This window comes from Lactuca virosa, chromosome 8 (assembly GCF_052849685.1).
Source record: "Lactuca virosa cultivar CGN04683 chromosome 8, Lactuca_virosa_CGN04683_v6, whole genome shotgun sequence".
Taxonomy (NCBI): Eukaryota; Viridiplantae; Streptophyta; class Magnoliopsida; order Asterales; family Asteraceae; genus Lactuca; species Lactuca virosa.
This window is the reverse complement of record NC_136433.1, coordinates 194269069-194341157: the sequence shown is the minus strand read 5'-3', so window position 1 is coordinate 194341157 and position 72089 is coordinate 194269069. Positions and strand designations below refer to the sequence as shown.

General features: G+C 38.3%; 2 long non-coding RNA genes across 3 annotated transcripts; one reads left to right on the top strand and one right to left on the bottom strand.

The window, feature by feature from the left end:
* The first annotated feature begins 15444 nt into the window (after positions 1 to 15444).
* Positions 15445 to 18552, top strand: LOC145129270 (uncharacterized). Of its 2 annotated transcripts, none has more exons than XR_013717423.1 (4): positions 15445 to 15815; positions 17802 to 17902; positions 17996 to 18093; positions 18264 to 18552. It is a non-coding gene; the product is annotated as an uncharacterized LOC145129270 (long non-coding RNA). The 2 variants fall into 2 exon arrangements; XR_013717422.1 differs by having other exon boundaries at positions 17996 to 18120.
* A 31419-nt stretch (positions 18553 to 49971) lies between these two features.
* On the bottom strand, positions 49972 to 50992 carry LOC145133726 (uncharacterized). Its single transcript, XR_013718713.1, has 2 exons — positions 50732 to 50992; positions 49972 to 50280 (listed from the first exon to the last, which is right to left on the bottom strand). It is a non-coding gene; the product is annotated as an uncharacterized LOC145133726 (long non-coding RNA).
* Between the last annotated feature and the right edge of the window lie 21097 nt (positions 50993 to 72089).

The following is a 72089-nucleotide window of genomic DNA, read 5'->3' as shown; positions in this document are numbered from 1 at the left end:
CGGAACCAAGAAAGGTTTCATCACTCCTTCTTCTAACCCAAAAGGAGCTGAATGCTTCTATTGTCATGAAAAGGCACACTGGAAGCGGAACTGCCCGAAGTACTAGCAAGATTTGAAGGATGGGAAAGTGAAACCCAACCATGCAGGTATTTACACTATATTATCTAATAACTCACCTTATTCTAACTCTTGGGTCGTTGATACCGGTTGTGGTATTCATATTTGTTCTGATTTGCAAGGACTAAGAAGAAGTGAGAATGTGGAGCATGGAAAGATAAACTTGATCATGGGGAATAGGAATGTTTCACCTGTCACCAAGATTGGAGTTTATACTCTGTTGCTAAGTAGTGGGTTTACTTTAGATTTGAATAAATGTTGTTATTCTCCTGAAATGGCAAGAAATGTTATTTCCTTTCATGCTTTGTACAAACAAGGTTTTACCTTTTCTTTTGATAATGAAGTTGGTGGAATAAATGCTTTCTTTAATAATGTGTTTTATTTTAAAGCATTACCTTGTGATGGTGTGTATGAAGTTGTGTCTATTGTAGATAATTTAGGAAATAATGTGTTGTGTATTGATTATACTAATGACAATAACTTGGATAAAGCATCATTATGGCATTGTCATCTTGGACATGTAAGCAAGAAACGCATAGGCCAACTCCAAAAGGATGGAGTCTTGGAGTCATTTGACCTAAAGTCAGATGATAGTTGTGAATCATGTTAACTAGGAAAAATGACAAAGTCACCCTTAACAGGTTCGTGTGCTAGGGGTGAAGGTTTGTTGGATCTAGTGCACACGGATGTGTGTGGACCCTTCAAAACTGCCACAAGGGATGCTAATCGTTATTATGTGACTTTTACAGATGATTATAGTAGATATGGATATGTCTACTTAATCAAGCATAAGTCAGAGACTTTCGAAAGGTTTAAAGAGTTTAAACAGGAAGTCGAGAATCAATTGGGCAGGAACATTAAGATGCTTCGATCCGATCGCGGTGGTGAGTATCTTAGTACTGAGTTCCTCGACTATCTTAGGGAATGTGGGTTGGTCTCAAAATTGACACCTCCCAGGACACCACAGTTGAATGGTGTAGCTGAGAGGCGTAATTGAACCTTGTTGGACATGGTTCATTCCATGATGAGTCGAGCTACGCTACCAATCTCATTCTGGGGGTATGCCTTAGAGACTGCCGCCCATATCCTTAATCTGGTCCCTACAAAGAAGGTTGCCAAAACACCTCACGAGATATGGACTGGAAAAGTTCCTAGTCTAACCCACATCAAGATTTGGGGTTGTGAAGTTTTTCTGAGACGCGAGACTCACGACAAGCTCGAACCTCGAAGTGAGAGGTGTATTTTCATCGACTACCCACAGAAATCCTTTGGTTACCTCTTCTACAGACCTAGTGAGAATGTGGTCTTTGTAGCAAGGAGGGGTTTCTTTTGAGAGAGAGAGAGTTCATAAGCCAAGGAAATAGTGGGAGGAAAATTGACCTTGAAGAAATTCAAGAGTCAAGTGGTGAAGGAACCTTAAACCCTAGCAGTCAACTTGACGATGTAACTCCTGTTGATCTAATTGACAAGTCTGTACCTCTGAGGTGTTCCACAAGGGTTAGGAATGCATCTGAGCACTACTATGGTTTCCATATTACCGCGGAAGGTGAGATACTTATCAGAGATGAGACACTGGTAAGTGTGGATGAACCTAACAGCTATGCGGAAGCCATGGCAAGCCCCGAGTCTGCCAAATGGAAAGAGGCAATGGACAGCGAGATACAGTCCATGTATGACAATCAAGTCTGGAACTTGGTTAACAATGTACCAGGTCATAAGACAGTAGGGTGCAAATGGATCTTCAAGAAAAAGACCGACATAGATGGTAATGTACACACTTATAAGGCGCGACTGGTTGCAAAGGGCTTTTATCAAACTCCAGGAGTTGATTATGATGAGACATTTTCACCAGTAGCCAAGATTAAGTCTATTAGGGTATTGTTAGCCATTGTTGCATTTCATGACTATGAGATATGGCAAATGGATGTCAAAACGGCTTTCCTCAATGGAAAGTTGGCTGAGGATGTTTACATGAATCTGCCAGAGGGTTTTGTCAGTACAGAGAACCCTAATAAAGTGTGTAAGCTTGAGAAATCCATTTATGGATTAAAGCAAGCACCTCGCAGATGGAATCTTTGCTTTGATGAGAAAGTCAAAGAGTTTGGCTTTTCGAGAAGTGAAGATGAATCTTGTGTATATGTCAAGGCTAGTAGGAGTATAGTTAGCTTTTTGGTATTGTATGTGGATGACATACTACTCATAGGAAATGACATCCCAACCTTGCAGGAAGTGAAGTCCTGGCTTGGGAAGTGTTTCGCTATGAAAGACCTAGGAGAAGCTGCCTATATTCTAGGGATAAGGATTCTGAGAGACCGGAGTAAAAGACTAATTGGACTTAGTCAGAGTACATACTTGGATAAAGTGCTGAAGAGATTCAGCATGCAAGATTCCAAGAAAGGAGAGTTACCCATCCAAAGTAACGCTAGATTGAGTAAGACTCAGAGCCCGAGTACCGAGGTTGAGATAGCAGAAATGAGTCGAGTACCTTATGCTTCTGCAGTAGGCTCGATCATGTATGCTATGACCTGCAGTCGTCCTGATGTAGCCTTTGCTTTGAGCATGGTTAGCAGGTATCAGGGGAACCCTGGTAAGGCTCACTGGACGGCGGTAAAGAACATTCTCAAGTACCTGTGGAGGACTAAGGACTGGGTCCTTACCCTTGGTGGGAGTGATGGCTTGAGAGTTGTAGGGTATAGTGATGCTAGTTTCCAGACTGATAGGGATAATTTCCGCTCTCAGTCGGGCTGGGTCTTTACCTTAAACGGAGGAGCAATTTCTTGGAAAAGTTCCAAGCAGGAGACAGTGGCTGATTCAACTTGTGAATCAGAGTATATAGCGGCAAGCGAGGCAGCAAAGGAGGCGATATGGCTAAAGAACTTCATTGGAGACCTTGGAGTTGTACCAGCTATAAAGGAGCCCATAGAGATTTTCTGTGATAGTGAAAGTGTTGTTGCCTTAGCAAAGGAACCAAGGGATCACGGGAGATCCAAACACATTGACAAAAAATATCATATCATCAGACATCGAATAGAAGAAGGACTCCTCGTGGAAAAGAGGGTATCATCGTATGAGAACCCGGCAGATCCCCTCACGAAGGGACTGGGTAGGGTTAAGCATCTCCAGCATGCAAGGAGCATAGGGCTTAAGGATGATATTAATTTTAGTAGTTAGATAGTTTTGAAATTTGTAAAGTGTAATTGACATTTGATGATGAATGAAAGTTGTGTTTATTTATGAGTAAAGTGTTGCTATCTTTTGTCAATCGTTTACTATTATTTCTTTTGCATGTTTTGACTTCCAGAATATTTATGTTGTGTTTTACATATTATTCAAATTATCCACAGTCGGTCATATGTTGGAAGTAGATATGAATTAAGATTGTCATGAGTTAGTTGTAGAGGTCTAAGATGTTGGACATGGCCTCAACACTCATGAGTGCTCGTAAGTTCTGAGTATTGGATTCAACCCACGCCCGCTGGTATCACTTCATGGAATTTATCTCAAGTGATCGCGAGAAGGTAATATCATATAAGTCTTCAAACCTAGAGATATGTCTTGTTGTCTATGAGTTGGTTATACATTGATCATGCGAAAACGCATTGGTAACTCGATTTATAAAACGTGTGTTTATGTATGATTTAACAAGTAGTAGAACAAGCATATCAGTCGAAGTTTATCTGTTCCTTCTTGGATTAGAAGCTATATCTGGGCCCCTCGATGATTTTGTTTTGACCTATGTACCGGGCCCGGTCAGAACTAAGTTGATGTGTTCAATTTAGTTCTATGTCAAACAAATCGGAAATCGGGAAACAAACTGCTAGACAAAAGTAAGACATTGTTCCATGTATTTGTCCGGCTGATATCTAGAAGAGAGGATTATATGATCACTTATCTGAAATGGCGTATCATCATCTTCTCAGTTCCGAGAAAACTTGAAAAGAGCTACGATTGCTGATCAGTTCCTGAAGTCATACTTGCAGTTATAGTTATTAGACTTATCCAAGTGGGAGACTGTTGGATAAGGTGTCTAAGTCCATAACTATTTCTGGTATGTACTTGACCCGACCCGGCATGGTCCATTTGGGTTGCATGGTATCATGCATTTGGATAGACTAAATGAGAGAAATAACACTTGTGGTTTATTAATATATTATAAGTTCTAATATATTAATAGTATTATTTAATTAGTATTGATCAAGAATTAATTTGAAATTAATTAAGTGATCAAAGATGACTAATTAAATATATGGGTTGATTATGTAAATCATCCATAACTTGTATAGTGGGCTAAAAGGCTCCATGGATTATCAACTTGGGTTAAACCCATTGGATGCTCCATGGAGGCTCCATGGGAGTTACAAACCCATGGGTCATGGAAATGAAGAGTCATGTCACATTACGGTTTACATGGAGTAACCCTAGATGTGACACACTATATAAGGAACATGATACTCACCAAAATCGGGTACACTAAGAACAAGTGAGGGCAAGCCGATTTTACAAGTGTCATACATTCTCTAACGTTATTCCAAAGCATTTGGTGTTGTGTGAAACATTTGAGGCATCACACTTGGGGTGCTAAGCTCTCAAGGTTTTCAAGGAATCATAACAACTACAAGGTATGTAACTCTAGCCATCTTTTATGTTAAAAGTTCCCCATGTATGCTAGATATGATTATGAACCTTGGAAATCATATTTTGCATGTATTTTAGTCAAACATAGATCCAAGGTTTTCTAGGGTTGCATGTACACTTAGGAGTGTTAGAATGCTCAAAACCCATAAACCTCGTCTTCCTCATATCCTCGTCTCTAGCATACTGTGGGATCAACAGTGCTCGTTCCCGAAACTTGGCGATGATCTCCGCCACAGTCTCGGTGGTTTGCCGGAGCTCATGAAACTCCCTCACTAGTCGTTGCACCTCAATAGGTGTGCAAACTCCGAATCTAATCATCTGACGAACTCTTCCCACGTCATCTCAGCCACACCGGCTGCTCCCACCTGGCTAGTCACCTCTCCCCACCAATCTCGGGCCCGATCCCGTATCATACATGAAGCAAAACCCACCTTTGTCGCATCAGGGTACGAACTTGTGCGTTGGGAATTCTCTATGTCTACCACCCAGCGTCGGCTAACTATGGGATCCCTGACCCCAAAGAACTCTGGCGCCCCACACGCCTTGAACTCCCGGAACGTGGGAGATCGGGCCCCGACCTGGACCGCAACAATCTCAGACCTGAATGACCTGAGTCTCTCCTCCAAAATCTCCATCATCCCTTCCTTGACCATCCCAAAAATCACTGGGGTAGCATCAAGGATGCCCCTCGTAACCTCGGCTGCAATGAGCTCGCGCAGCCTCTCATTAATGGGCTCGGTACCATCGCCCGACCCAGATCCGGATCCTGATCCTGATCCTCCTGCTCCAAATCGCGTCACCACCATACTGAACTGCAATATCATAAGCCATAATGATTAGGATGTTCAAAAAAAGGGATCCTCCCATACCAGTTCTCCTTACAGCTTCCAAGTCTAACATTAGTTCGGGTATAGGTCATGTGCTTTGAGTAGTACGGGCCCAATACTACCTTCCACACCTACCTGTACCTTCCCCAAGACTCTACCTGATAACCCCAATTCGTCCCAGAACAAAACATATCTCCTAGGCTACCGCATAGCTCAAATCCTAGGCTATCCTAAGATTTGCTCCATCCATAACAACTCAGAACTCAATCATAACAGGTTGCCTTTATGCATGCAAATTATACACAGAAAATGATCAAATAGACTTTCGAATAATAGATTCTACCCTAGGACCACAACCAGACAAGGAACAGGAAATAAGGCCAGATCAATCATTCTAAGGCTATAAGCTCCTAACCGTATATAATTTTAAAAGCATACACATAGCAAGATTCATACGCTTATCATAACTCAAACATCAGTATAACATGGCTAAGACATTGGGGAACTACTTACTTGGCTTGGCCGATCACGCGCATTGCACTCTCCTCTTTTCCATTTTAAGAAGTTTTTAACTTTTATTTTTCAAAACAATTTTCCCATTTCCTTAGTTTGAGTCCTAACACAACCGAGAGTGTGCCCGAATCTCTCAAACCAAGGCTATAACACCAACTTGTAACGACCCAATTTTCAAAAGAAATTTTTCATTTTTAAATAGTCAAACATTTCTAATAAACCACAAAAATCTCAAGAACAATTGTTTTCAAATTCATAGTATTAACCATTTTTATTTCAAATATCAGAGTGTCCCCATCAAATCAAATGTTGGAGAGTGCTGGCCGTGCCATCAAGCCTTGCCCTTGCCCTTAGGCTCATAAGTACCTGAAACAAATCCACAAATTGTAAGCTGATGCTTAGTGAGTTCCCCAGAGCATAGCCCACACAATCCACATAATCACATAATCCATATTAGCTATAAAAGCTACATAAACCATATAAGCCATGTATACAACATATAGTGATGCCGTGGGCTCCCCCTAGGGTCTTACTCCAGGATGCCATGGGCTTCCCACATGGTCTTACACCTAAGTGCCATGGGCTCCCCCCATGGTCTTTAATAGGAAAGTCATGGGCTCTCCACATGGTCTTACATCCAAGTGTCATGGGCTCTACCATGGTCTTTAATAGGAAATCCATGGGCTCTCCACATGGTCTTATATCCATGTGTCATGGGCTCTCCCATGGTCTTCCATACAAGCATACCACATATACAACTAACATACCTCCTAGCACATAACCAACTAACATGCCACATAACACTACTTCAACTAGTGTAGCACATATCATAAAATGGGCCGGCCTCAGTGCCTTCGACCCATTGGTATGGTGAGGAGACTCACCTCTCGAGAATGTTGAACTGATAAGGTAGGATCAGATAAGTCTCAACGCGAAACTCCAACTCAACTGCCTATAACCATCATGTGATTAACTTGTCAAAATCCCGAAATACCATAATTACCCTTAAAGTCAAACTTGGTCAACCCTGTTCAAAGTCCAAGTTAACAGTCAAGGTCAACAGTCCATGTTGACCCCAACTCGTCGAGTGCATCTAGCAACTCGTCGAGTTCCTTCAGAGTCCAGAAAACCGGGAAAAACCCTAGCCAACTCGCCAAGTTGTCTCATCAACTCGACGAGTTCACTCAATATCTAGTAGATGGGGAAACCCAATCTGACTCGTCGAGTTGCCGGGGAAACTCGTCGAGTTTTCCCCCTGTTTTCTTATTCGGATGATATGTTGATTGTAGGGAATCTAGGGCTTAGATCTGAATCCTAAAGGTGTCTAGAAGGATAAAGTTTCCAACTTTATCCTCTAGAACCACTCTGAAGGCTCTAAAGCCCTTAACAAAGGTTGGAAAGCTCAAAAGCATAGCCACGTGGTTCAAGACTCTAGGGATCTGGAATCCCACCTTTCTAGAAGAGGTTCTAATCCTAAAAGCGTTCCAAAGGTGGAGGATTTATGGACATGCATGTCCAATGCATGTCTTGAAATCAAAATGGCCAAAAAGGGAAAATATCCCCTAAAATCCATGCATGGCATCCATGCTTGACCAAAAGCTCTATCCCACCATGGGACAATTTTTCCCTGGAGATTTATAAAGTTGCAACCTTTATGAACCTCATGCATGCAATCAACAAGAATGATGGGAAATGAAGAGTAACTCAAGATCTAGTCATATTTTAAGATAAAAATCGAATCTTGAATGCTAACAATAGTCCACAAGATGGTCAAGCTCAAGAGTGAGGGATTTATTTGATGGATCTCCTCCTTCTTCTCACTATCTTCTTCTTCTTAAGCTCCAAAAGTCACTCTAACTCACAATAGGAGAGGAAATACGGATTAGGGTTTAGCACTGATGTTCTTAGGGTTTGGAGGCTGATGGAAGGTCAGCCTCAAGGTTTTAAGGAGATTATATAGGATGCAAACCCTAAAATTTAGGGTTTCCCTTTACAGCGCCTACTCGTCGAGTTGGGCCTTCCAACTCGTCGAGTAGGTCCTAAATTCCGTGTCCCACAGTGAGCTCTACTCGACGAGTTAGAGCTCCTAAACTCGTCGAGTTCCAGTCTAAAACCCTAAAATTCTGAAAAGAAATAGATACCTGAAATGAGCGTTACACGTGGTATGATGTGGATACCCGATGTGTGCCACCATATTTCTTAAGAATTGCTTCGAGGTACGGTTGCAAAAATGAGTACCCCGGTCACTAATGATGGATTTCGGTGTCCCGAACCTAGAAAATATATTTACCTTGACAAATTCAACGACAACTTTGGCATCGTCTTTTCGTGTAGCTTTTGCTTCGACCCAGTTAGACACATAATCCACAGCAAGTAAGATGTACACAAACCCAAAGGATGGTGGAAACGGACCCATGAAATGTATACCTCAAAAGTCAAAGATTTTACATACTAAGATTGGAGTGAGTGGCATCTGATTTCAAGATGTTAAAGACCCAGTCATCTGGCACCTGTCAGAAGTTTTGCAAAACAGGAACGAGTCGTGAAAATATGAGGCCAATAAAGACCGGTGTTCAAAACCTTGTGCGCGGTTCATTGTTGACCATAATGCCCTCCACAAGCTTCTGAATGGAAGAAATTCAGAACTGATTTGACTTCATCTTGGGGCACACATCTTCTAATGACTTGATCAGCATAGTGTTTCCATAAATATGGCTCGTCCCAGACATATCTTTTAGCCTCCTTCTTTATTTTGTCTTTCTAAGCTCGGGTGAGATCTAAAGGGAGTTCTATGGAGACCAAGTAGTTCACTATATCATCAAATAATGGAGGATTCTAAACAGCGAACATATGCTCATCAGGAAAAGTTTCGCGAATCGGTGTTGGGTCTTCATGTAGGGTGAGTCGGCTCAGATGATTAGCTACCAGATTTTCTTTCCCGCTTTTGTCTCTGATCTTTATATCGAATTCTAATAGTAGCATAATCCATCTGATCAGCCTTGGCTTTGAATCTTATTTGGCGAGAAGGTACCGAATGGTTGCGTGATCAGTTAAAATTATAACTTTCCTCCCCAGCAAGTATTGTCTGAATTTCTCCAACGCGAAAACAATTGACATAAACTCTTTTTCTGTGGTGGAATAATTTGCTTGCGCGCTGTCCAAAGTCTTCAAAGCATAATAAATAACATGTGGGACCCGGTCTTTCCTTTTTCCCAACACAGCTCCAACAGCAAAATTACTTGCATCCCATATAATTTCAAATGGCAGACTCCAGTTAGGTGGCTGAATAATGGGGGCAGAAGTGAGCAGATTTTTCAGCAAATCAAAAACTTTCTTGCAATCTTCATTGAAGTCAAACTCTGCATCTTTTTGCAACAACCGGCACATGGGAACTGATTTCTTCGAAATGACTTTTGTGAACCTCCTGTAAAAACCTGCATGGCCATGAAAAGAACGAACTTTCCGAACACTCCTCGGGTAGGGCAAGCTTTTGATAACATCTATTTTTGTTTTGTCTACTTCTAAACCTCTTTTTGAAACAATATGACCCAAAATCAGATCTTGGTCAACCATAAAGTGACATTTTTCAAAATTTAAGACCAATTCTGTTTCAATACATCTTTGCAAAAATTTTGTGAGGTTTTTCAAACACATATCAAAGGAGTCCCCATAAACAGTAAAATCGTCCATAAAGACTTCTGTGGTATTTTTGACATATTCAGAAAAGATACTTACCATACAACTTTGGAAAGTGGAGGGTGCGTTGCAGAGCCCGAATGGATTATGTCTGTATGCGAATGTCCCGAATGCGCAGGTCAATGTCGTTTTCTCCTTATCTTCTGGAGCAACTGGAATCTGATGGAAACCCAAGAATCCATCCAGGCAGCAGTAATGGAATTTTCCATCAAGCCTCTCTAACATTTGATTAATGAATGGGAGTTGAAAATGATCTTTCCGAGTGGCTACATTCAATTTCCTATAGTCGATACAAATGTGCCATCTGTTTTGAACTCGATTTGGAACCAGCTCTCCCTCTTTGTTTTCTACCACTATCAATCTAACTTTTTTCGGTATGACTAGAACTGGACTGACCCATTTGCTGTCAGATATTGGGTATATCATGCCAGCATCCAATAGCTTCATAACTTCTTTTTAACCATCTCCATCATTGGTTGGTTTAGTCTATGTTGGGCTTCTCGCGAGGACTTATAATCTTCCTTCATCAGAATTTTATGCATGCATAGAGATGGGCTGAGTCCTTTGATGTCTGAAATGGTCCATCCAATCGCGCTTTTATACTACTTCAGAATTCCAATCAGTTCACATTCTTCTTTTTCTGACAACTTGTTGGATATGATGATTGGAAGTGTTTCTTTTTCTCCAAGGTATGCATATTCCAGGTGCTCTGGAAGTGTCTTTAACTGTAAGATGGGTGCTTGTACTACAGAAGGAAAAAGCATGGAGTTAGAAACTGGTAATTTAAGAGTGCCTAAACATCCAACGTTAGACCGAGTGGCACGTATTTGGGTTGGAAACCCTAATTAGCGTTTAGAAAACCCTAATGTCAAGCAAACCCAAATTTTGGAGTTGGCCGGGACCCGTGATAAAACTGTTAATTAAACATTAAATAATATTTAATAATGACCTATAGTTAACTTAATGCAATATTGGAAATAATGAAATAATTCCTTAACGGGTTAAGTGTTCTTACTTAACCCTAATAATCATTTTATGTGAAACCCTAATCGTCATTTCATCTGGGGTAGTCACTGTTGCAAGTGACTATTACCTGTGATCGGGTATTGACTAAAGTATCTTCATGTAGGTGATTGGAAGTGAGTTGAAGCTGGTAGATCCCTTCATTGCTATAGTGGTTATCTACGCGCATATGGAGGAGAGTTTCGCCTCACTATACCCGTAGGTCGAAGGCACCAATGTCGGCCCACAAGTTTTGGTTATCTGTTAGTAGAGGGATACCTTAGGGACTGTATATAGTTATGTAGGATAAACTAGGGACTCTTGATCCAAGCTCTCTTACCTGTTCCTCGTTTGGTTGAGGTTCTAGAGTGCGATCATCTGTCCAGGTGACTATCTCACCTCTAAGTATATATGGTCATGCATTCCTTGGATTATTGACATTGAGTATGCTGCTATGCTGTAGTGATCTGATAGATATGTGTTCTAGTATCGAGTATGATGCTATGTTGTAGTTATCTGTTAGATCTGTGTTCTGGTATCGAGTATGTTGTTATGTTTTAGTGATCTGTTAGATCTGTCTCCCAGTATTGAGTATGTTGATTTGTGGTAATAGTCTGTAGAACTGTATGTTATCTGTGCTTGTTGGTTATCATCTATGAAGTCCCCTAGGGACTGTCGGTGGTCATGTAGGATAGTCTGAGAACTCTTGGTCTAGGCTCTCTTGCATCTTCCTTGTTTGGTTGTGGCGCTAGAGTAGGACCATCTGTTGGGGTGGCTATCTTACCTCTGGTTACTTATGGTTACACATTCTATGGGGGTTAGCTCGTAGCAGGAATATATGGTGTGAGAGGATTAGTAGGCAGTAATGAGTTGTATGATTCTTGTCTGTCTGTATTACATGCTTACTTGATCCTGATTGTTTATATGTCGACATATTGTGTTTTGTTTGGGTTGAGGCGGTCCTGCTTTGTGCGGTAGGCCAAGATACCCGGTGCGGACCGGTTGTAAGCCGTAGGCACGGAGGCTCGGGAAGAGCGGTAGAGTTGAGACGGTAGGCCAAAAAACCCTAGGTATTTCATCCCGATGGCTGATTGGACCTATCGTATATTGGCATTCCAACCTGGGGTATTCCATCCAGAGGATGACTGGACCTGGTGGTTGACAAGGCCTGGGTATTCCAACTCGATGGTTGACTGGACCCGACATGTTTGATTGTATATGTGATCTGTTTATATGGTGGTATTTTAGGCGAAACTCAGTAAGCTTTATGCTTATCCAGTTGTTTATTGTTTCAGGTATCATTGGCGTGTATGGGAAAGCGAAGGCGGGACTGTACACATGCATCAACAGCATTGAGGATTCCGCGTTTTCTATAAAACTCTGATTTTAAACAAATGTAATTTGGAATAAACAGTTTTCTTAATAATGGATTTATAAATTGGAAAGTTTTCACCTTAATAAAAATGAGAAATTTTGGTTGTTAAAAAGGGACGTTACAAGTTGGTATCAGAGCCGTGGTTTGATTGAGTTGGAGGAACACTTGTGTGAATCCAGTCTCAAACTAGGATCCGAGAGTTTTTGCAAAGTGTTTTTGAAAAAGAAATCATAATAAAAGAGTTAGGTTAAGGACATGGGTTCGGTCTCTTGTCATGTTCTTGTTTAATTGTTGACTTGGAATTAGGAATGTGGACCTTGACTTAACTTTGACTTTTAGGAGGATACGGTGTGTACAGTCATCCAAATCCTGAACAAGAAAGTGGTTCCCAAAATACCCATACTTGTTATGTTTGCTGAGTTTTGATTTTTGCTGATATATGAATTGTTAGAAAAGCATGCTAGTGGATAAGGTTCTTTTAGAAGCTGTTGGATAGTGATGCCTGATTTCCGTGATACCTTCTAATTTAGGGAGTTGCTTATCTGATATATATGCTTTTGATTGTGTATTTGCTACGTGTATGTTGATTAGTTGTATATGGTCAGAATTGAATAGACCTAAAATGATCGACTTGGCCTTACTTCATGTTCATTGTTTGGTTGTGGATTTAGGGCAGATTTGATTATTCGAAAGTCTATTTGATCTTTTATTGTGTACAACAAGCATGCACAAAAGCAACTAGTGGTACAGGAGCGAAGGTAATCCTAGAAAGAGTGCCTAGGAAGCTAGTTGTAGCTCGCAGGAGTAGTGGGTGTTAGCACACCTAAGAGTGGCTTAGTGCAATGACTTAGAACCTTGGGATGAATTTTGAATCAACTACGGATAGGTGTGGAAGGTAGTACGGGCCCGTATTACTGAAAGCATGGGATACGTATGAGATTCAGGAGGAATTTTGAGGCTGCTAAGGAACTAATATGAGTAGGACCTCATGTGATGCACTGTATTGTGATGTTTAATCTTTCCTTGATATATTTTTAGTATGACGGCTATTGGAGATTCAGGATCAGGAGTCAGAATTGGTGGCCATGATGGGTCAGGATTGACAGAGGACCGAGTTAGGAGATCATTCGTGAGGAAGTTGTTTCTTTTGTTCGGGGACAGATACCGGAGCTGGTTGGGCCTGTCGAGGCCGCTATGATGGAGTGCTTCGATTACAGATATGCTACACTTTTCGAGGTTTCTGTTCCTACAGCCACCACGGTTGTTTCTTCCATTGGGGCTCGAGGAGAGAGAGATTTCCAATATCAGGACTTCGATCGTATGATGCCCCCAGAGTTTGATGGGATCTCGGACCCGATTATGGAGATAAGATGGTTGTCTGATGTGGAGGGTTGTTTCTTCACGTGTTCTTGTCCGGATGACCAGAAGGTCAAGTGCGCCCTGAACCTTCTCAGGTTGGGGGAAAGGGATTGGTGGAGACTGGTGACTAGTTCTTATACTCCTGAGCAGAGGGTCGCGATGACTTTGGAGCAGTTCTCGGAGATGTTCCGTGCAAGGTATGTTCCCATGGTAGAGAGGGAGAGACTAGCCCAGGAGTACGTGGATCTGAGACAGACGACCGAGTCAGTGACAAAGATCACCAAGATGTTCACTGAGAGGGCTTTGTTCAATTCTGAGTTCGCTGCTTCAGAGCAGGCTCAGATGACTTGGTACTTGAGCATGCTCAAGACAGATATTCGGCAGTTCGTGTCTACCCAGTGCTATGGTTCTCTCGCTGAGCTTCAGGATGCCGCAAGGAGGCGAGAGATTAAGAAAAAGACCCATGCGAGGGAGCAGAATCAGGCTCCGGATCAGCCCCACCCTGCAGCGAAGCGGTGCAAGTCTGTCGTCCAGAGTTCGGGATCAGTTGGAGGGAAGCGCAGATCTATTGCATTTCGCAGGTGTGGAGGGGATGGTCATTTTGAAAGAGACTGCAGGCAGAGTACGCGAGTTTGTTTTCATTGCGGTCAGGAAGGCCACGTCAGAGCTCATTTTCCTTTTCTCAGTGAGGTTTTTGATCCTACACCCTTAGCTTGGCAGTTACCCGATGGTCGTCAGGGCACCGCCAAGGTCCCGAGGACCGAGATTTGAGTTGGCAGTTCTTCTATTTAGCAATTGTGGTAGTATTGGGACTTATCTGTAATTTTTGTTTGTGTTTCAAGATTCAGTTGTAATTTTGGATGATCATTTAAATGGAATTATCTTATTAGCTCTATTCTAATTGAATTTTTTATTATGAATGGATTAATTATCTTTCTCCTCGATTATATGTGTATTGGAATTTGTGAATGTAGTGTGGGTTCAGATTCTCATGTGTAAGTGGATATCGATAGTTGGGGTCAAGTGGTGGAGTTCAAGTTGGTCTTTGTATCTAAAGATTTAGAAGTTGTTAGACTTGAGCATATCTCAAGTAGGGGAGAGCGGAACCTCGCAGCAGGAAAACTTTGTGTCAAGTTCAGTTCTCAGATGGATTTCTCTAAGTCCCAGATTTATGCACAACTGTTAATCTACTGGTTTCGCGGCAATATCATCGTCAGCTGTTGTACTTTCCTTTCGATTCGTATTAGTCTTGGTTGTGATCACATCTATAGGGCGCTTATGCTTAGACCCTAAGCTATGAGGAGCTCAGGTTGAGGGTTGCTTGTCTGTTGTCGTCTGATCGGGGGTGATCCCGAGTGTTGGTTATGGATAGCTTAGTTGGGATGTCGGAGCTGAGCAGGAGTGTGGTCTAGTATAGTATGTGATCAATTAGTCTTATTGTGGTGACGCCCTTGGTGCCGGATTAGCATGTCAGCTATTGTCCGAGAACCCTGGGACCGATCGATTCCGCGGATTTTCGTTCATTCTAGTTGTTGTGGGGGAGTGCTTCATGTAGTATAAGCGAGAACTGATTTCGAGGACGAATCTAATTTAAGTGGGGGAGAATTGTAACATTTCATATAAAATAAAATTAAATTAAATTAAATTAAATAAAATAAATAGCAAACCCTAAAATCCCAAGATGTATTCTTATATTTTTATTCTGGCCATAAATTGTAATTTATCGGGATGTTCGCCATGGGGGTTTAGAAGTTTATAATTTATGATTTCTGGGGTTAATTGGTAACATATGGACTTGTGTTGAAAAGATTTTAGGAAGCAAGGGTTGTTTGGTAAATATCATATTTAAATTGAAATGGATTTTGATGGCAGGGGCTAAACTGTTAAGATGGATTTAAGTTTGGAGGAAGACGGGATTTAAACATAGCTCCCCCTCCCCTCGTTTTCTTTCATGGAACCGAAACCCTAAACTTATCTTTCATAAAGAGCAGCCGCCACACGGTATACTCCAGCCGCCACCACCCGATTATCTTGCTTTTCCAATCAACCGAGACCACTGGCGGACCCTTGCTGGCGGCGAAATCGTAAGCAATTGAACACCACCATTGTTGCTGATTTTGCTAACGACGAAGGCGAGATCTGCGAGCCGAGATCATGCTAGTGGGGGAGATCGGGAAATACAAAGTCGTGGCCGCCTCTGTTGCTACCAACGAAGGTGAATATTGACATGTGGACGCCATATTTGTGGGCAATCGAAAGATCGTGGTTGCATCCGCTATTGTCTTCATCCGGTAATGGTGCAACTCGCTACCCTTCCTCCCTCTTTGTTTCTGTCGTAGCTACTTCGCACCCGTCGTTGTCGCCGCTCCGGCAGCTGTCCCGTCGCCAGCATTCTTTCGGCAGTCACATGCCACCGTGAGTGAGTGGCGGCGTTGTGTGTGATTCTACATGTGGGTGTATGTGTTGCAGTGTACATCGGCGTGTGTGTGTTTCTTGGCCAGAAAACCGAAGAAAACTCCCACCACTGCCATGAGGTGGTGGCTGCCACCTGTTGCCGCCGTCTGCCACCATCTTGGTGGTTGTATTGGACATTTTGTATTCTTTTGGTGCTAGTGTGTGTGTGTGTGTAAATAATGTAGGAACTTTTATGTGTTCTTGGTTGTTGAATTTATCACTCGAAACCGCCGTCGTGTGTAGGTGGCTGCCGCCTCCGACCACCACTACCCGAGGTGGCAGTGGGTGGTGCCTGACTTATTAGACAATAAATTACCTAAACATCTAACGTTAGACTGAGTGGCACGCGTTTGGGTTCGAACCCCTAATTAGGGTTTAGAAACCCCTAATGTCAAGAAAACTCTAATTTTGGAGTTGGTCGGGACACGCGTTAAAACTGTTAATTAAACTTTAAATAATACTTAATAATACCCTACAATTAAATTAATGCAATATTGAAATTAATGAATGAAGTCCTTAATGGGTTAAGTGTTCTTACTTAACCCTAATCGTCATTTTATGTGAAACCCTAATCGTCATTACATGTGGGTTAGTCACTGTTGCAAGTGACTATAACATGTGATCGAGTATTGACTCAAGTATCTTCTATGTGGGTGATTGGAAGTGAGTTGAAGCTGGTAGAGCCCTTCATTGCTATAGTGGATATCTACGCGCATATTGAGGGGAGTTTCGCCTCACTATAACCTTGGGTCGAAGGCACCAATGTCGGCCCACTAGTTTTGGTTATCTGTTAGTAGAGGGATACCTTACGGACTGTATATGGTCCTGTAGGATAGACTGAGGACTCTTTATCCAAGCTCTCTTACATGTTCCTCGTTTGGTTGTGGTTCTAGAGTGGGATCAACTGTCCGGGTGACTATCTCACCTCTGAGTATATACTGCCATGCATTCCTCGGATTGTTGACATTGAGTATGTTGCTATGATGTAGTGGTCTGTTAGATCTGTGTTCTAGTATCGAGTATCCTGCTATGCTGCTGTGATTTGTTAGATTTGTGTTCTGGTATCGAGTATGCTGCTATGATGTAGTGATTTGTTAGATCTGTCTCCTACTATTGAGTACGTTGCTTCATGGTAATAATCTGTAGAATTGTATGTTATATGTGCTTGCTGGTTATCATCTATGAAGTTCCATTTGGTACTGTTGGTGGTCATGTAGGATAGTCTGAGAACTCTTGGTCTAGGCTCTCTTGCATGTTCCTTGTTTGGTAGTGGCTCTAGATTAGGATCATATGTTCAGGTGGCTATCACACATCTGGTTACATATGGTTACGCATTCTATGGGGGTTAGCTGGTAGCGAGACTGTATGCTGTGAGAGGATTAGTAGGCAATAGGGAGTTGTATGATTGTTGTTTGCATATGTTATGTGCCTACTTGATCATGATTTTTTATATGTCAACATATTGTGTTTGGTTTGGGTTGAGGCAGTCCTACTTTGTGCGGTAGGCCAAGATACCCGGTGCGGACCGGCTGTAAGTCGTAGGCACGAAGGCTCGCGGAGAGCGGTAAGGTTGAGGCGGTAGGCCAACGAACTCAGTGTATTCCAGCCCGATGGCTGATTGGGCCTGTTGTATATTGGCATTCCCATCTAGGGTATTCCATCCCGAGGATGACTGGACCCAAAGGTTGACTGGGCCTGGGGTATTCCAACCCGATGGTTGACTAGACCCGACATGTTTGATTGTATATGTGATCAGTTTATATGGTGGTATTTTGGGGGAAACTCGCTAAGCTTTATGCTTATTTAGTTGTTTATTGTTTCAGGTATCATTAGTGTCTATGGGAAGGCGAAGGCGGGATAGTACACACGCATCAGCAGCATTGAGGATTCCGCATTTTCTATAAAACTCTGATTTTAAACAAATGTAATTTGGAATAAACAGTTTTCTTAATAATGGATTTATAAATTGGAAAGTTTTCACTTTAATAAAAATGAAAATTTTTTGTTATGAAAATAGGACGTTACAGGGTGCCTCCGCTCATATGACCAACTCACTTGTCAACCTTGATTCTTCCTCTACCTTCACTGGAAAAGAACAGTTGGTTTTGGCCAATGGTAATTTTTTACCCGTCACACATATTGGTAAATCTACTTTACCCAATAATATTGAACTACTGGATGTACTTGTGGTACCCCATCTCACAAAGAATCTTCTTTCTATTAGCAAACTAACGATTGATTCTAAAGTAGATGTTCTTTTGTCTAACACATACTCATCTATTCAGAATCGTAGCACCAAGGAGATCCTGGCAAAAGGAAAAATGTGATAATGGGCTTTATATTCTTGAGCGGGGTCAACGAGCATTTTTGGCAGCTTTGAAAAATAAACGGAACTGTGCTTCCTTTGTAACTTGGCATAGTAGATTAGGGCGTGTCGCATCTGATACTCTCATGTTTTTTGAATAAATTTGGTTCCTTATAAGTTACATCTGTTTTACCAAGACCGGATATTTGCACTTTTTGTCAGCTCTCCAAGAGAAAACGTTTGCCTTTTAATGAAAACTTTAAACAATCTATGCATGTTTTAGATTTAATACATTGTGATCTATGGGGTCCCGCACATATCTTGTCCACTGATGGTTTCCTTTATTATTTCATTTTTGTGGATGATCATTCGCGATTCACCTAGTTTTATCATCTCAAACGCAAATCATAATTTTCTACAATCTTGAGGACTTTTCTCACATTTGTTCAAACTCAGTTTTCCTGCAAGGTTATGTTGGTAATTTTATATCACTAATATTATTTAAGTTTAATGGGCTTAATTTGTTGATCAATGTCACTTTGACAATTATCGAACAAATTAGTATGGTGCGAAGTGCACCTTTGTTTGATTTTGTCATTGTGGAAAGTATACTGTTATTTAGGGGTGAAGCCCTGATGCCCCTGGGAACGGGGTCCAAGGGGCAGAGCCCCTGGCTGGGAGTTTTAAGATCCATTTATAGACCCGGTTTTCTGTCTCAGAATTTCGTATATTTTGTAAAACACCCAGTTTTGTGATCCATTTATAGACCCGGTTTTATGTTAGTTTGTGATAGGTAATATGACAATTTTTAGACAGGAAGTTGTTTTCATGTAACTACCATATGGCAATTTTAAGACAGGAAGTTAGTTTCTGTTATATGATCAATTTCAGATTCATTTTGGGTACAGATTTCATAACATCTTCTTCATTCTCCATTCTAAAAAAAACAGTGAGTTTCATTCGATTAGAGATTTTGAGTGTACCCTCGAAATGCTTTAATCTGAAAGTATTTCACAAGTCTCACTGATCCAAGTTTATTTATATACCGTTTTTCTAACAAATATTAAAGTATTCTGTTATAATGGCAAGTGGTGATTTTGTGAAGGATATGACAATCAAGTTTAACAAATTGAACAAGTTTGATGGACAAGAATTTCGTAGATGGCAGAAGAAGATGCACTTTCTCCTTACCACTCTGAAAGTGGTGTATGTTCTAATTACACCCATGCCAGTCTTACTAGAATCTGTTGAAGATGAACCTTTGGAGGCAACAAGAAGGAGATCAAAGTGGGAAAATGATGATTACATATGTCGTGGTCATATTCGTAATGGTATGTCTGATTATTTGTTTTATATCTATCAAAATTTTGAATCTGCAAAAGAACTGTGGGATTCTCTTGAGTCCAAGTACATAGTTGAAGATGCTTCTAGCAAGAAGTTTCTCGTTAGTAACTTTATAGGTTACAAGATGATTGACTCTAAGCCTGTTATGGAACAATGCCATGAAATGTTAAGGATTCTGGGACAGTTTGCTCAACACAATCTGAAAATGGATGAAGCCATTTTTGTGGTTGTGATCATTGACAAACTGCCCCCTTCCTGGAAGGATTTTAAACACAATCTGAAACATAACAAAGAGGAATTGACTTTTATTCAACTTTGCCATTTGCGGATTGAAGAGTCCTTAAGGACTCAAGAACATGATTATAATCCTAAAGGCAAGAACCAAGTTGTTTCCTCTTCTGTGAACATGGTGGAAGGAGAAAGTTCAAAGAATCCCAAGAAGTCTAATGGAAAAAGGAAGTTCAAAGGAAAGGATGACAAGTCTTCCAACAAGAATGCTAAGTTAGTTTGTTGGAATTGTAACAAACCGTTTCACTTCAAGAAATATTGTCGTCTTCGTAAAGTGAACAAGGATGGTGTTGGACCAAGTGGATCCAAGGATCTAGAAAGGCAACAAGGTCACATTTCTATTTCCATGCAGACTTCTAAATATGTTTAGAATTATATTTCTATGATTTCTAAAGCATTTTATGTGCAGGATAATGATGTTGCATGGTGGGTTGCTTCGGGAGCAACAAGCCATATATGTAAAGATCTTCGCTGGTTCAAGGAATGCCAACCAATTGAAGATGGATCTGTGGTGAAAATGGGAAATGTTGCAACTGAACCAATCAAGGGTTTAGGATCTGTTTTACTTTACTTTACTTCTAGAAAGTGTTTATGTCTGAACAATGTTTTATATGTACCAAGGATTCGAAAGAATCTTGTGTCTGAAATTGTTTTAAATAATTGTGGTTACAAACAAGTATTAGAAAGTGACAAGTATATCTTGTCAAGACATGGTTCTTTTATGGGATTTGGATATGTATGCAGTGGAATGATTAGACATAATATTAATTATCCTTTTATTGAAAATTCTGTTTGCATGACTTCTACTAGTACTAGCAATAATTTTAATAAATTTAAATTATGGCATGCTAGACTAGGACACATTCATTACAAGAGATTAAAAGACATGTCTAAAATGAGTTTAATTCCTACTTTTGATTTGCAAAATAATGAAAAATGTAAAACATGCATGTTAACTAAAATTACAAGACAACCTTTCAAAGATGTTGTTAGGGAAAGCAAGGTGTTGGAACTTATACATAGTGATTTATGTGATTTCCATGCAACATCATCCCTTGGAAAAAAAGTATGTTGTTTGATGATGCATCTAGATATTGTTATGTCTATTTGCTACATTCCAAAGATGAAGCTCTTGATAAATTTAAGATTTATAAACAAGAGGTTGCAATTCATAAAAATGAATTAAAAAAAGTTTTACGTACTGATAGAGGTGGTGAGTATTATGATCCGGTTTATTTTGAATCAACTGGAATAATACATCAAACCACGACTCCTTATACACCAGAACAACATGGTGTAGCTAAAAGGAAAAATATGACTTTAAAAGAAATGGTTAATTCCATGTTGTCCTATTCAGGTTTAATGAAGGTTTCTAGGGTGAGGCTACGTTAACTGCATGTTATATTTTGAATAAAACTCCACACAAAAGGAGTAAGAATACTTTTGGGTTTTGAGCACTATAACACTCCTATCGTGCACATGCAACCCTAAATGCTTTGGATCTATGTTTTCTCTAATTATACATGCATATTTTCAATTTTCCAAAGCATATATCCTAACTAGCATACAAATTGTCAAATGAACAATACAACTAGTTAGATAACTTACCTCTTAAAAGGACTTGTAGTTCTTGACCTTTGAAAGCTTGAGCACCCCAAGTGTGATGCCTCTAATGGTTCACAAACACCAATATGAAAGAGGAGGCTTGAGAGAATAAGTTACTTGAACAAAATCAATATCACTCTCCAAGAATGTTGTAGCAACCGATTTTGGTCATGAGGGTGTGCTTTTGTAGTGTAGCAAATGCTAGGGTTACACCTTGTAAACCCTAATGACCTTTCATATTACTTAGGCTCCATGGGTTAACCTCCATGGAATATAAATGTTGGCTTAGCCCACCCAAATAACCATAGATCATTAGCCCACACTATAAGAATAATTGATTTACACAATCAATCCCCATATATTTAATTAGTCTCTTTTGATCACAAAATTAATTCCAAATTAATTTTTGATCAATACTAATAAATAATATAATTTCATATTAATATATTATACTTGTAATATATTAATAAATCATAAACAACCTTATTCTCAAAAGTCCATACTATCAAATTGCACTGGTGAAGTCAACCCAAAAGGACCATGCTACAATCGGGTCAAGTACATCCCAGTTATAGTTATGGGCTTATACACCAAATCCAACAGTCTCCCACTTGGATAAGTCTAATAATTATAGCTGCCAATGCGACTTCAGGATCCGACTTAACAATCGTAAGCTTTAAAAAGCCGTTGTCGAACTCTGATATAGTCAGTGACGCGTCCTTCAGATAAGGGATCATATACTCCTCTGTTCTCAAAATATCTATGCGGACAAATACAGGGAACATAGTCATACTTATTGTCGTGCAATTTGTTTCCCGATTTCCGATTTGTCTGACATAGAACATAACTGAACACATCAATTTAGTTCTGACCGGGCCCGACACATAGTCAAAAGAGAATCATTGAGGGGCCTAATATATCGCTTTTAATCCTCTTAGGATAAAAGGAACGGATAAACTTCGACATTATATGCTTGTACTAACTACTCATCAAATCATGCACAACGACACGTTTTATAACATCAAATTACTGATGCGTTTTCATGCCATCAATGCACAACCAACTCGTAGTCAACAACTCATATATCTTGGTTTGAAGATTATATGATATTATCGTCTCACAATTACTCGTGATAAATTCCATGAAGTAATTCAGGTGAGCGCGGGTTGAATCCAATACTCAAATCTTATTCAGGAGCAGTCATGAATGGTGTAGCAAACTTTTGCTATGTCTAACTCCTTAGACAATCTACAAGCCAACTAATGACAGTCTTCTTTCATACTTACTTCCAACGTATGATCGACTGTGGATAGTTTGAACAATTCTTATTATTCTGGAAGTCAAAACATGCAAAGTGAAACAATAGTAAATAATTGACACAAGACGGTAACTTTACTTATAAATAAAACTCCTTTTATTTAATCATCAAATGTCAATTACAATTTAGCTATTACAAGTTTCGATTTATCTAATTACTAAAACTAATTTCGTCCGTTAGCCCAACGCCCCTTGCATGCTGCAAGTGCTTAACCCTAGTCAGTCCCTTTGTAAAGGGATCTGCTGGGTTGTCTTCTGACGATATCCTCTTCACCACGAGGTGTCCTTCTTCTACTTGATGTCTTATGAAGTGGTACTTTCTGTCGATATGCCTGGATCTACCATGATCTCTCGGTTCCTTGGTTAAGGCAACCGCCCCTTCATTATCGCAGAAAATTTTGACAGGCTCCTTTATGGATGGAATGACTCCAAGGTCTCCGATGAAGTTTTTCAACCATATCACCTCCTTCGCCGCTTCGCTTGCTGCTATGTACTCTAATTCACACGTTGAATAAGCTACAGTCTCCTTCTTGGAACTTTTCCATGTTACTGCTCCTCCATTCAGGGTAAACACCCAGGCCGACTGAGAGCGGAAATTATCTCTGTCGGTTTGAAAGCTGGTGTCACTATACCCTGTCACTCTCAAGTCATCACTCCCACCGAGGGTAAGGACCCAATCCTTAGTCCTCCGCAGGTACTTAAGAATGTTCTTAACTACAGTCCAATGAGCTTTACCAGGATTCCCTTGATATCTGCTGACCATGCTCAAAGCAAAGGCCACATCAGGGCGAGTACAAGTCATAGCATACATGATCGACCCAACTGCGGAAGCATATGGTATGTGACTCATCTCTGCTATCTCAGCCTCTGTACTCAGACTCTGAGTCTTACTCAGTTTGGTATTGCTCTGCGTCGGTAAGTCACCTTTCTTGGAATCCTGCATGTTGAATGTTTTCAACACCTTATCCAAGTAGGTACTTTGACTAAGTCCAATTAGTCTCTTACTCCTGTCTATCAATATCCTTATCCCAAGAATATAGGCAGCTTCTCCGAGGTCCTTCATAGCGAAACACTTCCCAAGCCAGGACTTAGCCTCCTGCAAGGTTGGGATGTCGTTTCCTATGAGCAGTATGTCATCTACATACAATACCAGAAAGCTCACTATACTCCCACTAGCTTTGACATATACACAAGACTCATCCTCTCTTCTCGAAAATCCAAACTCTTTGACTTTCTCATCAAAACAAAGATTCCATCTGTGAGATGCTTGTTTCAATCTATAAATGGATTTCTCAAGCTTACACACTCTATTAGGGTACTTTGCATTGACAAAACCCTTTGGCTGACTCATGTAAACATCTTCAACCAACTTTCCATTAAGGAAAGCGGTTTTGACATCCATTTTCCATATTTCATAATCATGAAATGCAGTTATGGCCAACATAACCCTTATAGATTTAATCTTCGCTACTGGTGAGAAGGTCTCATCATAGTCAACTCTCGGAGTTTGAGTAAAGCCCTTCGCAACCAGTCGCGCTTTATATGTGTATACTTTCCCATCCATTCCGGTCTTCTTCTTGAATATCCATTTACACCCGACTGTCTTACGACCCGGTACATTGTCAACCAAGTTCCAAACTTGATTGTCATACTTGGATTGAATCTCGCTGTCCATAGCCACTTTCCATTTTGCAGACTCAGGGCCTGCCATGGATTCCTTGTAGTTATTAGGTTCATCCAAATTTACCAGTGTGCTATTACTGATAAATGTATCACCTTCAGCAGTAATATGGAAACCATAAAACTCAGGTGTATTTCTAACTCTACTGGAACGCCTCAGAGGTAAGGACTCGTCAATTGGTTCAACTGGAGTTTCCTCCTCAGGTTGAGCGCTAGTGTTTGAGGTTCCTTCACCGTTTGACTCTTGAAGCTCTTCAAGGTCAATTTGCCTCCCACTGTCCCCTTGTCATATGAGTTCTCTCTCACGAAAGACTCATATCCTCGCAACGAAGACAACATTATCACTCGGTCTATAGAAGAGATATCCAAAGGACTTTTGTAGGTAGCCGATGAAAATACATCGCTCACTCCGAGGTTCGAGCTTGTCGTGAGTTTCTTTTCTCACAAAAGCCTCGTAACCCCAAACTTTGATGTGGTCTAATGTGGGAACTTTCCATGTCCACATCTCGTAAGGTGTTTTGGAAACCTTTTTGGTAGAGACTAGATTAAGGATATGGGCGGCAGTCTCTAAGGCATACCCCCAGAATGAGATAGGTAACGAAGTTTGACTCATCATGGAACGAACCACGTGTAGCAAGGTTCGATTGTGCCTTTCAGCCACACCATTAAGTTGTGATGTCCTTGGTGGCGTCAATTGTGAAACAATTCCACATTCCTTAAGATAGTCTAGGAACTCGATACTAAGATACTCTCCTCCTCGATCGGATCGCAGCATCTTTATCTTCCTGCCCAATTGATTCTCCACTTCTTGCTTAAACTCCTTGAACATTTCAAAAGTTTCCGACTTATGCTTGATTAAACAAATATACCCATATCTACTATAATCATCAGTAAAAGTCACATAGAAGCGGTTATCATCCCTTGTGGCAATTCTGAATGGTCCACACACATCAGTGTGTAAGAGATCCAACAGACCTTCACCCATTTCACAAGTGCCAGTAAAGGGTGACTTGGTCATCTTTCCAAGTAAACAAGATTCGCAAGTGTCATCCGACTTCAAGTCGAACGAATCCAAGACTCGATCCTTTTGGAGTTGGGCTATGTGCTTCTTGTTGACATGTCCAACACGACAATGCCACAAGCATGCCTTGTCCAAATCATTGGACGAATCAATATTCAACACATTGTTTCCTAAGTTATCTACAACCATCACAGTTTCATATATACCATTGCAAGGTAATGCTTCAAAATAAAAAACACCATTACAATAAGCATAAATACCACCATTTTCATTATTAAAAGAAAAGGTAAAACCTTGTTTATACAAACTGTGAAAGGAAATAATATTTATCGCCATATCGGCCGAGTAACAAAAATTATTCAAATCTAAATTTAAACCATTACTAAGCAATAAAGAATAAACTCCAATCTTGGTCACAAACGACACTTTCCTATTTCCCATGATTAAGTTTATCTTCCCGTGCTCCACATCCCTACTTCTTTTTAGTCCCTACGAATCAGAACAAATGTGAATACCACAACCTGTATCAAGGACCCAAGAATTAGCATGTGATGAGTTATTAGATTGAATAGTGTAAATACCTGCAAAGGAGGGCTTGATCTTGCCATCCTTTATGTCCTGCAAGTATTTGGGGAAGCTTCGTTTCCAGTGCCCTTTTTCATGACAGTGGAAGCACTCTGCATCCTTCAGATTGGAAGAGGGATTAGCAGAACCAACTTTGGTCCCACTTGAAGAAGATCCATCAAGAAACTTTCCCTTGCGGCTCTTGGAGGGAGCCTTCCTCTTCTTTCCCTTCCCATGTCCAATTGCCAGAACAGGGGCAAAAGTAGTTGTAGGAGTAGACACAACCGACTTGCCTTTCAAGTTGCTTTCTACAGTTCTTAGAAGGCCTTGAGGCTTTCTATGAGTAACCTCCTCCTTGTTCATATGATAAGTCATGCGAAACTGATCATAACAAGAAGGTAAAGAGTGTAGAATAATATCTATGGCCAACTCTTCATCAAAATTGATATTCAATTTAAGCAATCGGTCCACAAATCCCAGCATCTTTTGCAAGTGGGTCGTGATGGGTTCACCATCCTTCATTTTGGTTGTGATCATGGAGGCAATGATCTCATACCTCTCCTGTCGTGCACTTAGATGGTATCTTTCCATCAAATCTTGATACATTTCAAAAGGATAGTAGTCCTCATAGGACTTCTGCAGCTCAGCAGTCATGGTAGCAAACGTTAGACACGACACCTTTGTCGCATCCCTCTGAGTAGTATGTTCAGCGATTTGTTCGGGAGTAGCACTGGTGACATCAATCTCCTTAAGCTCTTTATCTAGGACATATTATTTGTCCTCATAGCGAATAGCCATACAGATGTTTCGAATCCATTCATTGAAGTTCGAGCCATAGAAAATGACCCTCCCACATAGATTCATGAGGGAGAAAGAGCCTGAAGGGATTGGGTTGGAAGCATTGTTGGGGATTGACATCTGAAAGAAGAAGAACAAAGTTTAGATTAGATGATAATCCTTAATATTACACCCAAATGAAATATTAAGGCGAGGACCCAACACAATATTCTACAATTGAGAAAAGGGATGCCGTAATCCAATTGTAAAATATTTGAAGGTAGGTAAATGACAATTTACCAATTTCCACCATGAAAACGAAATAGATTATTAAGTTTTAGTTGGATTGAAATTCCTAGATCCTTTGAGATTCATTGAACTTTTCAATGGCATGTTTAAATCTCGATTGTGCCCTTCAATTTTGTGACTGGGATGCCGAGGATCACAAACAAGGTGTGAATAACCATGCAAATTAACTTGGTACACTCAATGTTACAAATCACCTAATCAATGTGCCGTTTAACCACACACGCTCCATTGATCTATGATTAACATCAAGTTACCCTTTGCCACACATTGTCGGTCCCAGATTAGTGTGTCGGTTAACCACACACGCTCCACTAACGACTTAACAAGGTGCAAAGTGTAATTTCATGGATTAGCACCATTTTCACATTTTACTAAAGTAACTAAGATTGGGAATTTAATAAAAGTTTAGTTACTTTATATTTATCATTATACTTTTAACGAAAATTAATGTCCTATCCTACCCGTTCGGCTAATGACCCTCCACCAGTCAAGGAAGCGGTGGGTGAGAGTGGACACCCATTAAACTACCATTTTATAGGCAGTAACCTTATACCCCCCCCCCCCCTTACAGACCGGCTTCGTGAATGAGGCCTACTAACGGTAAGACTGACTTGTCTTATATATATATATATATATATATATATATATATATATATATATATATAATTAAACTTATAATATTATAAAGTATAAGGGTTGAATTTTAACTTTTAAAACTCTCGAGTTTGGAATTAAAGTTACATTAGTGAGACTTTACAAATTCCAAAACTTGAGGGCAAGTTTTGAAACTTTTTCAAAACTCTTGGTATTCATAACTTATGAGTTTAATGCAATTTTAAAGATGAGACCTTTCATTTTCCATAACTTGAGGACAAGTTATGGATGTCATTAAAATTCATTTAGATCAATTTTCCAACTAAAATATCACATAATTCATGATTGATCTAACTAAACTCATAAACAAGATAATTCCAAGTCAACAATTTACAAGCAACTTTGTTTATCACATAAAACAACAATTTTATCAAAACTTTGACAATTATCTTGTGGTTGGATGAGTACAAGCACGACCAAATCAGAAAAAAAAACATTTTAATGATCCAAAACAGTTTGTGGTAGTGTTCCTAATCAAATCCAGACCAAGAAACCCGAAATTATGCAAATAGAGACTGCAATTCGTCGAGTGCATGAACTGACTCGTCGAGTTGCTCTGTTACTGAGTGGACTCGTCGAGTCAGTTCATGGACTCGGCGAGTTCACCAGTCAGAGGCCAGAAAATTGACTTTTTCAGCATTTGAAAAATTAGCAAGCATCAAATATAATAGAAAACAATCCTAGACTCTAATACCATTGTTGGGTTTTGAGCACTATAACACTCCTATGGTGCACATGCAACCCTAAATGCTTTGGATCTATGTTTTCTCTAATTATACATGCATATTTTCAATTTTCCAAAGCATATATCCTAACTAGCATACAAATTGTCAAATGAACAATACAACTAGTTAGATAACTTACCTCTTAGAAGGACTTGTAGTTCTTGACCTTTGAAAGCTTGAGAACCCCAAGTGTGATGCCTCTAATGGTTCGCAAACACAATTATGCAAGAGGAGGCTTGAGATAATAAGTTACTTGCACAAAATCAATATCATTCTCCAAGAATGTTGTGGCAACCGATTTTGGTCATGAGGGTGTGCTTTTATAGTGTAGCAAATGTTAGGGTTACACCTTGTAAACCCTAATGACCTTTCATATTACTTAGGCTCCATGGGTTAACCTCCATGGACTATCCATGTTGGTTTAGCCCACCAAAATAACCATGGATCATTAGCGCACACTATAAGAATCATTGATTTACACAATCAATCCCCGTATATTTAATTAGTCTCTTTTGATCACAAAACTAATTCCAAATTAATTCTTGATCAATACTAATTAAATAATATGATTTCATATTAATATATTATACTTTTAATATATTAATAAATCATAAATAACTTTATTCTCAAAAGTCTATCCTATCAAATTGCACTGGAGAAGGCAATCCAAAAGGACCATGTTACAATCGGGTCAAGTACATCCCAGTTATAGTTATGGGCTTAGACACCAAATCCAACAAATACTCCCTATGAACTTTGGTGTAAAAAGGTACCAAATTTTACTTATCTCAAAGTTTGAGGTTGTCGAGCAGTTGTGAGGCTCGCTGAACCCAAAAGGAAATCATTGGGTGAAAGAGGTATAGATTGTATCTTTATTGGATATGTTGAGTTTTCCAAAGCTTATAGATTCTATGTTTTAGAATCTAATGACTCTGTGTATGTGAACATTTCTATAGACTCAAGAGATGTTGTCTTTTATGAAGAAAGATTTACATCTATACCTAGACCAAGGGACATGATTCAATAGTCTTTCAGCAAGAACACAACTCAAGCTGAAGATGCTTCTGGTGGTACAAGTTCTGTGCCTGAACTTAGAAAGAGTACTAGAGCTAGAAAAGCTAAATCTTTTGGATCTGATTTTCAACTATATTTATTTGAAGAAATAAGGGATGAGACTGTGTCTCAACATCAATATTGTTTTAATATTGAGGAGGATCCAAAGACTTTTAGTGAAGCTTTGGCTTCTAGGGATGTTCATTTCTGGTAAGAGGCAATTCATGATGAAATTGATTCTATAATGCATAAAAATACTTGGGTATTGTCTGATTTACCTCCTGGTTGCAAGGCATTAGGTTGTAAATGGATCCTCAAAAGGAAAATGAAGGTGGATGGCACAATTGATAAATATAAATCCAGATTAGTTCACCAAGGCTTTAGACAAAAGGAAGGCATTTATTTCTTTGATATTTATGCTCCAAAATTTTCACTATTAGATTACTATTAGCTCTTACAGCTATACGTAATCTTGTGATTTACCGAATGGATGTGAAAACTACATTCTTGAATGGTGACTTAGATGAGGAAATATACATGAAACAACCTTAAGGGTTTGTGATGCCTGGAAATGAACACAAAGTGTGCAAGTTGAAGAAATCATTATATGGTTTGAAACAAGCACCAAAACAATGGCATCAAAAATTTGATGATGTTGTCTTGTCTAATGGTTTTGCATTAAACCAAGCTGACAAGTGTGTATATAGCAAATTTGATACTTCTGGTAAAGGAGTTATGATTTGTCTATATGTAGATGATATGTTGATTTTTGGTACTGATTTAGAAGAAGTTGATAAAACCAAGAAATTCTTATCATCTAGTTTTGAAATGAAAGACCTGGGGGAGGCTGGGGTAATTCTTGGTATAAGAATTAAACAAGGAAACAATGGGATTTCAATTTCTCAATCTCATTACATTGAGAAGATATTGAAAAAGTTTAATTTTGAGAATTGTTCTCCTGTTAGCACTCCTATAGATCCAAGTCTTAAGCTTCTACCTAATAAAGGATCTCCAGTGTCTCAACTAGAATACTCAAGGGCTATTGGTTGTCTAATGTATGCCATGATTAGTATTAGGCTTGATATTATAGCATATGATGTTGGAAGGCTTAGTAGATATACTAGTAATCCTAGTTCACATCATTGGCAAGCTGTGAGTAGAGTATTCAAGTATTTGAAAGGGACCATAAATTATGGTTTAACTTATAGTGGATATCCTTCTGTTTTGGAAGGTTATTCTGATGTCAACTGGATTAACAACTTAGAGGATCACTCCTCTACAAGTGGTTGGGTGTTTCTTTTTGGAGGAGGTGTCATTTCTTGGGCATCCAAAAAACAGACTTGTATTACGAACTCAACCATGGAATCTGAGTTTGTTGCATTGTCTGCTGCTGGTAAAGAAGATGAGTGGCAAAGGGATTTGATTTATGAAATTCCACTCTGGCCAAAACCGATATCTACTATTTCTATCAGGTAAGATAGTGATGCAACCTTGGATAAGGCTTATAGTCAATTGTATAATGGGAACTCTAGACATTTAGGTGTTAGACATAGCATGATTCGTGAGCTCATCATGACCGGTGTGATATCTGTGGAGTTTGTAAGAACTCAGTTGAATTTAGCCACTCATCTAACCAATGGGTTAGCAAGAGATATTGTGCACAAGGCGGCTGTAGGGATGGGTTTCAAGTCCACTTAAAATATTTTATATTGAGATACCTAATTCCCATCTAATGTAGTATTAGATGTTGAATTTAATGTGGAAAGCTTGATATTTGAAGATTGGAACACATTTTTATTATCATCCCAAGGTATGTGTTCAGTACTTCAAGTTAAGGAGGTTGAAATTTTATTTCTTAATAGTTCTTTGAAAAATTGCATTTGCAGGTGCAAGAACTAAAGAACTACCTATATAAGCATGAATTTTAGCTGCTTCAAGAAGTTGGGACTTGGCTTTGATATGCTTATTGAAGGATGGGACACAAGCTAGTAAAATATAGTGTCAAGTTAGAAATTTGAGAATGAAAAATGTTGTGTATATTATCTTCATGTATTCACTTAGAATAGAAAGGGTTCAATCCTTTGTGACACCCTGATATTCGAATATTTGGAATGAATAATATACTAATGTTAAATTCAACCGTCACAATATTTCATTTATGAATAACTTTGTTGTTGTTATGATTTTATTTTAAGTTAATCAAGATTACACTTAAATGGGGGAGGTTTGTTGGTGATTTTATATCACTAATATTATTTAAGTGTAATGGTATTAATTTGTTGATCAATGTCACTTTGACAATTATCGAACAAATTAGTATGGTGCGGAGTGCACATTTGTTTGATTTTGTCATTATTGAAAGTATACTGCTATTTAGGGGCGAAGCCTCTGACCTGACGGGGTCTGGGGGCAGCGCCCCTTGGAGCGGGGTCCAAGGGGCAGAGCCGGTTTTTTGTTAGTTTGTGACAGGTAATATGACCGTTTTTGGACAGGAAGTTGTTTTACTGTAACTACCATATGGCAGTTTTAAGACATGAAGTTAGTTTCTGTTATATGATCAATTTCGGATTCATTTTGGGTACAGAATTCATAACATCTTCTTCATTCTCCATTCTAGAAAAAACAGTGAGTTTCATCCGATTAGAGATTTTGAGTGTACCCTCGAAATGCTTTGATCTGAAAGTGTTTCACAACTCTCACTGATCCAAGTTTATCTATATCCCATTTTTCTAACAGGTTAAAATTTTCCAAAGCGAGGGAGGTACTGATTTTTTAAATCATTGTGTTGGAGAAATTTTATCCAGTAATGGTACTCGCCATCGTGTATCGTGTCCCTATACACCGCAACAAAACGGCAGGGCCGAACGCAAGCACATACACATTACAGATCCCGATTTGGCTATGTTATTTAATTCTCATGCCCCAGCTTCCCTGTGGGTCGATGCGTTTAGCTCAGCGATTTATGTCATCAATCGACTTCCGTCTAGAATTCTACAACACAAAAGTCCCTTTGATGTGTTGGATTAGTGTCTAAGTCCAAAACTATAATTGGTATGTACTTGACCCGACCCGACATGGTCTATTTGGGTTGCACTTCACGGGGACAATTTATATGGATAAAATTATGAGAAAAGGATATTTATGATTTATTAATATATTATAAGTTCTAATATATTAATATGAAATCATATTATTTAATTAGTATTGATCAAGAATTAATTTGGAATTAATTTAGTGATCAAAAGAGACTAGTTAAATATGGACTCATATAGTATGGGCTAATGTTATTTAGGATGGGATAAGACTATATGGAAGTCCATGGATAGTCCATGGAGCTTTTAACCCATGGATCCTAAGTAATGTGGAAAGTCATGGGTATTAGGGTTTACCCTAATCATGCATACTATATAAAGGAGTCTTTGGCTCATAAAATTGGCACAAGTGTGTGTGTGTAAGAAGCTTGGCCGATTTTGTGAAGCAACTCTCTCTCTCTCTTTCTCTCTCAAGTCTTCCAAGTTGTTGATGGTGATTTGTGATTCCACTTGAGGCATTCACATTATTTGTGCTAGGCTCTTAAAGCTCCAAGTAATCAACTACAAGAAAAGGTATGTATTCTATCTAGTTTTGTTATGCAAATACATATGATTATATGCTAGTTAGGGTAATACCTTGGAAACTTCAAGTTTACATGTATAATAGAGAAAACATAGATCCAAGGTATTTAGGGTTGCATGAACACCTTAGGAGTGTTAGAATGCTCAAAACCTATCAGTGGTATCAGAGCCTAGGCTTGGTTTTCAATTATACTTGATGCAATTGCTAAAAAAAATCGAAAAACTGGCTTTCTGGAATCGCCGAGTCCATAAGTAAATTCATCCTACTCGTCGAGTAGGTTCATACACTCGACGAGTGGGAGGCCAAGAGTGCAGCTTTTCGACTTTTAAGGCTGGAATTGGACTAGAATCATTACCCTAAGCTGTTTTTGAACTTATAAACATGTTTTTGATGTGGTAATGATCATTCTAATCCAATTCAAAAGATAATGGTCAAAAGTTTCATGTTTTGTGTTAGTTTAATGGTTAGGCTAATTACATGAAAATTGTTTGATTTGAATTGTATTGTTCATATGAGTTTAATCTAGATCATAGTTTTTCTTGACATGTTTGTTTGCTTATTAGATGATCTAAATGGCCTTTAATGGATTCCATAACTTGTCCTCAAGTTATGGAAAACCAAAAGTCTTTCTTGTTAATGAGTCTTTAAAAGTCATGAGTTATGTTTTTGAAGAGTTTTTCCCATAAATTGTTTTATGACATCCATAACTTGTCCTCAAGTTATGGATTTTCAAGAGTCTTGCCAATAAAATCCATATTAAACTCATGTGTTATAGATTCCAAAAGTTTTTGAATTGTTCAAAATTTGCCCTCAAGTTTTGGAATTTGTAAAGTTACCCCTCCATGTATACTTTAATTCCAACCCTTAGAATTTTAATAGTTTAAAATTCAACCCTTATACTATTATAATATTATAGGTTTAATATTTATATATATGTATAAGAATAAAGTCAGTCTTACCGTTAGTAGGCCTCATTCACGAAGCTAGTTTATAAGGGGGTATAAGGTTACTGCCTATAAAATGGCAGTTTAATGGGTGTCCACTCTCACCCACCGCTTCCTTGACTGGTGGAGGGTCGTTAGCCGAACGGGTAGGACAGGACATTAATTCTCCCTTCATTAAAAGTATAATGATAAATACTAAGTAACTAAACACTTATAAATTCCCAATCTTAGTTACTTAGGAAAATGTGAATATGGTGCTAACCCATGAAATTGCACTTTGCACCTTGTTAAGTCGTTAGTGGAGCGTGTGTGGTTAACTGGCACACTAATCTGGGACTGACAATGTGTGGCAAAGGGTAGCTTGATGTTAATCATAGATCAATGAAGCGTGTGTGGTTAACCGGCACATTGATTAGGTGGTTGTAACATTAAGTGTACCAAGTCAATTTGCATGGTTATTCACTCCTTGTTTGTGATCCTTAGCATCCCAGTCACAAACTTGAAGGGCACAATCGAGATTTAAACATGCCATTGAATAGTTCAATGAATCTCAAAGGATCTAGGAGTTTCAATCTGATTAAAACTTATTGAACAATTTCGTTTTTTATGGTGGAAATTGGTAAATCGTCATTTACCTACCTTCAAATATTTTGTAGCTTGGATTACGGCATCCCTCTTCCAAGTTATAAAATATTGTATTGGATCCTAGCCTTAATATTTCATATTGGGTGTTATATTAAGGATTTAAATCAACTTAACTTGAAATTCTCCCTAATAGATGTCTATTTCAGACAACTATGGTCTTCCCAAATCTTTAGGAACAAGCTTCCTAGTGAAGATGATATCCCACATGGCAATCAAGGTGAAAGATTGATCCCTTTGTTGTGCATTAATGGGACTGGAAATCATACTTCACTTCCTCCACCTCTTCCAATTATTCTCCCTATTCCACAAGTTTCAAGAATTGAAAAGTTCAAGGTTACTCAATCCCTATTGGCAAGTAAAGTCTATATGTGCTCGGGTCTTGGAGATCTAGTCACACATTCACAGGCCGGGAGAGTTGGGTGTCGAAGTCTCGAGGAAGCTGGCTGTTGACTGCGTTCTTTAGTCACTTCCTGATGACAGATCACGACATGACTCTTATCGATCTTACATATTTGCTTGTTGCTGCTGAATCAGCAATGATTTGGAGCACTGGTAAAGAAAATTTGATTTGAAGGTCCACTTCCCAAACTTCCATGGACATTTACAACGGTAACATTCGAAGTCCAGAAAAGCTTTCTCTTCCCAATGGAAATGGATCGGCCATGGTCAAGTCGTTTGACCCAATGGTAAAGAAAAATGCTAAGTCTGAGATAGTCTCGTGTACCATTTCCAAAGAGTCCATATGTTTCTTTTGCCAAGAGAAGGGGCATTGTAAGCGAAGCTGCCCTGCCTACGTGAGATATCTAAAAGATAGTAAAGTCAAAAAGTTTGACTCTACTTCAGGTAAAGTCCACTATCTAACTCTATTAAGTTCATGTTTGGAGATTCTTAATACATGATATAATGAAATTACATTTTGATGTTTTGAAGAATCAAGGAAAAGTAAGGAAGCTCAAAGAAATAGTAAGCTGATTCTGATCGCGAACATATGGATTTAGATCGCATGGTTCGGTGATCAGAATTTTGAGTTGTTGCTTAAGAGTTACGATATATTGCTTAGGAATAGATAACAACATGTTTTTTCATATGTTTTTACATTGTAAGGATAAGTTTTTCCGCAAGTTTTAAAATAAAAGAAAAGTTCTGATTTTATTTAATTTAAGTATCCTTACAATGGCATTAGTGGAAATTTGTTGTTTATATGATTCCATTGATAGCAATATTGTAAAATGGATTTGATTCTTTCATTTGTGGTAGTGTCATAATTTACCAAATAAGGAAATATTCTCATCACCTAAGTTTCAGTTGGATAGAAACCTGGAATCATGCAGCTTGTATTGTATGATGAATGAGAATTTTCATCTTTGGGAAATTAAGACTAATTCCTTGTTCACATGTAAATGTGAATCGAGTGAAGGACTAAAGGATTGGGTACACTTGGTTGTGCGCTGGTCAAGTCCACCACAAGGAATGACAAGATTATTCGTTATGATTTACTAAAGTTTAGTAAATATGGTTATGATTACAAGTTTAAGTGTAATTCTGAAACATTAGAAAAGTTTCAATGCAAGGCAGAACGAATGAGAAGAATCAAATTAGGAAGAAAGATAAAAGTTTCTCCAATCTGAAGAGATGGGAGAGTACTTTAGTATCTTGGTTTATGATTATCTTAGTGATTATGAAACTATATCACAATTGATCCTCTAAGGACATCTTAGTGCATTTTTATGGCTAGAGGAATCGTGAATTGTTGAAATGTTTAAATCAAAAGATCAATCATACTTCATTCCAAAATCAAATCTTAGGATCATACTCCAAGATTGAGCCTTGAGTGACATAATCTTAAAAAGGTTTAAAACACTTGTGAAATGTAGAGTAAAATGTTTTCTACTCTGGTACATTTGAAATTGGTAAGTTGTGATGTTTTGGATAAAATAAAGACCAACTAAGACCAATTGTGTGAAGTGTTTAACTTGATAAGAATCCGCACTAACTATTGAATATTTGTTTTGTCAAGGAATGGTTCTTGACAAAGAAAATATTATATGTCAAGAGGTCAGTGGGAGTCTTAAAAGATCTTGAGATAGTTTCAAGAACTAATAAAGAGTATTGTTAATCACTAGCCCACGACTTGAGGTTTGTAACCTATCGTGTTGACATATTCTTATTTATGTGTCTATTCCAGTTAAAAGTTGACTATGCTTGTGAGTTATATGAGTTCTCAATCGTTTGCATAACAACCTAGAAGCAATGGTAGGCCCTTGAGCTGCCAGGAGGCAAGAAATTAAGATTAAACAAGTTCAGTTCATATGAGTTTGGATTTGTCACTAACCTTGTCTTGTGATTATGGTTATGACAAATTTACATGGATAGGAACACATACACCATAAAAATCTAAGTGTCATAAGGTTTCTCTCCGATTCATGAAAATGATGGTGAGGAAACGCTTTCACTAAATAGATTTTAAGTAGATAGCAGTTGTAATATTTGCATTCTCAAAGTCGTTAGTGGAGCGTGTGTGGTTAACCGACACACTAACATGGACTTGTGAGAAATGGCAAAAAGGTCTAAACATTATGATTACGGCATCCCTCTTCATAATTGTTTAGACACACAGGTAAGCTATCTACGGAAAGGTCTATGATTTTGATAAAGCTTTATCAAAGCATCTCGTATCAGAAATCTGAACTTTGGTAAGAAAGTCAATATAGTATTGATTTCTAGAAGTCCAAATGATTTCTGGGTACATGTCAAAGCTAGTGGGAGCATGATTATTTTGTTAAGTGCTAGCAATATCAATTATAGAAAACAATAGTTTCAAATTTGCAAAGTTGTAGGGTTTGAAAAGTTGTTTTGCTATAATTAAGGGAGAGGAAATTATACTTCATTCCAATTCTAAAAGCTTAGATTGACATTTTAATCAAATTTAGTCAAGTATATATATGAATGTTATGTTGGAATGGTTCAACATAAGGAAATTCTATATATGGGAACATTATTTGCGTTCTAAAATTTGATTAGATGAAATTATACTTCATTCCAATTCTAAAAGCTTAGATTGAGATTTTAATCAAATTTAGTCAAGTATATATATGAATGTTATGTTGGAATGGTTCAACATAAGGAAATTATATATATGGGAACATTATTTGCGTTCTAAAATTCGATTATGATTACGGCATCCCTCTTCATACTCCGAATTGTGAGAACATAAAATTTAGTCAAGTATATATATGAATGTTATGTTGGAATGGTTCAACATAAGGAAAATCTATATATGGGAACATTATTTGCTTTCTAAAATTCGATTATGATTACGGCATCCCTCTTCATAGTCTGAATTGTGAGAACATGGAAAATAGAAAAATTATAGCAAAAGACTGGTCTAGTATCATGTTTTTATATGAGACATTATGAATCGTATCCCATATGCTTCGGGTATAGGATCGATTACATATGCTATAATATTTCCATGTGTTCTGAATTTTCCAAATGTCTAGGGCATTAAGAGGGAAAAGGACCAGAACTGAATATGACTAAAATGATTAAGCAATTGTCGAGGACAATCTGAGGCTTACCAAAGATTGGTTGCTCATAGACACTTGGAAGTATAGTGTAAATTTTTGAAGGACCATATTGACATATTCTGAAAAGAGGCAACTCTTGGTCAGAAGTGATAGTCAAAATGGGAATATGGAAATGTTTCCATAGGTGGAAGTTGTTCATTAAATCGGTGTAAGATTAGAAAAACTTAATGCAAGAAGGATGTTGAAAGGAATGTACTTTGAATATGAGACTTCGTTTCCATGGAATTGCTCTCCATTGGAATACTTTTTAATGTCTGTTGCCAAGTCTTTGTGACTTTTGTGCATAGTCATTACAAGAGGATCAATGCATATAAGTTTAGAATCTAACAGATTTCCGAAAATGGTAAGAATTTGGTATTCTTACATTTATCATAAGAATTTGGAGTTGTGAAATGAGCATCATTGAAATGTTTTCAATTGATCTATTCCACAAAGAAAGGATCATAGACAAACATAGTGTGCATGCTTGGAACATGGCATAACGATTGTTATAATTCAAGTATAAAGTTGATTATTCGAAACATTATACAATGAATAATGAGTAATCAATATGGTGATTAAATAAAAGGTGTTTTATTTACTCTCAAACGTTTTGGGGCCATATAGGATTAGTATTATTCTTGTGTTTCACTTTGCATGTTTTGACTTCCCGAATAACTAAGTTTATTCAAACTCTCCACAGTCAATCATACTTTGGAAGTAGGTATGAATCAATACTGTCATGAATTGGGCTTGAAGATGTCTAAGGTGTTTAGACATAGCAAAAGTTGCTGCAACATTCATGAGTGCTCCTGGAATAAGATTCGAGTATTGGATTAAACCCACGCTTATTTGAATTACTTCATGGATTTTATCACGAGTGATCATGAGACGATAATATCTTATATTCTTCAAACCTAAAGATATGAATTGTTGACTATGAGTCGGTTTTTCATTGATTGTACGAAAACGCATCAGTAACTTGATGTTATAAAATGTGCCTTTGTGTATGATTCAACAAGTAGTTAGTACAAGCATATGAGTCAAAGTTTATCCATTCCTTTTACCCTTGGAGGGATAAAAGCGATATCTGTGGGCCCCTCGATGATTTAGTGATGACACCCCTAAGTGATTGGTCAAGCCTAGACTGATTTGATTTGTTCAATTAGTCGGTCGTCATAAATCGGAAATCGGGAAACAACAAATGAACAGAGAAAATGATTATAATCCATGTCTCAGTCCATATGATATCTTGTAGAAAGGAGGAATATATGATCCCTTATCTAATGGACGCGTCATTGATTTGTTCAGAGTTCGACAGCGACTTTGAGAGCCACAATTGTTAGTCGGGTTGTGAAGTCATACTTGCAATAATAGTTATTAGACTTATCCAAGTGGCAGACTGTTGGATTATTGTCTAAGTCCAAAACTATAATTGGTATGTACTTGACCCGACCCGGCATGGTCCATTTGGGTTGCACTTCACTGGGACAATTTGTATGGATAGACTTATGAGAAAAGGATATTTATGATTTAATGATATATTATAAGTTCTAATATATTAATATGAAATCATATTATTTAATTAGTATTGATCAAGAATTAATTTGGAATTAATTTAGTGATTAAAAGAGACTAGTTAAATATGGACTCATATAGTATGGGCTAATGTTATTTAGGATGCACTAAGACTACATGGAAGTCCATGGATAGTCCATGGAGCTTTTAACCCATGGATCCTAAGTAATGTGGAAAGTCATGGGTATTAGGGTTTACCCTAATCATGCATACTATATAAAGGAGTCCTTGGCTCATAAAATTGGCACTAGTGTGTGTGTGTGTAAGAAGCTTGGCCGATTTTGTGAAGCAACTCTCTCTATCTCACAAGTATTCCAAGTTGTTGATGGTGATTTGTGATTCCACTTGAGGAATTCACATTATTGGTGCTAGGCTCTTAAAGCTCCAAGTAATCAACTATAAGAAAAGATATGTATTCTATCTAGTTTTGTTATGCAAATACATATGATTAGGGGTGAGCGCGGTGCGGTTCGGTGCGGTTATTAGCTAAAACCTCACCACTAACCGCAAATGCGGTTAATCTATTTTCAAAACCGCTTGGTGCGGTTATTTTTGCGGTGCGGTTTTATTTTTTTTGTGTTGCGGTTATTAACCGCATGGAATTTGGTGCAGTTATTTTGTGTGATTTTTAACCATAGTTTAGAGCTCAAACGGTTTTAAGAGTTCAAACATATTACTTATAATAATAAAAAAACGATAAGTTATAAGACAATTAACTTAAATCACAAATAACTAATATCTTAAAAACGTCAAATCAATAGTAATTAACAATAAATATCTTAAAATTGTCAAATTTCACCATTTTTCAAAGTTGAACATAACAAAAAACCAACATTTTTGTTTTCTAGTATTTTATCATTGTTTCATCCATGAAACTTGTCTTATTTTTAATATTTAATATATTAATAATTAATAAAAAATTTGTATAAAATATATGCGGTGCGGTGCGGTTTTTTTTCGGTTTTTGAAGACTAATAACCACACCGCACCGCAAATTTGCGGTTTTTGAAAAATAGAAAACCTCACCATCGGTTTTTATTGCGGTTGCGTTTTATCGGTTGCGGTTTTTGCAGTTAATTTTAGGTGCGGTGCGGTTTTTGCTCACCCCTACATATGATTATATGATATTTAGGGTAATACCTTGGAAACTTCAAGTTTGCAGGTATAATAGAGAAAACATAGATCCAAGGTATTTAGGGTTGCATGAACACCTTAGGAGTGTTAGAATGCTCAAAACCCATCATGAAGTTCTTTTTGGCATCGCTCCAAATTATGAACTATTTCGCGTTTTTGGGTGTCGTGTGTTTCCTTATCTAAGAGACTATGCCGAAAATAAACTTGCTCCGCGAAGCACATCCTGCATTTTTATTGGTTATAGCAAACAATATAAAGGTTATCGGTGCCTCGATCCTACTACAAACCATATCTATACCACCAGACATGCTCAGTTTAACGAGACTCATTTTCCTTACAAAGGAAATTTACCCCCGGCTGATCTTGCAAATCTTGTCTTCACAAATTTTGAAGACCAGGTACGATATACCTTGTCCACAGATAGGGTTACCACACATCCACCATCGACCACCTGCCCTACTCCACCATCAGTTCCATGTAGTATGTATCCAGACAACCTCCTGGTGGTTCCTGTCTACCAGCCGCCAATGCGACCGTCTCAGCCGCCGATGCAACCAAATCCAATAATCACTACAGTTTCGGTCACCTCCTCTACTGCCTCATCTCTAACAGCCCCTTCTTCTGATCAATCAACACCGTTTAACTCCACGTCTGCTCCGGCTGTCGCTCCCTCCTCCTCTCATCCGAAGGTTACATGATCTGGTGTCGGTATCTTCAAACCCAAACATTTTACTGATTTAGCTGAACTTGGAAAACCTGGTCTTCATCGAGCCTTGTTAGCAAATATTGAACCCAAAGGCTTCAAATCAGCTGCCAAAACCCTCAGTGGCTGATGGCAATGGAGGAAGAAATGTCTGCATTACGATCTAATAATACTTGGGACCTGGTTCCGAGACCTGGAAATTCCAATGTTGTCAAGTCTAAGTGGATCTTCAGAACAAAATACCATTATGATGGCTCCATTGAAAGACTTAAAGCCCGTTTAGTTGCCCAAGGATTTACTCAGGTTCTATGTCTAAACTACTTTTATACTTTCAGTCCGGTTGTCAAGGCATCCATGGTACGCATTGTTCTATCTCTTGCCATCATGCAAAAAGTGGTCTCTACATCAGCTTGATGTCAAGAATGTCTTCCTTAATGGGCATCTCACAGATATAGTTTTCATGGAGCGACCACCTGGTTTTTTTAATGATCGTTACCCTCTACATCTTTGTCGCCTCAAGAAAGCTCTCTATGGCCTCAAACAAGCTCCAGGAGCCTGGTTTCAACGTTTAAGCACTTTTCTTGTTGATCTTGGATTCACATGTAGTCGTGCCGACACCTTACTTTTTTTCTTTAAACGTGGCCCTGATATTTTGTATTTGTTAGTGTACGTTGATGACATCATCTTGTCAGGCCACAATCCATCCATAATTCAAAATTTCATTACAATCATTCATGTCGAGTTTGCCACCAAGGACCTTGGTAAATTGAGATATTTTCTTGGTATGTAGGTTTCCTACATGGATGATGGCCTTTTTTTAACTCAGTCTAAGTATGCACATGACATTCTGACTCGATCATGCCTCCTTGATTCCAAACCTGTCAGTACTCCCCTTGCTACAACTGATCTGCTCCAATCTCACGGCACTGCTTTCTCAGATCCTACTTTGTATCGATCTCTTGTTGGAGCGCTTCAGTACCTCACCATAACACGTCCTGACTTATCATATGTGGTCAATCAAGTTAGCCAGTTTCTTCAAGCTCCTATTATTGATCACTTCCAATCAGTAAAACATATTCTTTGATATGTTAAAGGCACCCTCTCTTATGGCTTACATTTCCGTTGCCCTCAATCATCGTCCTTATTTGGGTACTCAGATGTTAAGTGGGCGAGATGCATTGAGACACGTCGTTCAACATATGGTTATTCTATCTTCCTTGGGGGCAACTTAGTTATATACCCCCTAAACATTACTTGTATAATTTCAAACATATCGACTACTTCCATCTTTTTTATAAGTATTGAATTCAAAATATATTCAATCTCTCTAGTTATTTCTAATTATCTTTACTCGTTATTGATTTAATTATTATAGTATATGTTTTTACTATTATGCATGTCGGACAAAATTAAACATTAAAAATATCAATAACATTCTAGTCACAAGTTACTATTTAAATACTACTTATATTTTTTTTTGAAAGGTGTTGGAATAATAATAGTAAATGTTTATTTAAGGTTAGGGGTCTTATTTAAAATAACGCCATGTTACATTAACTATACACAATAATATATATATATATATATATATATATATATATATATATATATATATATATATATATATATTATTGGTGTTTTTGAATATATATTTAAAAGAATTAAAAAAAATAAAAAAAATGGCTACATGGTTCGTTTAAACTTTAGCCTAAATAGTTCTCAAAAGTATAACTTAAAAGCTATTTTTGGTTGTCTAATTTGACAATATAAAAAATCTTCAAAAAAAAGGTTATAAGACTATATGTTATACCCACCACTAACTATTATAATGATGGGTATCACATCATCACCACAATTGCGACCACTAACCATGGGATACCTATCACTATATCCCTCTTATTTTTTTTTAAATAAAAATATATATATTTTATTCTAGAGAGAGATAGAGAAAGAGAGAGATAGAGAGAGAAAGAATGTAATTTGATGTGGTCTTCCGTGGTATACACCACAATGCACCACGACCACTACCAACCACTAAGCATCGGGATGGTGTTCGTGATTAGTGGTCGTTGCCACCTAGACCACGAAAGGCTTCGTGTTATGTATACCTCATGGCCTAAGCTAATGTGACATGTCAAACATGGTCTATATTGATGCTCTCCAAACCCAAACATGGTCTATATTGATGCTCTCCAAACGCTGAAACTTGCAATGCAAAAAAAAATAAACTAGGTAAATAGAAGCAAAAAAATGTAGACATGTGTTCCTGCGGCTCTATCCCACGGAGCGCTGACAGAGGCGTAAATGTAGACATGTGTTCCTGCAGCTCTTGTATTTATGGTTTGGAAGATGCAAATCACATCTTGGCGAGATGCCCATACGCCATTTCTATCACAAATAATATACTTGGGTGGTATGGATTACATCAGGTTAAATTTCAAAGTATTGAGGAGGTGATCCGTTTTGCAGCTAACCAAGGTAGAAGCCCAAAAGAGAGAGATAGGATCATTGCAACTTGCTATTGGCTCCTGTGGAACTTATGGAGGGCTCGCAACGATCGGATACTCCAGGCGAAGTTCATTTACCCCTCAAGGGTAGTGGAAAATATCAAGTCTTTGGTATTTACATGGCTTAAGTGTAGAGGCAAGGGCAATATGTATACTTGGGAAGATTTTCGTTTTTCTCCTTTCTCTCTTTAAAAACTTTATTAGGTTTTGTTTTTTCTTCTCCCCTATAGTTACTTGTTATTTGGGTGAATCTTAATAATATTATTGGTCGTTTCCAAAAAAAAAAAAAGTAAGCATGGATACTTGCACAAAATTCTAAGACCAATTTAATTCTTAACTTCTTAATGGTATGCATTAATTATGTTTCTATTATTACAAAATAAGTGTTCTTTATTACACAATTATGGCTCCACCCTAAGTATGGTTCTATCTTTGTATTATTTTTAATACAAGAGAAACTTTAGGGCATGCCTCTTAGACCATCCGGTATACATGCAACGAGCTTTATTGTTGTCTAGCGGGCCACGAACCACGAATGTAAACACCGCCTTGGGTGTTTAGCGGTGGCTATGGTTGCAAGTTTTGTGGTCAATCCTAGTAAATGGTACAAACGACCACATCCAACTAACTCTTTCTCTCTCTCTCTCTCTCCCCATATTAAATAATCAAAAAAATAAGAGTAAGAATTAATTTAGTGGTGTGTATACCAACTTTTTGGTGGTTGTATGTGGCTCCAACCATAAACACAAAAATGGTGATAGTTTAGCACAAATGGTGATTTCACTCAAACCAATCTTTAAAATGGTGTTTTTTAGAGGTCTTTCATTCTTGACCTCTATATTTAGTGTAAAAAATGAACCAACACAAAAATGATGTGATATTTGAAGGTTGATTGGAGTGAAAATGACCTCTAAAATTGTGTTTTAGAAGTCCATTGGAGTTGGTCTTAGGTGACATCCACAGCATTATTGTTAGTGGTGGGTACTCTGGCCTTATGCATCTTTAGGTTATATATATATATATATATATATATATATATATATATATATATATATATATACTAATTAAAAGCAAAAGGTACCATTGGTTATGGCGATTTCTTTGAATATAATGGGAGGAGTTTTGAGAATGTTGATCGATAATTATCAATCCATGTTTCCTTGGTCCGATTAAGACCCAACTCAATTCAACATTTGAAGATTATGTCAAACCAAAGAAGATGACAGCTGACATCTCAAGAACCTTCTAAGTTTCTTGTTTGCCATTTGAATATCATGTCAATCGGACCAAGGAAACATGGACCGATAATTATAGATCAACATTCTCAAAACTCCTCCCATTATATTCAAAGAAATCGCCATAACCAATGGCCCCTTTTGCTTTTAATTAGTATATTGTTAGTGGTGGGTACTCTGGCCTTATGCATCTTTAGGTTATATATATGGGTAATTCTAAACCCACGAATTGAATTCCAAATGCACGAAGACACGATTGATTTGATATACATCACTTAACAAATTTGACTATTTTTAATAATATTAAATTGAATTTGCATCGGCTGTTGTTAAAAATTAAAGAAGATGTAAGTTTTCAATTCAATACCTTATACTTGTATTTATTTTCAAATCAAACCTTACACTTTTTAAAACTTATATATATATATATATATATATATATATATATATATATATATATATATATATATATATATATTGTAGACTGTGATTAGTTTCTAGATTGTACTTCAAAATATTTAATCTTTTTTTTAGAAACATCAGAATCGCACGTATATAAGTTTGCTAAATTAAAAAAAACAATTTTTTTTTAATTTATAGAGATCTTAATAATTATAAACAACAAAACATAAATTTGATTTTATTAATTATCAGATATTATAACTGTAGAATTGTTACAATTACTGTGTGTTGCAAATGGAGAAATGTAGGAATTCAGGCGAGCAGCATAAACAGTTTCCCATCCAGCAGACCGTGATGATCTGTTGTGACGCCAAAGTGGTAAAATAGTAGGCATTGGATATGCTCCATGTAAATCAACCTTCACATAATGATCACCTCTAACAAGAGCAATAACAACAACTCTATGAGTTGAGATGTCTTGGGGACCAAGCCATAGTGGAAAACATGTTGATGGACTATCTTTGCTTAGAATAGGAAGTACGTTGGATGTAATAGGAAGTATGTAGGGCGTACTCCCAAAAACCCATTTGGGCCATTCGTGTATCCGTTGGACTGGTACAACTTTAAGTGCATATGATACAACTCGTTGAAGCATACCGAATGTTAGTTTATCTACTACGATTGTAGGGATGTATATTTGGACCGAACTGGACCAGACCGTCTCTTGGACCGAATTAGGTTTGCAGAAATTGGTGGACCTTAGACCGGACCTGTTTAGAGGTCCTAATATCCCCCTAATATTTGTCCGCATAACGTGTATATAATAAATATTTATATAGTACGCAACGTGTACGACGAACAATTATTTTATTCGTGAGTTTTTTTATTTAATAAAATCAATAATTATCACTTAAAATATCTAGCCCTAACTTACGAGCGTTATATATATATATATATATATATATATATATATATATATATATATATATATATATATATAATAAAGTTATTGAAATGTGATAGAATAAAAAAATATAAGGGTGTGTTTTGTAACTTTCATCTAATTTAAAGGGAATAAAATGATTTTTTTTTTGAAAACCATTGAAATTATATAACTGAGATGATGGGATCGATTAATCAAACTAATCTAATAATTGTTTATACACGAATTTATTCGTGTTAATAGGAGTACCCTATATATATATATATATATATATATATATATATATATATATATATATATATATATATATATATATATATTAAAAGCAAAAAGAACCATTGGTTATGACGATTTCTTTGAATATAATGGGAGGAGTTTTGAGAATGTTGATCGATAATTATCAATCTATGTTTCCTTGGTCCGATTGACATGATCTTCAAATGGCAAACAAGAAACTTAGAAGGTTCTTGAGATGTCAGCTGTCATCTTCTTTGGCTTGACATAATCTTCAAATGTTGAATTGAGTTGGGTCTTATTTTAACTTGAGACTGACTATCTGATTAAGGCCAACTTATTTAATTAGTCATTAATCTCAAACTCACAAGTAGCCTAATCTCTAAGACATTATAGAGATGGCTAACGTAAAGAAACTGATTATTGAATCAGTTCAAACACTTATCAAAAGCTAGGCTTGTTCTAGTTAGTTTGAAAATTAATTCCATCATTAAATTTATACAAAACTAAGGAACCAACATTCTCTCCCTAGCTACATGATGATGACAAAACAAAAAGAATATAAGTACATAATGAATAATACATGTCATATTTACAAGGATCTTTTTAGAATGTCCTTTTCCTTTTATTTTTTTAGATTTTTTCCTTTCCTTGCAAAATTTAAACAAAAGAAAATATTTCCAACCCTACTTGAAGATATGCACATTGATCCAAAGTAAACCAGCACGAAAACCCTATTCAGCCACAAACCAATTCGTACGGATATATCTTTGCATCAATACAAGATGAACCTTAGGGCAGACCTCTTATGCATCTTTAGAGTTCATATAACAAACATCTCATATATATATATATATATATATATATATATATAAAGGTTTAATGGTAAGTAAAGGAAAAGGAACCATTGGTTATGACCATTTCTAGGGAAACTAAAGAAAACCCACAAAAGTTGTACTTTGAAATCTCGATGCGCGCAAACGGAAGTGGTTTAGTTTAATCAGAAGTACCCACTTCAGGTTCTGCAGTTATAAATACTTCTGTATTTTTTTTATTAATTTTGCCTAAAGTATACCGGACTTCAACCCGCGGTTCGATAACCGCCCCACGGCTCCAGCCTTCTGAATTTACCTTTTTTCAATAAATTAAACCGGTCATCAGGGTTTCTTGCCATCATGATGCCATACAATTTGAGTGTATTATATTTAATGGTAAATAAAAATGTGTTTTATAAAAATGTTTTATTCAAATTAAATATACATCCTAAGTAATGTGAACACGTTTAGCCGCTGTTTCTTGGGCTTTAAATCAGGGTTTATTTCTATTAAAGTATTGTTCTTAAAACATTAGAATATATCAAAAGAAACAGCTATTCTATATCGATTTGTCTATAGGTTCGATCATTAAAAATAGCTTTGGATATTCATCGGATTTTTTAACAAGAATAATCGGTTTCAGAAAACCTACAAGTATGATAACAAAGTGTTGCTTTTTAAAGTTATGTAAATGATTTTAGTTCTTGATGTTCTCATATTTTCTCTAATTAGATTTTGTCATATCAACGTTTGAACTATATTTAAACCAAAAAATGCGGATTTACAAAATGTATTCTCATATAAAGATAAAATTATAAGTAAAAAAGGCATAAAACATTTAATAGTATTTGGTCTTTAAGAAAAAGATTGTTCAGACCCAGGAATCTTGAAATTTTTAAATAAGCTTCAAGTTCCAACCAGGTTTTGGCCGAAGGCTGCTTCTTGGAATGTACAATAGAATAAGCATTTCTCTTAGTTAATTATGAAAACCCTAAAAAGTAAAATAACAAAGTAAAAAATATAAAAAACCGAAACTTTGTATTCAGAAAATACCATTATTTAGTGGTATTTCACTATTTTGTAAACAAGAACAAAAGTTTGTTAGATATTTATATTATTTTTTAAAAACAACATTGTTGTGTAAAAAAAGTTAAATAGTCCAATACACGTTTATAACATTGACCCTTATTTTTAGCATTATGAAAACCCTAAAAAGTAAAATTACAAAGTAAAAAATACAAACACACAAGCATTCAAAAAATGATATCAATGCTAAAAAACCGAAACTTTGTATTCAGAAAATACCATTATTTAGTGGTATTTCACTATTTTGTAAACAAGAACAAAAGTTTGTTAGATATTTATATTATTTTTTAAAAACAACATTGTTGTGTAGAAAAAGTTAAATAGTCCAATACTCGTTTATAACATTGACCCTTATTTTTATGTTCCTTTATAAAAATAATTAATCAACTAACCAAACTGAATAAACATGAAATAGAATGTGTGCTTTACAGATGATGGACACAACATCTCTTCCCTCTTGTTATATATTTATCAAATAGAAGGGGAAAAAACGATCCCTGTTCATCTGATTTCAAACAAACTGAGGTAATAGGAAGTGGTTTAAGTCCCTTTTCTAAGCCACCGGCAAAATGTGAGCAGAGAAGATCTATTTGAAGACAAATGGTGTGTGAAACCTAACCACAAACTATAGCAAACAGAAGATAGCAAGCAATTAGCTAGATTACATGCATCTCAAAACCTAAAGTGCAAAGGATGGGTGCTGAAAAATATTTTTCTCCACATAATGCTAAAGTATTTTTTTCCATCACAAATGATATCAAACAATGTATTAAAGAGTTAGATTAGAGCAATAAGTGTTTTATAAAAAGATAGATCAAGGGAGCTCCCTTCAGTCCAAGCACAGAGAAGAAAAGGATTAAATTTGTCTCCCGCATCATTCACACATTCACAATAGGTCAACCACATGTTCTTTCTATTGTGTTTGAATGAATGAGTCGGCAGCAAATCCGTACCCTCTACCCACCTATGAGTGGACTGAAGGAAGCTCCCTTTCGCTTTGATAAAAAAAACAACATATATTCATAATCATAAGACATTACAACAAGTCTTTTATCTGAAACTAGTTAAATTGCAGAGTTATATAGAGGTGAACCCCTGGGGTGAAGCTGGAAAAGGTGTTGGAAATAATTCTAAACAAAACCCAAGCGACCTGAATCTGATAAGTGGTTCTGAAGTGCATCAACAGAAGTTTCAAAACTGGCCTCGGGTGTTCTTGAAAATAGTATGTAAGAATTTGCTAGATGTTAAGGCGCCTGAAAATATACTTCAAAGTTATCTTCGAAATGAGGAAAATTCCAAAAACAATAATGGGCTATAAGTTTGGGGACAAAGTCTACATCCAGCTAGAAATTTTTTTTTTTAAAAAAATCCTGAAATAAAAGATAAGGTAAATGGTGTTTCTGTTTCTGTGAGTTAGATGAATTTAGGGTTTTATGAATTAAAAATCAGATTATTTGTGTGACTAGATGCTTTGAAGAAACCCTAACCCTAACCCTAATGAAAGATAAGAAATAAAATCCATTTTTATTACAAACAAACCAATAAAATCAATTAAACTAAGCATTTATATATCATGATAACAAGCAATATACAAGAAAATCATCAAAATAATTATAATAAAGTTCAAGAAAAATCATTTTATTAACGGGTCACGTAAGATCATGCATAGTAATTTGTATCTTTGTATGTAAAGCTTGAGCTTACAGAAGAGAACTTGTGGGTATGATGGGTCCGACCGCCATTGAAGCTGCTTTGTGGAGCTTTTACAGAGATTAATGACCCTGAAGAACCAAATTACGAAAGCAAACAAGTACGAAATACTGGATGGAGTAAAAAACAAGAGGGTAAATGGAAATTAATGTTGAAATGGGGAAAAGGAAAGGGAGAAGCAAAAATCACGGAAGGGAAAACTGGGATTTTATAGAAGAGGATGAAAGATGATGGGTCGCTGTCCTCATGAGAGTTAGAAATTTATACAAAATAAATAAATAAATAAATAAAGACACACATGAAAGAAGATCTTTACCAATCTAGAGAGATAAAGGTGTCGCTTTTCTGCATTTTGTTGTCTATATGTTTATATAGTATATATACTAGTTATTCACTTGCTCCTATTAAACATGCTATCTTTTAAGATTTTTATTTAGTATTTACATAGTTTTTATGACTAATCATATGAAAATAATCATATTCATCATCACTGACCACATATTATAGTAAACTATATTATAAATAGAAGTTATAAAAATTAAATATACTGAAGTGAAGTGAGAACAGAATCACCGTTATTTTTTTCTTCTATCAAAAAACAACCATCAAACTTGTAATTAGAGGCTCGCGAACACACAAACTTGCTTTATGTCACTTCCCAAAAAAATATTTTTCTACTCATGAGTGATATGTTAGTATTTTCACAAATTTGTTTTACGGCTAAACATGATAGATTGTTGCGAACTATTACATTAAATTTTAGATTATTTATGCAATCATTGAACCGGTTTCAATAGTCATTTCAATTATTTGGTTATCAACAAATATTATATTATATTAGAATAAACGATGATGATTGATGAATAAGTTTAAAACCTCTAAATTTTCATCTATATAGACACTCGTGAATCCATTAGCGAGTTGTTATATGATCATATTTTTAACATGTTTGTTTGGGATTGTTTTTTATTTAGTGGTCTTGAAAATGCAAACAAACATCATAAAATATCACAAAATAGGCAAGAACATAAGGATGAATCTAGAGTTTTCAACTAATCATATATTGCTTGAGAAAGCAAACATACAGTTTATAAAGATAAATGTATATGTAGTCAAAGCACTATATATAGAACATCTATGGATTAACATATACTCATAACGACAACTGTGAATAATAATCAATGACAAAGATCTTTTATCGTCCGATTGGAACACTAATAGATTTAGCATCACAACACTCATGCGATATTCCGATCAAAATTTTAGACATCCTCAGTGTTTAGGATAAGATGGTAAAGGTCTCGCGATTATCAATAACTTATATTTTTTTTAATTTATAGTGTTAGTGGGTGGTGGAGAGGCTTGTGTTTTCATTTTCCTCCCAAGTGTTTCCATTGCATGTTAGGTTAGCTAGAGAGACGGTATGTTTCTGGTTATAGTATTCGATCGACTAGTTTTGGCTAGTGTGTTGATTTTTTTATGTAATCTAATGTAACAAAATGTTGTCTAGTATGTAGTTTTTGATGGTTCTACTTTTATTATTGTTTTGTTAGCATATATGTTAGCACAACAATAATATGAATTCAAAATTGTAGTTACATTAACTCATAAACGATTACATTAACTCAAAAATGATTTAAATTAACAAACACAAAATTCATAACAACAACATTTCTTGATGTATAACATATCCAACTTATTCAATATTTCTTGTGACATTGATGATTTCGAATAGTTTTCAATAATTTATGTAGAACTCTCATTTGGGGTTAGAAATATTGATCATTTAAGTGGAAATAATTTTACAAAAAAAATAAATAAAATATAAAATATTAATAGATTTAAAAGTTTAAATTTAGTTAGAAATTTATTTTAATGTAATTTGAAAATTTATGATTGAAGAAGTAAACTTGCCAAATTTGGAAACTTAGAATTGAAATGGAATTGAATAGAATTATACCTAAATGTTAAGATATATCATGGTTAGTGGTAAATCATGATAAATTTTAGTTAATGACAAATAAGTAAATGAAAAAGACATAAATTTAACAACTAATATATAGAATGATAACGAAAGACCAAATGCATAAGTAAATAAACATGATAAATAAAGAGCAATCTTATATTCTGAAGATTATCTAGAAAGAAAATGAAATGTGTAAAGAGAACCACAACCCAATTCTCATTTTATAGACATGCAAAAAAGATAATTGTAACGCCCGGTTTCTGGTACGTATTTAAATAAGAAATTATTCACTTTTGCTAAGGGACTCGACGAGTTGGAGGCCCCAAACTCGTCGAGTAGGAATTTGATATGTTGGACGCGGGACTTGATGTCTACTCGACGAGTCGAGGAGCCTCGACTCGACGAGTAGGCCTGCCAAAGTGAAACCCTAATTTTCAGGGTTTGCACCCTATTTAAACACCTTAACACCCCCACTATGGCCTCCCTCATCGCCTCCCTTAGTCCAGAAAACCCTAACTCGAAACCCTAACCCATTTTGAGTGTTCTTGAGACATTTTTTGTGTATTTTTGGTGGTTTTGAAGCTTGAGAAAGAAGAAGAAGCTTGGGAGCTCAAGAGGAAGCAAGTAGATCCAGAGGTTGTGTTCCATTTCTAGCTCATTTGAGGTATAAAGTTTATATATTGTCCATTCATCTAGTAGATCTCTTTTTTGGGTAGTTTAGGGCTTTAAGGAGCCATTTTTGGAACCATTCATGGATGCAAGCATGTTTTGGGGTTTAGACTTCAGATCCAGGGTCCTTAAGGGACTCCATGGCATAAAGGTGACAACTTTATGGCCATGGGAGTCCCACGCATCCTATGAACCACTTTGTAGGGACTCCATGGCATAAAGTTTGTAACTTTACGTGTTATATTGACCCTAGGAGGCCAGATCTAGGTTTTGGATGCATTAAGCCCGTATGAAATCGACTGTATGGATTTGGATCATGGGGGACTCGACGATTCGTTCTTAGGACTCGACGATTCGGGTCGTGGTTCCCCCAACCTTCTTTGTTACTTGGCAACTTGTTGAGTCTAGAAGATACTCGGCTAGTTGGACGTGTTTTGGACTTAAAGGTCAATAACTCGACGAGTCCAAGGATGAACTCGCCGAGTCAGTGAGCAAATTTCCCGACTGTTTGAAGGAGAACTCGACGAGTCCAAGGAAGGACTCGACGAGTTGAAATGGAAAGTTTCGATTCTGTCATAAGTAGAAACTCAGCGAGTTAGAGGGTAACTCGACGGGTCAGATCGCGAATTTGAGATGCTCTGAATTATGGGACCCGACGAGTTGATGGACCAACTCAGCGAGTTAAGTCAACCAGGATGTTGACTTTGACCAGGGCGTTTACTTTGACTTTGACTGTGACTATTACCCAAGATTGACCCTTAAAGGGGACATGAATATGAAGGAGTAACTAAAGGAGACTGCTATGTGTAAGAGTTTGAGGAGAGTTGATCCCAACACTGAGGATAATTTAGTTACTGCACGACATCGAGGTGAGTTACCTTCCAGTAGAAGTGGGTCTAAGGCCACAATGTCGGCCCACTAGTAGGAGATGGTTGTTAGATGATTGTCTTTGTGATAATTATCTGGTATGTTATGTTTTATGTGCTAGTATGTTATGATGATATGTGATAAGGGTAGGAGGGGTAGGATAGACCCCAGTACCGGTCGATAGGGCCGAAGGGGTATGCCAGCACCCGAATAAGCTAGGCAGTATATGATTTATATGTTATGCACTAGGATGCTATGTGGTAGAAGTAGGGGGTTAAATAGTCCCCGGTACCGGTCGACAGGATCGAAGGGGTAGGCCAGCACCCTGATATGCTAGGCTAGGTACCGGTCGACAGGTCCGAAGGGGTAGGCCAGCACCCTGATATGCTAGGCACATTACCGGTTGAGAGAGACCGAATGTGTAGTTAGTACCCGGGTATGTTAGACAGTAGGTGCTATGTATGGTATGTGGTATGATGGGGGAACTCACTAAGCTTTGTGCTTACGGTTTACAGTTTTTGTTACAGGTCCTTCTTCTTCGAAGGGAAAGGGGTCGGCTCGGTAGCAGCGTATCACACATGATTTCTGCACTATGATGTTCTTGGGATTGTACTTTGACATTGTTATTTGATTATGACATGGTTTTGAGAATTATGATTTATGGATTTGATGAAATGAATTAACTTGATAATGTTTTCTCTAAAATGTTTTATGAATCGTTATATTAAAAATGAAATTTTTGGTCTTGAAATTTGGGATGTTACAAGTTGGTATCAGAGCCTTGGTTTGAGGGATTCGGACACACCTTTGGGGGTGTCTGGACTCAAATCGAGGGTTTGAAATATTTTTACAAGAAAATGATTTTCTAAGTTTTTAAATAAAAGGTGTTAGAACAAAGTTCTAGTAGGATCGATAGATTCTAAGCAGAAAAACAATAAATGACGTAATGAAGAACACAAGAATGGTTTAACTGATGTCGAATGATTAAGCTTTAACACCTCAGAAGAGGTCGATTAAGAACTTCGACTGTGGAGGTGTTTAGGGTTACAAAGCAATAATAATAATAATCACGACAGTATCTAAGGCATACATGCATGCACTATTTATAGCTTAACCCTAATTAATAATCACGGATGGACAGGCCCAATCCGGATATACAAAACTAAGCCCATGACGCAACATAAAATACCCAACAATCTCCCCCTTTGCGTCAATGGAGCCGAGAGCTCAGTTCGGTTGAGCTATAGAAGACTTCTTGACAGTCTTGAACACCTTCGGTATAATGGCCAGTAGAGTATAACGAAAAGTGATATACCACCGAAGCATGTCCGTGAAGTTCTTCTTGTCTGACTCAATGTTTTGCTTGCATCGATGGATAATATTGATTATATGCTCCAAGCAGTCAGTTGAGAACAGATGCTTATCAACAAGAGCGAAAAGAAATCTGTTAGCTTTGCCTCTTGTGAACATCACTGTGAGATGTGTAGAATCAATTTGACCCATCTTCATCTTGTTCACATCTCCAGGCTTTGCAGTTGGCTTGACAGTTGGTTTCTTCTTCAAAACTTTAGCAATCTCCTGATCCATTGCAGCAACTTCATGGATATAGGAAACCAACATCCTCTTCAGATGATCTAGGATCGGCTCATACTCCTTCGCATTAGTGAGCAATATGTTGAACAACAAGATCCAATCATGAGGATTCAAGTTAGGAAGATCTGCCAGGGAAATAACAGAAACCGAGTTGTCTGAACCTTGGGTTATTTTGAAATTGACATTAACAAACTTCCCTGCAGGCGAAGGTTTCAGCACCTTGACTATTATAATCTTCTGTGCACTCCAAGTCAGGTACTGAGGCTGACCGAACTTGAGATAAAAATCGAGAAGTTCACGATCAACTTGAGGGCGAGGTGAGGGAACTTGAACAGTTGAATCAAAGCAGTGAAAAGTAAATGCCTTTCGTGTTATAGGCATATCAAACTGTGAGTCCCTCGAATTCTCACAATCAAACGAAGCTACAGGTTCCAGCCAGTACACGCTTGGAAACTCTATTACTTCTTTGATGAACGTTTCCCTAGTCCAAGGAGGAAACAAGGCCTTTTTGCAAATTAAGGCATCTTGCTCTTCCTTGTTCTTTCGCTTCCTCTCTTCTGCTTCCTTTGCAACCCGAAGGGTTTCATCCAACTCCTTATCCCTTTTCTTCCGTTTCAGGGCATCGGCAATTATTTATTCTTCGTCACCATCATCAGCAAGTCCCTTCTTCTTATCTTGATTACCAGAACCCGAAGCTTCATTACCCTTCGGTTCTGTTTTAACAGTGACTTTCGGTTGAGTTGTCTGAACACCTTCTCCCCCTTGTTTTGGAGGTACGAATCGCTCCGAAACACCCTTCATTTCATGTAAAAGTGCAAGGGCAGGAAGAAGCTTGGAAGTCAGGTGAGTCCGGATGGTCAGCGTAAGAATCAGATCATGATCACTAAGAACATTGTTTAGCATATTCTTAACATCACCAGCACAACTCCGGAAAACAGCACGCTCAGTTTTCAACAAGGAAATCTCCCGCTCAGCTTGAGCTAATTGAACCTTCTGGGCTTCAATGGTAGAGGTTTGCCGTGCAAGATCCTCCCTTAATGCGCTCTCCTTTGCTAAATCAGCAAGGAGTGTTTCAAGGCGAGAATTCACCGAGCTAAGAAGAGAAGTGTTCTCAGCTTGAATTGAAGAACGAACATTCTCGAATTTGGCTTGCTCCTCTTGAAGGGACTTTGATAGAGAGTCAACTGAAGCGTTCACTTTAGCTGCATTCGAATCAGCATGACCCTTGAGGGATTCAAGAAAAATCTTGGAACTGTGAATAAGTTCTGCAACTTCAGTTGTAGCCTTTTGACAAGAAGATGTTGATGCTTCCACTGTCTTCGTTGATTTGTCAATGGCCCTGTATACTGCTCAAAAGCGGTGTCCAGAAAAGCCTTGAGCACAACATCATTATACGTCGTAGTAGAGGCGAGCAATTGATCAAGCTTTTCATCAAGACTTTGCACTTGTTTTCTGGTGACGGGAGCCTCTTCATCTTCATCAGTGGGAAGTCGATATGGACTGTAATAGTTTGAGTCAAACTCAAGATTGTCACCACCGAGAGTATCACCAGAATCAGTTGAGGGTGAGGGTGAAAGAGGTTTGGATGTAACAGGAGGTTCGGTTGTAGTGGTGGTAGTTGCTTGTGAAAAGATAGGAGGTGGTAAAGGAGTGGTAGAGATTAGTATGGTACTAACTGGTGGTGGTGGTGGCACAGAAGTGGTGGTTTGAGACGTAGGAGGAGGTGGAATGGGAGCAACCGAAACTGGAACAGTAGTTTTCGGTGGAGATGGAGGAGGAGTTGGAATCTTGTCATGAAGTTGTTCAGTAGGAGTTGGAGAACGAGGAGGTGTATTACCTCTTGGTGAACCATGATGCTGAACTTCTTCTTCCTCATCTGCCGATCGCTCCTCATCATGTTCTGAGCTTGAAGGAAAAGGACTTTTGGATTTCCTTGCCATCTTCTTAACTTTCTTTGGAGCCGAAGAATCAGCCGTTTCAGCCTTTCGCTTTTTAGACTTGACAGGCTTAGACGAAGGACCTTCGGTTGCCACTTTCTTGGTATCTGCCCTTTTTCCTCGCTTGGTTGGCTTCTCCGCAACATCTAAAGCAGCTTGCTGTTCAGGAGTCAGTTCTCTTGGTCCTTTGGGAGTAAGCTTTCGCTAGTCAGCCATCACTTTACTTTCGCTTGACACACACCTGTACATCGTTTCAGGTATTGAACCATTATGAGAGAACTTGGTGGCATCTGAGAAGATGATCTTTTTCGTATGAAAAGTAGCCACAGAGGAGACCAATGCATCCTTCATGACTGGAATCTGTAAAGTGTCAATGGCCCTTCGGGTGACGATGGTCCAGAAACGACCACAAGAAATCTCTGAATGTCTCGTCGATGTGTTCAGACTTTGCACCAGTTGCGACCAAATAATCGACCCATAATCGAGGTTAATGCCATTGTAGAGACCATAGAGAATAGTCAGAAAACCCTTACTGGTACCATCTGACCCAGCAACCCTCTCCGCTAAACCCTTGTTGATAAGAGTAAGTAACCCATTCCATTGCGGCGACAAACACGATTTCTTAAACTTCGTCACTGTGGTAAGAACATCAGTGTACCCCATCTCATAAAGCATTGTAAACAGCTGGGTTGTGGTGACGAAATCAGGAGAGATAACAGACTAGTTAGACGTGTTTTGGACTTAAAGGTCAATAACTCGACGAGTCCAAGGATGAACTCGCCGAGTCAGTGAGCAAATTTCCCGACTGTATGAAAGAGAACTCGACGAGTCCAAGGAAGGACTCGTCGAGTTCAAATGGAAAGTTCTGATTCTGTCATAAGTAGAAACTCGACGAGTTAGAGGGTAACTCGACGGGTCAGATCACAAATTTGAGATGCTCTGAATTATGGGACCCGACGAGTTGATGGACCAACTCAGCGAGTTGAGTCAACCAGGATGTTGACTTTGACCAGGGCGTTGACTTTGACTTTGACTTTGACTATTACCCAAGATTGACCCTTAAAGGGGACATGAATATGAAGGAGTAACTAAAGGATACTGTTATGTGTAGGAGTTTAAGGAGAGTTGATCCCAGCACCGAGGACAGTTCAGTTACTGCACGACATCGAGGTGAGTTACCTTCGAGTAGAAGTGGGTCTAAGGCCACAATGTCGGCCCACTAGTAGGAGATGGTTGTTAGATGATTGTCTTTGTGATAATTATCTGGTATGTTATGTTTTATGTGCTAGTATGCTATGATGATTTGTGATAAGGGTAGGAGGGGTCGGATAGGCCCCAGTACCGGTCGATAGGGCCGAAGGGGTATGCCAGCACCCGAATAAGCTAGGCAGTATATGATTTATATGTTATGCACTAGGATGCTATGTGGTAGAAGTAGGGGGTGAAATAGTCCCCAGTACCGGTCGACAGGATCGAAGGGGTAGGTCAGCACCCTGATATGCTAGGCTAGGTACCGGTCGACAGGACCGAAGGGGTAGGCCAGCACCCTGATATGCTAGGAAAGTTACCGGTTGAGAGATACCGAATTGGTAGCTAGTACCCGGATATGTTAGACAGTAGGTGTTATGTATGGTATGTGGTATGATAGGGGAACTCACTAAGCTTTGTGCTTACGGTTTACAGTTTTTGTTACAGGTCCTTCTTCTTCGAAGGGAAAGGAGTCGGCTCGGTAGCTGCGCATCACACATGATTTCCGCACTATGATGTTCTTGGGATTGTACTCTGACATTGTTATTTGATGCTCATTAATAAGGAGTTTGAACAATGACGCTTCTGGATAAATCAGAAGAAATGTTTCTATCATGTGTCATTAATTCCATAAGCAATTCTAAGTTCAAGTGTAACAATCCGTTATTTTCGAGTCAATAAAAGTCAAACCTTCTAAAGGAAAAATCAAGTTTTATTTATTATGTTAAGTTCATAAGGGTTAAAAATGAATTATATGTAAAAAAATTTCTTATTATATAAGTATTATAAATAGTGGAATTTAAAACCCTCTTGGCCGAAAACACTTCTTGTGGGCTACTATTCATTTGAAAACACTTCTTTTGGGTTACTATTCATTCGAAAACACTTCTTTTGGACTACTATTCATTTGAAAACACTTCTTATGGACTACTATTCATCCGAGAACTCTTCTTATGGACTACTATTCATCCGAAAACTCATTTAGGGACCCATTATGAAGTGTAAACCCTCTTCCTTGTGGACCTTAAGGGCGAAAACTCAATTACTTGGAGATATTAGATTCGAAAACCCCCTTTAATATATATTGTTCCATTCGTAAACACCCTTAAATATCTAATATCTTATCCTAATTCAGCTTCCCTTGGTGATAATTCTAGTTACCAATGTAAACGTCAACTCAACATTCTCATTAAGTTTCCTTCATATATAAGGTGTATATTAGATCACTTCTTCATTTACCACATCCAGTAAACAAGAACAATCCCATTCTCTCTCAAATAGCAAACCACATTTCCTTTCATTTCCAAAGTGTAAACTTCCCCAGGAGACATTTTCTTTTTCCTTACAAGTATAAATTTTGGTAAACTTCCATTAGAATCCATGTATTTTTCATCACCTCTTACGATTGTTATCAAATATTCACACATTAAAATGTGTTTAAACATTAGGATACGACTATCGTTACGTGTTCTAAATCGAAGACTTCGTTTCAATCCCGTTAACAAAACCGTTATCACACTGAAGGTGAGTTCATACCCCTACATTTTCATAACTTTTTCTATGTTTTAGGGGGGAATACAAGTAAAACACAAGAAACTTGTGTTAATAAACAAGTTATGGTTTTATATTTTATTACGTTAAGGTATCTTTACGTAGAAATATCAAACATGCGAAACAACGTTATTACCAAATTTACAAATGGTTACATGCAAAACAAGTTCAAACGAAACAATTATCATTTTCAACGGAATAATATCTTTTAAACTATATTAAGTATAGTTTGAGAAGAATTCACATCATTTTAACCTTTTAGGGCAAAGAAACGATTATATAAAAATACGATTATTTTTATATATTATAAACATAACGAAAGGAGTAACAGTTTCATGTATGAACAATTTTGATTAATAAAACACGTACCTCGTTGGAAATTTGTGAGTCATTCATCTTCATCGTACCTACCAAAGGTATCCATGGAAGTCATGTTTTATAACCAGAGTCTCCTCCCGAAGAGCGTGATACTTGTGTATAGATCTATACGGAACTGATGATCCCGCACCCTGGCTGTTAGCTACAGCACGACCGACAGGTTATGGGTGACAAACGTCATATCATTTCGACGCCTGAAGAACGTCGAGGCAGGCAATTCATTAATAGCATGGTTATAAAAACTCACATGATAAATGACAATATGTTATTTTTACGTGAAATCAATAGTACGTTTATTTTACGTAAATACCCAGCTCTTCAAACGGTTTTATTCACAAATAAAACTACATGTTGTTAAATTAAGTATGGCAGTTATACTTACACTTTCGGCCTTGGACAATATAAGACTACAATTTAGTTTTTACGAAAAATATAGGATTTTTCGGGATAGATACCATTACTTTACAAACAAACAATTTACAAATCAGCTTTATGGAAAATATAGAATTTTCCAGGTTAAACACTCTCATTTTACAAACAAACGAATTACAACTCATTTCAAAGAAATATCGGATTTTCTAGAAACAAACATGATTTCATCTCATTGAATGACATACATTTATTCATACAAATGCTTATGAACTCACCAACTTAAATGTTGACACTTTTTCTGAAATAACTTGTATTCTCAGGAATTCAGTAAAAACAGGTTAGCAACAGCTTTTGAAGATTTGACGCTAAGACGTTAAACAAAACTTTTGAACATCATATTGTAATAGACTTTTGGAAACATGTAACGCTTACATAGATGTAACTTTTCTATTATGTATATGATGGTTGTGTTTACTTTCTTTACTATTCAATTGTTATGATACTGCACATGACGTCCTCCGCCCCCGAACGTTTCCGTCGTTCAGGTTTCGGGGTGTAACATCAAGATTGTCATTGATGTCATAATCTTGTTCTTCAATACCTTCCAAGCTAAATTCCATTTACTCAAAGTATGTCAAATGCACAACGAAGCTTATCTCATAATCAATTAAGGACATTTCAAAGGTGATTCTTTGAAGGATGGTTTTGATCAGTATGAGAGCAGATATGGCAGTTTCTTTGGAGGGGAATATTTTCGTTAATTCATTTGTAACACCTCAAATTTTAGACCAAAATTTTCATTTTTAGAACATCCAAAAACATAGTTTCACAACCGAATATCAAGTACAAGTCATCCCAAAACCACAAGTATCATAGTTATCAGAGTACATAAAAGATCATGTCCCAATATTAAATTCCAAGAGTGTGCGTACAATCAGACCTTCGCCTTCCCGCGGTCTTGCGAAGTACCCGCCACATGTAAATCAACAACTGTAATCACAAAGCTTAGTGAGTTCCCCAAGATACCACATATAACACAACATAAGTAAACAGTTATGGGCTATCTGAAACCCTGGGATTATCAGCAGTCTCGGTGAGCTAACAGCACGCTCGTAAGGTTATCTACAACCCCTGGTTGGCTAATAGGAGCCCTACTCACAAACAATCACCATATTATCACATCACATAACATAACAACTAGACCCAGTCAGTCATGATATTACAGCTAAACTACCATACAAGTAAGAGTAAGTGAGGAGACTCACCTGACGTTGCTGACATGAAAACCTAGCACCCGAACTGTCGGATCTAGACTCCGCCTAGATAACAAAATAATTATCCTTAATTAAAAATTAAGGTCTAATAACCACTCATGAGTCCAAAACCCACAGCTAGACCTACTAAGGGCAAAAGGACCGTTGTGCCGCTCCCTAGGTCCAAAACCCTAAACTTTGACCAAAAGTCAAAGTCAACAGAAAGTCAACACCCAGCGAGAACGTTGGGCGTACTACCCCTAATGTTGGGCGTACAATCTGGCTAAGCATGCGACGGGGTATCACCGGACTACGATGTGCATAGCTGGGAGTACGCACGGCGTACTCCACAAACTTCCATTTCCTTACTTTTGTGGTCTTAATCCGTTAAGACAACCATTCCATCCATAGATCTGACTAATTTAAGACCTCTTAATCCATAAAGTCGTGGGCTTTAAGGCTTTGCATGGCTAGGAGAGGCTAAAACATCATTTCATCTATTCCAAAGTACTTTACTCAAACATTAGGTCAAAGGAAAGATCAAGCAAACATTTTTATCAACCTAGATGTCTTAAGATACATGAAAGGACAGCTTAAACTCTCTGGAGAGTCTCAAACTCAAAAAGGTCCAAACTTGGGGACTTAAGCTCATAAATCTTACACAAAAGAGATCTTGAAGAACACTAGCCAAGGTATAAGATTTATACCTGAAAATGATGCACAAAGGTGGAAAGTTTTTGGATCTCTAAACTTGATGGCACCTTCTTCTTGTTTTCTAACCTTCTTCTTCAACTACAAGAGCCAAGAATCACTCAAAACTTGCAAAATCACACACACAAGCCACACACATGAGATTAGGGTTTTAGAGAGGTTGGAGGTTGATAAGGGTGGTTAGAAATGAGACCATAATGTTGTTTATATAGGTTCAAATGAAATATTGGGGTTTTTCATCTAAGCCTAGTATACCCAGCGTACCCCTAGGTACGCCCACTGTACTAGGTGGCATCCATGATTCTGCATGGTGCATGAGTACGTTGCGCGTACTCATGCATACGCCCCTCGTACTAACTTGCCAACTTTTCTCTTTTGGGGGCTAATTTGATACTTTAGGGAAAGATTCAAGAATGATAAATGTACCTTATTTTGGGATGTTACAATTATCCCCTACTAGAATCAGACTTCGCCCTCAAAGTCATTCCCCAGAAACAGTTCTGGATACTGCTCATGCATCTCGGACTCTGGTTCCCATGTTCACTCTGATCCTCTACGATGCTGCCATCGAACTTTGACCAAGTTCACGAACTTGTTCCTCAAGGCCTTCACTTTTTGATCCAAAATGGCTACATGCCTTTCGACATAATTCAGGTGATCATCGACATGAATGTCTTCCAAGGGAACCACAGCCGCCTCGTCGACTATACGCTTCCTCAGCTGGGTTACATGGAAGGTATCATGGATCTGAATCAACTCCTCTGGTAGCTCCAACCGGTAATCCGCCTTGCCCACACGGGCCAACACTCGAAAAGGACCAATGAATCTGGGGCCCAGCTTGCCCCGCTTCCTGAAGAGGATAACACCCTTCCAGGGTGACACCTTCGGGAGCATGAAATTCCCCACCTGAAACTCTAACTCAGAGCGTCTCTGATCCGCATAACTCTTTTGGCGGATCTGTGCGGTCAAAAGTCTTTGTTGAACCTGTTGTATAAGCTCATTTGTCTTGATCACGACTTTCGTGCTCCCCATGACCCTCTGCCCCACTTTGCCCCAAAAAATAGGAGTTCGACACCTCCGGCCATAAAGGAGCTCGAACGGGGGCATACCGATACTGGCATGATGGATGTTATTATAAGAGAACTCATCCAAAGGAAGATAGGAGTCCCAACTCTCACCAAAATCAATAACGTAGGCGCGCAGCATATCCTTGAGCGAATGAATCGTCTGATCGCTCTACATGTCCGTCTGCGGATGGTATGCGGTACTAAAATGTATCCGGGTACCTAACTACTCTTGAAATATCTTCCATAATCTGGAAGTAAAGCGCACATCCCGATCAGACACAATAGATCTCGGCACCTCATCCCAATCCACCACCTCACAAACATAAATCTCGGCTAACTTCTCTACATAAGAGTTCTCACTAATTGCTAAGAAGTGAGCGCTCTTCGTCAAACGATCCACAATCACCCAGATAGTGTCAACACCCCTCGCAGGCCTCGGTAGCTTCGTAATGAAATCCATAGTAATCTGCTCCCACTTCCATAGGGGAACCTTCAGAGGCTGAAACTTTCCGGGAGGGCGCTCATGCTCCGCCTTGACCTTCCGACAGGCCAAACAACGCTCCACAAACCATGCCACATCTCTTTTCATACATGGCCACCAATAATTATGCTTCAGGTCAAGATACATCTTTGTGGCCCCTTGGTGGATAGAAAATCTCGATTTATGGGCCTCCTCCATCAAAATCCGCCTTGCCCCACACGCATACGGTACCAATACCCGCCCATAAAGAGTCAAAAGCCCTCTACTATCCATATCAAATGTCGAAATCTGACCGATCACCCGCTCACTCTTACGGTCTTCTTCTTTTATGGCCTCCGAATGTGCTTCCTTGATGATCTCTAAAACTGGAGTCATCATTGTCATCCTCATACATACATCTCGCATTGGGGTACTCGCTGCCCTCCGACTTAAGGCATCGGCCACCATATTGCCCTTGCCTGGATGATACAAGATCTCGCAATCGTAGTCCTTCACTACGTCTAACCATCTCTTATGTATCATATTCAAATTTGGCTGATCCATAAGGTATCTCAGGCTCTTATGGTCAGTGTAGATGGTACACCGAACACCATAGAGATAGTGGCGCCAAATCTTGAGGGCGAAAACCACTGCCCCTAACTCCAAATCATGAGTGGGGTACCTCACCTCGTGAGGCTTTAGCTGCCTCGAAGCGTAGGCTATCGCATGCCCTCTCTATATCAACACAACACCCAATCCCATAATGGATGCATCACAATAGACTACAAAATCCTCAACTCCCTCCGGAAGGGAAAGTACTGGGGCCTCGCACAACCTCTGACGAATAGTCTCAAATGATGTCTGCTGCTCAGGCCCCCAACTAAAGGCAACATCCTTTCTGGTCAACTTGGAGAGAGGAACAAAAATCTTGGAGAAATCTTGGATGAACCTCCGATAATAGCCTGCCAAACCAAGGAAGCTCCAAATCTCAGATGGAGATCTCGGTACCTCCCACTGCATCACCGCCTCAATCTTGGCTGGGTCAACCAAAATATCGCTCTGATTAACGAGGTGTCCCAAAAACTGAACCTCTCTCAACCAGAAATCACACTTGGAGAATTTGGCATAAAGCTTCTCCATCCTCAAAACCCCAAGAATCTTTTGCAGATGCTCCTCATGTTGTTCCCTAGTCTTCGAATATACCAGAATGTCATCGATAAAAATGATCACCGATCGATCCAACATGGGCCTACACACCCGGTTCATGAGGTCTATGAACGTTGCCGGTGTGTTGGTGACCCCAAAAGGCATCACCACAAACTCGTAATGCCCATAACAGGTTCGAAAGGCTGTCTTCTGAATATCTTCGTCTCGTACCCTCATCTGATGACAGTCGGACGTCAAATCAATCTTGGAAAACCAAGACGCCCCTGAAGCTAGTCAAAAAGATCATCTATCCTCGTAAAAGGGTAATGGTTTTTCACCGTTAGCTTGTTCTGTTCCCTATAATCAATAAACATCTGGTGCGAACCATCCTTCTTCCTGACGAAAAGGATCGGACCTCCCCACAAAGAACTGCTCGGTCTAATGAACCCTTTTACCAATATCTATTGTAGCTGAGAGGATAATTCCTGCATCTATGAAGATTCAATACAGTACGGTGCCTTGGCGATCGGCGCCTCACCCGAAATCAAATCGATCCGAAACTCCACCTGCCTCTCAGGAGGTACACCCGGTAACTCCTTGGGAAAAACATTAGGAAAATCACATACCACTGGAACATCAGAAACAAAAGTTGATCCCTTCGTCTCAACCTGAGTATCCACCACATATGCCAGAAAACCCATACACCCTTGCATGGATGATACAAGATCTCGCAATCGAAGTCCTTCACTACGTCCAACCATCTCTTCTGTCTCATATTCAAATTAGGCTGATCCATAATGTATCTCAGGCTCTTATGGTCCGTGTAGATGGTACACCGAACACCATAGAGATAGTGGCACCAAATCTTGAGGGCGAAAACCACCGCCCCTAACTCCAAATGATGAGCGGGGTACCTCGTCGCGTGAGGCTTTAGCTGGCTCGAAGTGTAGGCTATAACATGCCCTCTTTGCATCAACTCGGCACCCAATCCCACAATGGATGCATCACAATAGACTACAAAATCCTCAACTCCCTTCAGGAGGTCAAGTACTGGGGCCTCGCACAACCTCTGACGAAGAGTCTCAAATGATGCATGCGTCTCCAGCTCGATCTCTTTCCTCCCGACATTGGTATACAGCTCAACCAATGTCATATACATGGTGTTCGCCATAAACTTCCTGATATCCTTCCTCAAAACCCTCAAATATCGGGCCACACGATCATGCTCCGTCGATACCTGCTCAGGGAAAAAATAAAGCCCTCTCGTGAAACATCCTGGTGATCTCAGTGACTGTCTCTGTCTTCTGCTTGAGAGACAGGAACTCCTGGGCTAATCTTCCCCGTTCAAATGTGGGTACAAACTTATCCCTGAATATCGCAGTAAACCTCTCCCAAGTCATCGCAACATGCTATGCAAGCGTGTAGTCAGCAGTCACAAACTTCCACCGGTCCTTCACTCCCAAGCGAAGCAGGTTCAATGTGAATCGAACCCTCAAATTCTTCGGACAATAGCAGGTATAGAAACATCTCTCAACATCAGAGATCCATCTCCTAGCGGAAATCGGATCTTGGGTCCCATCAAACTCGGGTGGCTTCGTGTTGGTGAACTCCGAATACCACAACGAATCACCCCCCTGCGGTATCGCAGCAGCGAGAGCTCTGACATCAGCAGCCTCAACGACAGCGGCATAACACTCATCAAAGGTCTCAATTAGCATGGTCTTAACAGACCCAAACATCTCCGGGATATCCTCTTGTATTGCTACGGCCACCTCTGCGACAACAATCCTGGGAATCTCATCATCACTGGCACTCGGCTTCTTAGGGTCATTGGAGCCTGAACCTTGGGTAACCACCATACTGAAATACATAAAAAAACTATCAGCACAAGCTAAACATATATATCGACTCTCACACCCCTACATGCTCTTTAGTCCCTCAAGGTTATTTCCCCTAGCCGCGTACGGATGCGGTGCTTTCAGTAGTACGAGCCCAATACTACCTTCCACACCAATTTGTATTCATCTCGGGTCGTACCCTCGAGGCCCCAAGAACTCTACCTCCTCATATCAGCTATGGAATCGCCCTATTGGTTCCTGAGAACCTTAAACATACGTCTAGATGCTAGTTCTAGACCACTCCCATCAGTGCTCTACCTCAGGAGATCTCCGTTGCTCTTGTTATTTGCCTCGCGTATGCCAATTATACATAGTACGAGACTCGATAGACATTCGAATAAATGATCCTACCTCAAATCCACAACAAAACAAGGAACATGAAGAAAGGATAAATTAGGCATTCTAAGGCTATAAAATCCAAACTATGTACAACTATAAAGCATACGCCTAACAAACAAATAAGGCAAATTCAATCCCATAAGGAATGAACTCCTAGGCTAAGCCATCATTAATCAGGCAACATTTCATATTGTTTCAACAAGATTCCTTAGCCTACCCTTAGCTAACATGCAATCCAATTTGCTCATAATACAACATGTCTGCTCTACACTAGTAAAATGTAAATTGAGGTATTTTGGGAAACTATCGCTCGAGCGCTGGTGGATTGTACACATTGCTTCTCTAGGTTTTTCCTTCTGTAAAAAGTCTTCCTTTCATGTTAAGTTCTTAAAAATTTTCAAACCCTCAGTCTGCGTTTGGAATCACCCGGAGGTTCCTCCAAATCCCTCAAGCCATGGCTTTGATACCAAAATGTAACACCTCAATTTTTAGACCAAGATTTTCATTTTTAGAACATCCAAAAACATAGTTTCACAACCAAATATCAAGTACAAGTCATCCCAAAACCACAAGTATCATGTTTATCAGAGTACATAAAAGATCATGTCCCAGTAGTAAACTCCCAGTACGTATGTACAATCAGACCTTTGCCGTCCCGCGGTCCTGCGAAGTACCTGCCACATTTAAATCAACAACTGTAAGCACAAAGCTTAGTGAGTTCCCCGAGATACCACATATAACACATCACAAGTAAAAAAAACTATGGCTAATCTGAAATCCTGGGACTATCAGCAGTCCCCGTGAGCTAACAGCATGCTCGTAAGGTTATCCGCAACCCCTGGTTGTCTATCAGCAGCCCCAGTCACAAACAATTATCATATCATCACATAACATGACATAAAAGCTAGACCCAGCCGATCATGATATTACAGCTAAACTACCATACAGGTAAGAGTAAGTGAGGAGACTCACCTGACACTGATGACACGAAAACCTAGCACCCGAACTGTCGGATCTAGACTCCCTCTAGATAACAAAATAATTATCCTTAATTAAAAATTAAGGTCTAATAATCACTCACGAGTTCAAAACCCACAACTAGACCTACTATGGGAAAAGGACCATTTTGCCCCTCCCTAGGTCCAAAACCGTAAACTTTAACCAAAAGTCAAAGTCAGCTAAAGTCAACAGAAAGTTAACACCCAGCGATTACGCTGGGCGTACTACCCCTAACGTTCGGCGTACAATCTAGCTAAGCATGTGATGGCGTATCACCGGACTACGCTACGCGTAGCTGGGAGTACGCACGACGTATTCCACAAACTTCCATTTCCTTACTTTTATGGTCTTAATCCATTAAGACAACCATTCCATTCATAGATCTGACTAATTTAAGACCTCTTAATCCATAAAGTCGTGGGCTTTAAGCCTTTTCATGGCTAGGACAGGCTAAAACATCATTTCATCCATTCCAAAGTACTTTACTCATGCATGAGGTCAAAGGAAAGATCAAGCAAACATTTTTATCAACCTAGATGTCTTAAGACACATGAAAGGACAAAATAAACTCTCTGGAGATTCTCAAACTCAAAAAGGTCCAAACTTGGGGACTTAAGCTCATAAATCTTACACTAAAGAGATTTTAAAGAACACTAGCCAAGGTATAAGCTTTATACCTGAAAATGATACACAAAGGTGGAAAGTTTTTGGATCTCTAAGCTTGATGGCACCTGCTTTTTCTTTTCTAACCTTCTTCTTCAACTACAAGAGCCAAGAATCACTCAAAACTTGCAAAATCACACATACAAGCCACACACACGATATTAGGGTTTTAGAGAGGGTTGGAGGCTGATAAGGGTGGCTAGAAATGAGACCATAATGTTCTTTATATAGGGTTAAATGAAATATTAGGGTTTTTCATCTGAGCCTAGTACGCCCAACGTACTAGGTGGCCTCCGCGATTATGCATGGTGCGTGAGTACGCTGCACGTATTCATGCATACGCCCCACAGACTAACTTGCCAACTTTTCTCTTTTAGGGACTAATTTGATACTTTAGGGAAAGATTCAAGAATGATAAATGTACCTTATTATGGGATGTTACATCATTGGCGATGTTCAGCAGATTAGCAAGGTTGGCAATTGGAAAGTCTGCTTTTGTGAGGTAGTATTTGTTGGATAAGGTGTCTAAGTCCATAACTATATTTGGTATGTACTTGACCCTAGAGTAGCATGGTCCATTTGGATTGCATGGCACCAAAACAATTTGAAGGTTGGACATTTGAGAAGAGGTTATTTATGGTTTATTAATATATTATAAGTTCTAATATATTAATATGAAATCATATTATTTAATTAGTATTGGTCAAGAATTAATTTGGAATTAATTTTGTGATCAAAAGAGACTAATTAAATATATGGGGATTGATTGTGTAAATCATTTGTTCTTATAATATGGGCCAATGAGCCATAGTTCTCTATGTTGGGCTAAACCAATGTTACAACCCATGGATGATCCATGGAGGTTTAAACCCATGGAGCATAAGGAATAGGGAAGGTCATACACATTAGGGTTTACATGGTGTAACCCTAGTTTTGCCACACTATATAAGAGACCCCAATGGCTCCTAAAATCGGGACCCTAGTGTTCTTGGAAGAGTTATAGCCGATTTTTGAGTGCAAGTATTCTCTCTTAAAGTCCTCCATTATTGGTGATGTTGTGTGAAGCATTTGAGGCATCACACTTGGGGTGCTAGGCTCTTAAAGGTCCAAGGAATCAAGCTACAAGAAAACGTATGTCTTCTATCTAGTTTTTTGTTAAACAAGTACCTATGTTTGTATGCTAGATAAGACAATGCTTTGGAAAATCATTATGCATGTATAATTAGAGAAAACATAGATCCATAGCATTTAGGGTTGTATGTGCACCTTAAGGTTGTTAGGATGATCAAAACACATCAATATTCATGTTCGTTAGTTCTATGCAGATCTAATGCATAATATGGAGTGCCTCTGAACAAACGAGATTAGAAATCTTTGACTTTGATGATTGTTTTTCTTGACCGTCCACACCCATAAATCTTTTGTTGGTATTTGGATTAATAATCATTTATCTTTTTCTTTCTTCACAAATGGGATCACTCTGATGTTTAATTACTTTAAGGGAATGAAATATAGGAACGTAGTGAGAATTCAGAGAGATAGGATAATCCCATTCAAATTCTAAGTTTGATGCAACACCATAGGATTCATGGGGAGTTATGTCAAGATCTTCTAGCCTTCAGATGATGTGCTTCCATGGAAGGAATAGGGGATCCTTAACTTTAATTTAATTATTTTCCCTTATGCTCGAGAGATGTTGGATGGGTTGGGATAATCATTTCTTGATTTAACTACTTTGGGATAAGAATAGCAGCCAAGTGATCTTTATGTTCCCGATCTAAGGCAAGTTGCTTTCTTGTTCCTTCGAAAAGCTCTTCTTCATCTGGAATGGATGACTGAGGAGCGTCCTCTTCTTCTTCAGAGATATTTTTCTTACCCAGATCGCAAGGATGAGTTTTAACTGAGGATTTGATTGGGGACTCCTGGGAAGACTTGACTGTAGATTTCTTATCAGGCTTATTTCTTTCTTCTTTAGAGACATTTTCTATGATAACTCATTCTTGAATCTTCTTTTCTTCCAAAGTATTATTGGTCTTCTTCTAATCGGTATCCTTCGGAGGAGAGTTTTTCCTTTCTTCACCTTCTATACATTCTTCCCATTTCTTGAAAGAAGGCATAGCCTCAATCATGAACCCCTTTTTCACATCATCCAGCTTCTCGAAAACCTTATAAAAGGAATGATTCATGGTTTTAAAGAGAGAATCCACACATGTGTTTATCTCAACAGTTTCAAGA